This window comes from Mus caroli, unplaced genomic scaffold (assembly GCF_978045245.1).
Source record: "Mus caroli unplaced genomic scaffold, Mus_caroli_1 scaffold_1, whole genome shotgun sequence".
NCBI lineage: Eukaryota > Metazoa > Chordata > Mammalia > Rodentia > Muridae > Mus > Mus caroli.
In genome coordinates, this window is record NW_028227256.1 from 122,091,643 (window position 1) to 122,163,731 (window position 72,089).

General features: G+C 42.3%; 1 protein-coding gene across 2 annotated transcripts; it reads left to right on the forward strand.

Annotated features, from left to right (window-relative positions):
* Positions 1-22,284: 22,284 nt before the first annotated feature.
* On the forward strand, positions 22,285-57,598 carry Slc35f5 (solute carrier family 35 member F5). 2 transcript variants are annotated; one of them, XM_021155699.3, is made up of 16 exons: positions 22,285-22,519; positions 23,978-24,068; positions 24,203-24,344; positions 28,198-28,341; positions 30,340-30,402; positions 32,654-32,735; positions 34,497-34,687; positions 36,773-36,854; positions 38,311-38,398; positions 41,392-41,456; positions 46,140-46,244; positions 46,753-46,912; positions 49,253-49,343; positions 51,690-51,844; positions 52,905-53,001; positions 56,694-57,598. In XM_021155699.3, exons 1-15 carry the CDS (start codon positions 22,414-22,416, stop codon positions 52,978-52,980), a joined length of 1,641 nt encoding a protein of 546 aa, XP_021011358.1. In that variant the 5' UTR covers positions 22,285-22,413; the 3' UTR covers positions 52,981-53,001; positions 56,694-57,598. The 2 variants fall into 2 exon arrangements, with proteins under 2 accessions (XP_021011358.1, XP_021011365.1); XM_021155706.3 differs by lacking the exon at positions 22,285-22,519 and adding an exon at positions 22,704-22,985.
* Positions 57,599-72,089: the final 14,491 nt, after the last annotated feature.

A 72,089-nucleotide genomic window follows, 5' to 3' on the forward strand; every position in this document is an offset into this window, starting at 1 on the left:
GGTCTCTACAGGGGTTATTCTTTGATCTAAACTCCAAGGAATGTATTGATTTCAAAGGCAGAATAAGAAACACAGGAACAGTTAAAATGCCAGTGAAAATGACCTGGGACCTGGTGGGAAGGCCAGCCACCTTGGAATGGAAGGTTCTGGCTGGGAGCGCAGGGCTGGAGTCAGTTTCTTGGCAAGCCTAACTGTTAGGCTGAAGAGATTAGATTTCAGAATCGCATCTGTGTCCTTTGCCTCAGCTGCCAAGGGCTCTGCTGTTAACCAGGAGCTGGTGTTATTTCTTTCTGGAAGAAATCCAGGAGTGTGATTAATGCTGGAAAGGAACTATGAGAGTTTGCAGTAGCTAAAGGCAAGATTCTGGGAGCAAAAATTTAAATGGATGGCCAGCAAAAGAAAGTAGTAAACAAAGAGACAGGAATCTATTTAATGCATAAGAATTTACTGAGAGCCTTTTTGTGCCAATGTGAGCATGGTACCAACTATAGAGAACAATGCACGTCCTCAAGTACTTGTGACTGGAGCCAAGGTGGTGGCACATGCCTGGAATCTCAGAATTTAGAGGTAGAGTCAGGAGAAGCAAAGGGTCTAGGCCATCCTTGGTTTCCAACTTTCTATATAGCTAGGAATGCAGCTCAGTTGGTAGACTCCCTATACAGCATGCACAAAGCCCCCAGTAGCTCATAAATGAAGTGTGGCAGAATATGGATGTACGCTTAGGGATTAGGTCAGCATAAGAGACCGTATGTGGCTGTACTATCAGGGTGAGAGGGAGATCAGAAGGTCAAGGGTACCTTCAGCTACATAAGGAGTTCAAGGCTATCTCAGACTACAGACCCTGTCTATAAAATATAAAATGATACATAAATAAATAAAAGTAGGAGTCAGATCATGCTGGTCCCATCTGCAACACTATCATGCAGCTGCAGTTATAATAACTAGTCCATACTTCTATGAGGCCCTAAATGCATTGGTCCTAGCTAGCTCTGCTGTCAGTCACTAAATGTCTAATTAATGTCACTTAATTCCAATTCCCACAATTCCAGCCATGCCACTTTATTGCTTCCCTCACACCCACCCTCCCACCTCCAGCCTTGGGGTCTTTGTACATGACATCCTCTTTCCTACACTGTTTGCGGTGCCGTTCCAGCATTATTTCCTCAGAGCGTTTTCTTTGGTCTACTCAATCTAAAATTATGGCCTCAACCCCAACACCCCCTCCACAGACACACCACACCACACACACACACACACACCCCTCACCTTCATCCCCACCCTGACACCCCTCCATACGTACCACACACATTCACCCCACACACACCCCCACGCCCCTCCCCACACTAAACACACACAGACTACACATACACAGACATACATGCACACACACCACACACACACCCCTCACCTTCATCCCCACCCTGCCACCCCTCCATACATACCACACACATTCATCCCCCCACACACACCCATTCCCCTCCCCACACTACACACACACACACACACACACCACACCATACACACACATACCACACCATACACACACATACCACACCATACACACACACCACACCATACACACACACCACACCATACACACACACCACACCATACACACACACACACACACACACATATATACACATATACACACACATTACACACATAAACACTGGCACATGCTCTATCTCTCTTTTACTCTTTCCTACTTCCTGTATTCCTTTCCACCTTTATTTCTTTTGTTGTTATTGTTTTATATTTGTGTGTGTGTGTGTGTGTGTGTGTGTGTGAGTAGGCGAGGATGCATGTAGGCACACATGCCGAGGTCAGAGGACACCTTGCAGAGTCAGCTCTCTCCTTCAGTCATGGGGGTTTCAGGCATAGAACTCAGGTCATCAGGCTTGATGACAAGCGTCTTTACCCACTGAACCATCTCATCAGCCCTATTTATTACTTATTGTTGAGGCAGGGTCTGTTTACTTCTGGAGCTCACTAACTGGGCTGGTCGGTAAGCTCCAGATATCCTGCTGTCTCTGCCTCCATCCCCCAGCTCCGAGATTCCAGGTACATGCTACTCAGTCCTTCTCCCGCGTGGGTTCTAGGGATCTGGACTTGGGTCCTCATGCTTGCAAAGTAATTACCTTACCCACTGAGCCGTCACCCTAGCCCCGAAATTCTACTCTTTTTTTCTTTCTTTCTTTTTTCTTTTCTTTTCTTTCTTTCTTTCTTTCTTTCTTTTTTTTTTTTTTTTTTTTTTTTTTTTTTGAGACAGGGTTTTTCTGTATAGTCCTGGCTGTCCTGGAACTTATTCTGGACAGGCAGGCCTTGAACTCAGAAATCCGCCTGCCTCTGCCTCCTGAGTGCTGGGATTAAAGGCGTGTCCCACCACTGCCAGGCCTGAAATTCTACTCTTAAGCATTTAATTATTAACTCACCTGCATCCATATATTGATCCTTGTTCAACTATTTAGACCATCAACATAACTATTATTGTGTGTTGTTTTGAGACAGTCATGTATGTGAGAGATTATCTGAACATGTGCACACAGAAATATGCACACACACTATATTCTTAGTTATGGGTACTATGAAAAAGCCTATAGTCACATAGGAAAGTGAAGGGTGAAGGGGCAAGGGAAGGAAGGAGGGGGAGAGAGATGGGTTGAGACCATCATTTTATACTGAATACACTGAGGTAAACAGCTCTGAGGAAATAATGCCAGAAGGTACCACAAACAGTGTAGGAAAGAGAATGTCATGTACAAAGACCCCAAGGCTGGAGGTGGACATTAACTCATTAATGTTGCTTAATTAAGTAACATTAATTAAGACACTAAGGGACTGAAAGTAGAGCTAGCTAGGACCAATGCATTTAGGGCCTCATAGAAGTATGGATTAGCAATTATGATCGCAGCTACATGGTAGTGTTGCAAATGGGACAAACATGATCTGACTCCTACTTTTATTCATTTACTTATTTATTTACTTATTTCTATTTGATAGACAGAGTCTCTAGTCTAGGGTAGCTTTGAACTCCCTATGTAGCTGAGTGTACACCCTTAAATTTACAGGCGTGTGCTTCCACACTTCATTTATGAGGTGCCGGGGGTTGAACTCAGAGCTTCATGCATGCTACGTTGGCACTCTCCCAATTGAACTACATTCTCAGCCCTGATTGCTATTTTTAGATTTTTCTAGGTGCTGCTCTGGGAATAGTTTGTGTAGATGAAGAATAAAAATGGGACCATCAGAGGCATTTGGGGGGGGGGGCATGGTGATGGGTGATGTTTAGAGCAGAATGTAGGGACAGAGTCTGTGACAGGGCTGAATCCAAGAGATATTTTCAGCTTGAAGTGGCAGAACTTGATGTGCTGGAATGTGAAGAAAGATGGATTACAAAAAGTAACGATGTCCCTGACCTTGTGGTGGAGGGCAGACCCATTTATTAAGATGATGAAAGGCTGCTAAAGGAGAATATTTGGTGTTCAATAAATATTTATTGAATGAGGAACTTAGGCATGTAGTTCCCCAAATGTCTGAAGGCCTGGATTGTATCCCAGCACTGCATAAAATGGGGCCTAAGTGGTCTATACCTGTAACTCCAGCACTTGGAATTAGAAGCAGGAAGATCAACCTTGGCTACATAGTAAAATCCCAGTGTAGGTATGAGCCCCTGTATCAGAAGACAAATCTTAGGGGATAAATCACATAGCTTCTTGTATTATGAGAACAAAAATGTATGTAATGGTCTATAGTCACTTTAGATCATGATAGACTGCTCTGGCTATATAAAAATTATTTTGGACCATAAAAAACATTAAAGATATACAGACCCTTTCAGAGTGTCATGGCAGAAAAACCAAACCAAACCAAGCCAAACCAAACCAAATACCAAGTATTTAAAGAGAAATTGTAATAGTCAGGAAATAAAACCATTTTCATAGCTTGGAGTAAAGGATAGAAAAAAGTGTTAGTTTCCCCCTAAAGACCCCAGTTTCTGTTTTGACCACATTCTTCATTGATCTGCTATTTTAGATGATGAAGAAGAGATGGGCAGAAGATACTGTAGGGATAAGCATTGAACACTCTCCCTTCAGCTGCAGCAGAAAGCTAGAGCATGTCTCCATTCAGGTTTATTAAGAGTAGTATGGGGCCGGGCGTGGTGGCACACGCCTTTAATGCCAGCACTTGGGCGGCAGAGGCAGGCAGATTTCTGAGTTTGAGGCCAGCCTGGTCTGCAAAGTGAGTTCCAGGACAGCCAGGGCTACACAGAGAAACCCTGTCTCGAAAAACTGAAAAAAAAAAAAAAAGTATGGGCTAGAGAGATGGCTCAGTGGTTAAGAGCCATCTGACTGCTCTTCTGAAGGTCCTGAGTTCAAATCCCAGCAACTACATAGTGGCTCACAACCATCTGTAATGAGATCTGATGCCCTCTTCTGGCACTTGTCTGAGGACAGCTACAGTGTACTTAAACATGATAATAAATAAATCTTTAAGCCAGAGCAAGCGGGGCCGACTGGAACAAGCAGAGGTCCTGAATTCAAATTCCCAGCAACCATATGATGGTTCACAACCACCAGTACAGCTACAGTGTACTCATATACATAAAATAAATAAATCTTAAAAAAAATAAGAGTAGTATCCAATGGAGCTTTGCCATATGTTGCTGATAAGAAGGCACAGCCATCATTAACTGGTTTAGTTCCGGCTTGCAGACGCACCATGCTGAAGCCCAACTAAGTAAGCCTGGCTTATAGAACATGGGAAATGTGTCATTTCTGTTCCAGGACATTTTCACTCTTCTTCGATATAAAAGTTGCTTCCTGTAATGGGCTAGCCCAAAGCAAATTTTCCTCACAATATTTTAATTATATTTGTGAATTTTTAATTCCTTTAAAAATAATTTAAATTTACAGAATAGTTTCTAAGACTAATATAATGAACTATGACACATTGTTTCTCTAGATTACCTTGTTGGAACCATCTTGCCACATTTGATTCTCTCTCTCTCTCTCTCTCTCTCTCTCTCTCTCTATATATATATATATATATATATATGTTGTCTACTCCATTATCCTATATCTTTCTACTTGTTAATTGTTTCTATTGTCTATCATCTACTATCCCATCTTTCTTCATAAACTTCTATTGATTTTATTTATTATTTATCTATTGTGGTTCTATGCACCTTGATGATGGGGTTTCAGGATGCTGGTCATGGAAGCAAAACACAGAGGCACTTGGCTACATTCCTTTCTCCCCATTTGGGGTGTCAAGTTTGTGGGACACAACACCTGTTCAGGGGAGGTGAAACACAGCTTAAGATGAGGGCACCAGCTCATGTGGAGGATGTAGCTCTCAAGCTTTGGGGCACCCAGACACTGCTGGGAACCTCGAGGAGTTGGAAATCCAGCTTAGCTCAGAGCAAGTGTCAGGAGCGTGGAGAGGCCTTCTGAGGGAGACTCAGGCAAGGCTCTGTATGATGAAGGCCTCCCCCACCCCACAGTGGTCCTTGAGGAAGCAGACAGTCCTTGCTTCTCCAAACTGTTGATTCATGGTGGAAAAGGATGCATTTGACTTACTCAGGGTGGATAGAGATTAAATACCTTTTGCAGAAAGAAATGTCTGGAGAGGGAAGCTCATTGGTTGACATTTGGAGTCTATCTAGATACCTCATTAGCACGGAGAACTCTAGGCTCTATGCTTCATGACCACTAATGGGTATTGACATCATGTGCTCCAGGACAGGAACTAAGTTGGAAGCAGATTCAAATGCCTACTGTCCTTAATTATGAAAATTCTGGGGGGGGTCCTTAATCTGCTTGACCTTATCAGGTTTTCTCTTTAGTGACATGGTTCCACTCACCCCACTATCTATCTATCTATCTATCTATCTATCTATCTATCTATCTATAATCTTTTTATATAAATCCATCATGTGTCTATCCTGTAGCAATATATCATCTAGACAGCAAATCTATCTTCTATTATATGTATCTATCAATTATCTCTGTATCTATCTCTATCATGTAAATTTGTCAATCCTCTGTCTAGGAATGTACACCAACACCCCTTATTACTGGTTCTCTCAGTACTGTTCTGTTAAGAAGCGGTTGCAGACACTGTAACTCTCTGTCTTTCCTCATGTGGCTCCTATAAACAAGAATATTCTTTTAGGATCCAGAATACTAACAAATACAGTAAACATGACTCAGGTGCCATATTACCATCTACTGCAGAGTCCGTTTTGAAGTTCCAGAAATTGTTTCTGAAATATCCTTTAACATTTTATTCATTTTAATCTACCTTCTGCATATATCTATCATGCACATGTTGATTTGAGTATATATAATATAGAATGGCTAAGTTGACTTGACATGAATGCACTACTTCCTATGACATTTGTGCATCTTTTGTGACAACTAAAATATTAGCAACTTTCAAAACTATAATACATTATAATTAAGCGCTGTCACTATGCTGTACAGTGGCTCTCTCCCGTCCAACAGAAACTTTCTACCTTGGGCCAGCCTCCCCAGATCCTTCTCTATCATCCTAGTAGCCACCGCCCATTCTATGAATTCAACTTTTTTAGATGTCACATAGAAGTAGACTCATGCAGCCCTTGACAATCTATGTCTAAGTGGCCTTTCTCTATATTTTCAGCTTTGTTCATGTCATAAAGGATAAAATCTTCTTGTTAGAGGAATGCTCCTTTTAAAAGTTACTATCCTGCTGTGTATACAGACACCCAATTTCTTTGTGTCTTTTTTGATGAACAAGTAATTTGATTACACATCTTAGCTGTTGTGAATAAAACTTGAATGAACCCAAGAGTGCAAACAAAACGCTTCAATTACCTTTGAATGCTTCATACAGTAATGGGAGTGCTGGATCATACCACAGTTCTATTTTAAAATTTTTGAGGAACCTGAATTCTGCTTTCCAGAATGCTCTCACCTATTCATACTCTCATCAGTGATAAGATGACTTTCTCTCTATACAGTTCCAAAGTTACCTTCTGTCTTCTTAAAAGGATTCATTTCTTAAAAGGATTACATTTTAAAGATTGGTTTACATTTTATGTGTATGACGAATGTTGTTCCTGTATATATGTAACTGTACCACATACATACAGTGCCCATGGAGGCCAGGAGAGGGCATTGACTCCCTAGAACTTGAGTTACAGATGTTTGTGCGCTGCCATGTGGGTGCTAGGAACCAAACCTGAGTTCCCTGCAAGAGCATTACAGCTCTGACTTGCTGAACTATCTCTCTAGTCCCTATTTTCTTTGTATATTAGCTATTTGATATGTGTGAACTCAAGTTTTCAGGCTTACTGTGCTGTTGCTGTTTATTTTTTCAGGGTGAAAACATACATGCTATGATGTGTAGAGGTCAGAAGATAGCTTCTGGCAGTAAATAGCTCCTGTGTTTCCCATGTTATGTTTGAGTCAGCATGTCTCTTGTTTCTGCCATGGTAAGTACTCAAGGCTGGCTGGGCTGCAACCTTCCTGGTGATTCTAGTCTGTCTCCCATCTTGCTGTAAAACTGCAGAGATTATAGACACTGGCCACCCTGATGGGTTTTTACAGGGTTTCTTGTGATTGAACTCAGGTTGTCAGGCTTGTGTAGTAAGTGCTTTTTACCTGCTGAGCCATCTCTCTGGCTCTCACCTGCTTTTAATTTGCATTTCCCTAGTGATTAGTGGTTTTGAGATTTTTTTTTATGTATCTGTTGGGCATTTATGGACCTTGAGAATCGTCTATTCATTCTTCTAGCTCAGCAAATACCACCTTAACTTGATTATAAGTTTTGTTTACATGATTTCCTTGAGGTTGGGCCAATGGGTGCTCCCACAATATCTCCATTTTGCTGCCTAACTTCTAATGGACACTTGATGAAGTCTGCTTTACTCTTTCTGTCTGGGCATGGAGCTCCAGTGGTAGAAAGCTTGCCCATAAATGCCCATGTCTTATACCAAAGCCTATAGGTTCTCATTGCCTACAGATTTAATGTCTAAACTCAGTTGTCTCAAATTCAGATTGCACCTTGGCCTTCCTACAGCTCACCTGACCAACCTGATTTTCATTTGCTTCACCTGTTCTACTCTGCCAAACCAGTTTTATGACTCTCTTTGGACACACCTTTTCCTCTTTCTCATACATTTTTTATTGTCTTAAACAACCACACACTTTCCCCACTACTAACACTGTATCTCCATTATTAAAACCAAGCCCAAGGTTGGTGAGGTTGCTCAGTGTTTGTGGTGTAAAAGACTTTTCCTGGGGAGACACAACACACACACACATGTCTACTCATGCCCGATAGGGAAGCCAAAATAGGTCAAAGTAATGTTTCTATAAAGCTAAACTTGGTAAAACAGTGATTTTCTTTTAGGGTTATTGAGTGAGGAGGTGTTACAGCAGAAGAGAAAACTCAAATGCATTACTAAGAAGCCTGCTCCACAAGGGTAACCACTCACAAAGCTGCAGGATTTGCAGGCAGCACACCAGGTCCCAGACTCTCCTCTCAGCAGCTCAACTGGTCAGTCTCCTCCCCCAGCAGGTATTTATTGCTTCTGTAACCCTGAGGAGGGGCATTCCTGAACTCTGAAAGTTTCATTTTTTCCCTAGACAGGAGAGGTGTGTTTACTTTCTGAGTCTCCTGAACCTTTCCCTCACTTCCTGCCGGGAATGTTTCAACTGGAGGAAAAATTTACGCAACAGTGTTGAGCACTTGGATAGCTTGCTTAAGGCTCTGGGTTCAAGGTTCAATCTTCAGAAACACACACTCAGGACATACACACACACACACACACACACACACACAAAGAGAGAGAGAGAGAGAGAGAGAGAGAGATACACACAGACACATACATATGCACACACACATAAACATACAAACAGAGCTCTCATATATAGGAACATACCTTTACTGATTAGAGATAGCTATTCTATGTACATATACACTACACTACACACACACACACACTCAGAGGCATTTTATTCAGCCATAAAGAAGGATGAAACTAATGATGAGCCTGGGGACCTTAATTTTAAATGAAGTGAGTCAGACTCATAAAGACAAGTATCATAAGTTTTCTCTTATGTGTGGAAGTTAGAGTAAAATATTTATATGCAAAATGTGAATGCAAGAGGGAGATTATGTGGGGGCAGGAAGAAGTCTGGTGGGAAACATGGTAAAAGAAAGGGTAAGGACTGCTGACTATGAGCTAAGTACAGTGATACAGACCTATTTTTAAACTGCCCACAGGTCTTGTTCCTCCAACTTGCCCATAAACATCATGGAATTCATGGTTTTATGAATACAATTATACTTAATACTTTAAGTGTCTAAGGATGTCTCAAGTTTATGACATATGTCACATACCCATTAAACACAGTATATTATATGATTTAAAGAAAATATTGTATAAACAATATACACTTCTAAAAAAATCAGGAATCTTAACCCACTTAATCATTTCTAAGAAGTAAATCAATTAAACTGGTATTTCCCTAGCCAGCCATGTACCTATCATGCTGGTAGGTCCTGCAGGAAATATGATGTTATACAGTCAACATTTGTGAGAGGGTGAATATGCTAACAGACCCTAGCTAGGCCTGTACAGAAACAGGACTCTGACCCACCACCTTCGCAACAACTAAAACACAAAGGTAACAACAATATCTGTAACAAATCAGGTGACCAGACTTGACAAATTATTGCCAGCTTTCCTAGATCTTTCATGCCCGCTAAGAGTAGACCAGAGAAAGTCAATTACATACCCCAGCCAACTTTTTTTTTTTCTTTCTTTTTTTTTTTATTACATATTTTCCTCAATTACATTTCCAATACTATCCCAAAAGTCCCCCATAGCGCCCCCCACTTCCCTACCCACCCATTCCCATTCTTTTGGCCCTGGCATTCCCCTATATTGGGGCATATAAAGTTTGCAAGTCCAATGGGCCTCTCTTTCGATTGATGGCCGACTAGGCCATCTTTCGATACATATGCAGCTAGAGACAAGAGCTCCAGGGTTCTGGTTAGTACATTATGTTGTTCCAACAATAGGGTTGCAGATCCCTTTAGCTCCTTGGGTACTTACTCTAGCTTCTCCATTGGGAGCCCTGTGATACATCCAATAGCTGACTGTGAACATCCACTCCTGTGTTTGCTAGGCCCCGGCATCATCTCACAAGAGACAGCTATATTTGGGTCCTTTCAGCAAAATCTTGCTAGTGTATGCAATGGTGTCAGCGTTTAGAAGCTGATTATGGGACGGATCCCTGGATACAGCAGTCTCTAAATGGTCCATCCTTTCATCACAGCTACGAACTTTGTCTCTGTAACTCCTTCCCTGGGTGTTTTGTTCCCAATTCTAAGAATGTGCACAGTGTCCACACTTTGGTCTTCATTCTTCTTGAGTTTCATGCGTTTATCAAATTGTATCTTATATCTTGGGTATCCTAAGTTTTGGGCTAATATCCACTTATCAATGAATACATATTGTGTGAGTTCTTTTGTGATTGTGTTACTTCACTCAAGATGATGCCCTCCAGGACCATCCATTTGGCTAGGAATTTCATAAATTCATTCTTTTTAATAGCTGAGTAGTACTCCATTGTGTAAATGTACCATAATTTCTGTATCCATTCCTCTGTTGAGGGACATCTGGGTTCTTTCCAGCTTCTGGCTATTATAAATAGGGCTGCTATGAACATAGTGGAGCATGTGTCCTTTTTACCGGTTGGGACATCTTCTGGATATATGCCCAGGAGAGGTATTGCTGGATCCTCCGGTAGTACTATGTCCAATTTTCTGAGGAACCGCCAGACTGATTTCCAGAGTGGTTGTACAAGCTTGCAATCCCACCAACAATGGAGGAGTGTTCCTCTTTCTCCACATCCTCGCCAGCATCTGCTGACACCTGAATTTTTGATCTTAGCCATTCTGACTGGTGTGAGGTGGAATCTCAGGGTTGTTTTGATTTGCATTTCCCTGATGATTAAGGATGTTGAACATTTTTTCAGGTGCTTCTCTGCCATTCGGTATTCCTCAGGTGAGAATTCTTTGTTCAGTTCTGAGCCCCATTTTTTAATGGGGTTATTTGACTTTCTGGAGTCCACCTTCTTGAGTTCTTTATATATATTGGATATTAGTCCCTTATCTGATTTAGGATAGGTGAAGATCCTTTCCCAATCTGTTGGTGGTTTTTTTGTCTTATTGATGGTGTCTTTAGCCTTGCAGAAGCTTTGTAGTTTCATGAGGTCCCACTTGTCAATTCTCGATCTTACAGCACAAGCCATTACTGTTCTATTCAGGAATTTTTCCCCTGTGCCCATATCTTCAAGGCTTTTCCCCACTTTCTCCTCTATAAGTTTCAGTGTCTCTGGTTTTATGTGAAGTTCCTTGATCCACTTAGACTTGACCTTAGTACAAGGAGATAGGAATGGATCGATTCGCATTCTTCTACATGTTAACAACCAGTTGTGCCAGCACCATTTGTTGAAAATGCTGTCTTTCTTCCACTGGATGTTTTTAGCTCCCTTGTCGAAGATCAAGTGACCATAGGTGTGTGGGTTCATTTCTGGGTCTTCAATTCTATTCCATTGGTCTATTTGTCTGTCACTATACCAGTACCATGCAGTTTTTATCACAATTGCTCTGTAGTAGAGCTTTAGGTCCGGCATGGTGATTCCACCAGAGGTTCTTTTATCCTTGAGAAGAGTTTTTGCTATCCTAGGTTTTTTGTTATTCCAGATGAATTTGCAGATTGCACTTTCTAATTCATTGAAGAATTGATTTGGAATTTTGATGGGGATTGCATTGAATCTGTAGATTGCTTTTGGCAAGATAGCCATTTTTACAATGTTGATCCTGCCAATCCATGAGCATGGGAGATCTTTCCATCTTCTGAGATCTTCTATAATTTCTTTCTTCAGAGACTTGAAGTTTTTATTATACAGATCTTTCACTTCCTTAGTTAGAGTCACGCCAAGATATTTTATATTATTTGTGACTATTGAGAAGGGTGTTGTTTCCCTAATTTCTTTCTCAGCCTGTTTATTCTTTGTGTAGAGAAAGGCCATTGATTTGTTTGAGTTAATTTTATATCCAGCTACTTCACCGAAGCTGTTTATCAGGCTTAGGAGTTCTCTGGTGGAATTTTTAGGGTCCCTTATATATACTATCATATCATCTGCAAAAAGTGATATTTTGACTTCATCTTTTCCAATTTGTATCCCTTTGATCTCCTTTTGTTGTCGAATTGCTCTGGCTAGGACTTCAAGTACAATGTTGAATAGGTATGGAGAAAGTGGACAGCCTTGTCTAGTCCCTGATTTTAGAGGGATTGCTTCAAGCTTCTCACCATTTACTTTGATGTTGGCTACTGGTTTGCTGTAGATTGCTTTTATCATGTTTACGTATGGGCCTTGAATTCCTGATCTTTCCAAGACTTTTATCATGAATGGGTGTTGGATCTTGTCAAATGCTTTTTCCGCATCTAAGGAGATGACCATGTGGTTTTTGTCTTTGAGTTTGTTTATATACTGGATTACGTTGATGGATTTCCATATATTGAACCATCCCTGCATCCCTGGGATGAAACCTACTTGGTCAGGATGGATGATTGTTTTGATGTGTTCTTGGATTCGGTTAGCAAGAACTTTATTGAGGATTTTTGCATCAATATTCATAAGGGATATTCGTCTGAAGTTTTCTATCTTTGTTGGGTCTTTTTGTGGTTTAGGTATCAGAGTAATTGTGGCTTCATAGAATGAGTTGGGTAGAGTACCTTCTGTTTCTATTTTGTGGAATAGTTTGTGAAGAACTGGGATTAGATCTTCTTTGAAGGTCTGATAGAACTCTGCACTAAACCCATCTGGTCCTGGGCTTTTTTTAGTTGGGAGACTATTAATGACTGCTTCTATTTCTTTGGGGGATATAGGGCTGTTTAGATCATTAACCTGATCTTGATTCAACTTTGGTACCTGGTATCTGTCTAGGAACTTCTCCATTTCATCCAGGTTCTCCAGTTTTGTTGAGTATAGCCTTTGGTAGAAGGATCTGATGGTGTTTTGGATGTCTTCAGGATCAGTTGTTATGTCTCCTTTTTCATTTCTGATTTTGTTAATTAGGATGCTTTCCCTGTGCCCTCTAGTGAGTCTGGCTAAGGGTTTATCTATCTTGTTGCATTTCTCAAAGAACCAGCTCCTTGATTGGTTGATTCTTTGAATAGTTTTTCTTGTTTCCACTTGGTTGATTTCACCCCTGAGTTTGATTATTTCCTGCCGTCTACTCCTCTTGGGTGAATTTGCTTCCTTTTGTTCTAGTGCTTTTAGGTATGTTGTCAAGCTGCTAATGTGTGCTCTCTCTAGTTTCCTTTTGGAGGCACTCAGAGCTATGAGTTTTCCTCTTAGAAATGCTTTCATTGCGTCCCATAAGTTTGGGTATGTTGTGGCTTCATTTTCATTGAACTCTAAAAAGTCCTTAATTTCTTTCTTTATTCCTTCCTTGACCAAGGTATCATTGAGAAGAGTGATGTTCAGTTTCCACGTGAAGGTTGGCTTTCTATTATTTATTCTGTTATTGAAGATCAGCCTTAGTCCATGGTGATCTGATAGGATGCATGGGACAATTTCAATATTTTTATATCTGTTGAGGCCTGCTTTGTGACCAATTATGTGGTCAATTTTGGAGAAGGTACCATGAGGTGCTGAGAAGAAGGTATATCCTTTTGTTTTAGGATAGAATGTTCTGTAGATATCTGCCAGATCCATTTGATTCATAATTTCTCTTAGTTTCACTGTGTCCCTGTTTAGTTTCTGTTTCCATGATCTGTCCATTGGTGAAAGTGGTGTGTTGAAGTCTCCCACTATTATTGTATGAGGTGCAATGTGTGCTTTGAGCTTTACTAAAGTTTCTTTAATGAATGTGGCTGCCTTTGTATTTGGAGCATAGATATTCAGGATTGATAGTTCCTCTTGGAGGATTTTACCTTTGATGAGTATGAAGTGTCCCTCCCTGTCTTTTTTAATGACTTTGGGTTGGAAGTCAATCTTATCAGATATTAGAATGGCTACTCCAGCTTGTTTCTTCATGCCATTTGCTTGGAAAATTTTTTTTCCAGCCTTTCATTCTGAGGTAGTGTCTATCCTTTTCTCTGAGATGAGTTTCCTGTAAGCAGCAAAATGTTGGGTCTTGTTTGTGTAGCCAGTTTGTTAGTCTATGTCTTTTTATCGGGGAGTTGAGTCCATTGATATTAAGAGATATTAAGGAAAAGTAATTGTTGTTTCCTGTTATTTTTGTTGTTAAAGTTGGCATTTTGTTCTTGTGGCTGTCTTCTTTTAGGTTTGTTGAGGGATTACCTTCTTGTTGTTTCTAGGGCGTGGTTCCTGTCCTTGTATTGGTTTTTTTCTGTTATTATCCTTTGAAGGGCTGGATTCGTGGATAGATAATGTGTGAATTTGGTTTCGTCGTGGAATACTTTGGTTTCTCCATCTATGTTAATTGAGAGTTTGGCTGGGTATAGTAGCCTGGGCTGGAATTTGTGTTCTTTTAGTGTCTGTATAACATCCGTCCAGGATCTTCTGGCTTTCATAGTCTCTGGTGAAAAATCTGGTGTAATTCTGATAGGCTTGCCTTTATATGTTACTTGGCCTTTTTCTCTTACTGCTTTTAGTATTCTATCTTTATTTAGAGCATTTGTTGCTCTGATTATTATGTGTCGGGAGGTATTTCTTTTCTGGTCCAGTCTATTTGGAGTTCTGTAGGCTTCTTGTATGTTCATGGGCATGTCTTTCTTTAGGTTTGGGAAGTTTTCTTCTATAATTTTGTTGAAGATGTTTGCTGGTCCTTTGAGTTGAAAATCTTCATTCTCATCCACTCCTATTATCCGTAGGTTTGGTCTTCTCATTGCGTCCTGTATTTCTTGGATGTTTTGAGTTAGGATCTTTTTGCATTTTACATTTTCCTTGATTGTTGTGCCGATATTCTCTATGGAATCTTCTGCACCTGAGATTCTCTCTTCCATCTCTTGTATTCTGTTGCTGATGCTCGTATCTATGGTTCCAGATTTCTTTCCTAGGGTTTCTATCTCCAGTGTTGCCTCATTTTGGGTTTTCTTTATTGTGTCTACTTCCCTTTTTAGGTCTAGTATGGTTTTGTTCATTTCCATCATCTGTTTGGATGTGTTTTCCTGTTTTTCTGTAAGGACTTCTACCTGTTTGATTATGTTATCGTGTTTTTCTTTAAGGATTTGTAACTCTTTAGCAGTGTTCTCCTGAAATTCTTTAAGGGATTTTTGTGCTTCCTCTTAATGTCTTCTGCCTGTTTAGCAGTGTTCTCCTGCATTTCTTTAAGTGTGTTATTAACGTCCTTCTTGAAGTCCTCTATCATCATCAGGAGATATGCTTTTAAATCCGTGTCTAACTTTTCCGGTGTGTTGGGGTGCCCTGGACTGGGCGAAGTGGGGGTGCTGGGTTCTGATGATGGTGGGTGGTCTTGGTTTCTGTTAGTAAGATTATTACGTTTACCTTTCGCCATCTGGTAATCTCTGGGGTTAGTTGTTATCGTTGTCACTGTTTAAAGATTGGAGCAGAAGCTGTGTTCCACTCACCAGCAGTCTCTAAATCCTGCGGCGGGGGTCGTGGGTAGCTGATGGTACCCCGGTGCTGGTCCAGCCGGAAGAGGCCTGTGGTCCTACTCAGGCCGTTTTTCTGCTTCCCTAACTAATGTAGTCTCTGGTCCCGCGTGCAATTGGATTGGAGCAGAAGCTGTGTTCCACTCTCCAGAAGTCTTAAGATCCTGTGGTGGGTGTTGTGGGTAGCTGGTGAGTGTCAGCTGACTCTGCGCCCCAGCTGCCCAGGTGCTTTTCTGACCGGAAGAGGGTTGTGGCCCTATGTAGGCCGGATTTCTCTCTCCCCAACCAGAGCAGTCTCAGGTCCCGCGCAATTGGATTGGATCAGAAGCTGTGTTCCACTCACCAGCAGTCCCAAAATCCTGCGGCGGGGGTCGTGGGTAGCTGGCGGGTGTCAGGCAACCCTGCGCTCCTGCTACCCTGGCACTGATCCGGCTGGATGAGGCCTGTGGCCCTACTCAGGCCGGTTTCTGCTTCCCTAACTAATGCAGTCTCAGGTCCCGCGCAATTGGATTGGAGCAGAAGCTGTGTTCCACTCACCAGCAGTCCCAAAATCCTGCGGCGGGGGTCGTGGGTAGCTGGCGGGTGTCAGGCAACCCTGCGCTCCTGCTACCCAGGCACTGATCCGGCTGGATGAGGCCTGTGGCCCTACTCAGGCCGGTTTCTGCTTCCCTAACTAATGCAGTCTCAGGTCCCGCGCAATTGGATTGGAGCAGAAGCTGTGTTCCACTCACCAGCAGTCCCAAAATCCTGCGGCGGGGGTCGTGGGTAGCTGGCGGGTGTCAGGCAACCCTGCGCTCCTGCTACCCAGGCACTGATCCGGCTGGATGAGGCCTGTGGCCCTACTCAGGCCGGTTTCTGCTTTCCTAACTAATGCAGTCTCAGGTCCCGCGCAATTGGATTGGATCAGAAGCTGTGTTCCACTCACCAGCAGTCCCAAAATCCTGCGGCGGGGGTCGTGGGTAGCTGGTGGGTGTCAGGCAACCCTGCGCTCCTGCTACCCTGGCACTGATCCGGCTGGATCGTGTCAGGCAACCCTGCGCTCCTGCTACCCTACCCTGCGCTCCTGCTACCCTACCCTGCGCTCCTGCTACCCTACCCTGCGCTCCCCAGCCAACTTTTTTATATGCTTACTTTTAATTAACTGCCCACCTACTCATATCTGCTAATGGCTTCTCAGGTTTAGAGGGCACACCTGCATTTTTTTCCACTTCCACTAAAAGTGTTTTTACTGCCTTGCTTGCTTTGAGTCACTGGCAAATCCACGCAATGCTGGCTATCTGATTGGCTGGAGCAAGCCTAAATACAGGTAGACTCTTTGGCATTTCTGGGGTTCTAGTCCCAAGATCCCATTCAAACCCCAAACTCTGAGGACATTCAAGTCCCACACATAAAATGATACATTATTTGCACAAAGCTCATCTATATTCCCTTTGTCTTAAATAATTTCTCTATTATTTACAGTATCCAGTACAAAGTAAATCTCTGTAGTTTTTTCCTGTGTTTGTGCAGCTCATGAATGTACAAGCACTTGTGCATGTAGGAGGGAGCTTGCATGCCTGGTATATGCAGAGGCCAGAAGAGCATTCTCTTTGATAATCGCCTGAAACTGGAGCTACAGATGGTTGTGAGCTGCTGTGTGGGTGCTGGGAATCTGCACCAAGGTCCTCTCTGAAAGCAAAAGGTGCTACTGAGCCATATCTTCAGCTCCCCATTTAATTTTTGGCACAGGGCATGCCAAATGGGTTATTCTGGCTGGCCAGAGAACCACAGGGAGCTGCCTGTCTGATGCCCTGGCACTAGGAATGTAAGTGTGCTACCTACCACTCAGCTTTTTCTTTTTTAAATGTGGGTTCTGGAGGATAGAACTTGGATTCTTGTGCTTACATGGCAAGTATTTTTTCCCTCTAACCCATCTTTCCAGCAATAGAAACAGTTTTTATATCATATTGCTTAGGGGGAAATGACATTAAGTCTTCACATTTTCAACACTGGTGTAATTTTTCTGGGCATTTTATATCTGTGTCTAGTTAGATCCATGGCATGTAATCTATAGATACAAGGACTGTCAATATCTCTGTTTCTTTGCATTTAGCTGTGCACTTATTCCCATACTTGGGATTCATGGATTTAAAAGTAGGTTCAACTGTCAACATAGAGGCCTAAAGTCTCCGGGCAGAATCATCTGTAGCTTCCTAGGCCTTGAACTTAAATTGTAGCCTTTGAGACTGGTAGACTGGCTAGCAATGGAGGACAAGGCTGGACACACACACAAATTTGATTTTATATTATGGCACAAATAGTTTGGGAGGATTGCATTTTCTAGATTGCATTTCTGGGAATGTTTTGAAAGGTGTTACACTCAATACCAGATGGATCTTAACAAATTATGATAAATTTCACAATTTTCACCTTTTAGAGTGATCAACTCCGGAGAGCAAAAAGGAAATGAATAAAAAGATCAAGCCCATGAAGTTAGGTAAAGCGCTACAAGCAGATAGGAATGGAGACAAGAAAGTGATTCATTATGCTGGAATGATCAAGGGGCAAACGATGCTCAAGTTCACTTAAGAAATAGTGACTACCAGCTTAGTAACTGCTGCTATTCTGCATAATGGAAAACAAAATGAGAATCCTTGTTGTTGTGGAATGAATATTGAAAGCACACCATTGACATTTGGTGGGAAGGGAAAGACAATGACAGGTTTCTAAGACCTATCTCCCATATAATGAAGAGATGAAGCCAGCCAGAAATGGTGGTATATACATGGTGGATCCAGTTACTCTATAGCAGGAAGGACTTTTGAGTCCAGGAGTTTGAGAACAGCCATAATCAGACATTACAGATGGTTGTGATTTTGCCTAGCATATGCAAACTTTAAGTTTGATCCCTAACTCTCTGAAGGAAAAACAAACAAACAAACAAAAACCCCAGGACTTGAGGTTACTAGACTAGACAACAGTTATTTTCCAAGACTTTTAAGTGACTGAGGGTTTAATCTGAGTGAAAATGGGGCAAAAATGCCTGAATTGATCAGTGTCTTAGGATTACTAGTGCAGCGATAAAATGCCATGGCCCATATCACAGTTCGTCATCCAAGGATTCATCACCAAAAGAACTCAATCATGGCAGGAACCTGGAGGCAAGAGATGATGCAGAGGTCATGGGAGATGCTGCTTACTAGCTTGCCCTTCAGGGCTTGCTCAGACTGCTTTCTTGTAGCATCCAGAACCACCAGTCCAAGGATGCACCACCCACTATAGGATGGGTCATCCCACATGAATCACTAATAGAAAAGATGCTCTGCACTCTTGCCTATAGCCGATCTTATAAAAACATTTTCTCAATTAAAGTTTCTACCTCTCAGGTGACTCAAGCTCTTGTCTCGTTGACATAAAAACCCACCAACACAGTCAGGCTGGTGCTGTTGTAGAAAAACCATAGCAGGACCACTGTTCTAGTTACATTCTACTGTTTGATAAGGAGGAAGGGTTTATTTACATGCCTACCTCATAGTTGTGGTAGTTTGAATATGCTTGGCTCAGGGAGTGACACTATCAGGAGGTGTGGCTTTCTTGAAGGAAGTGTGTCATTGTTGGGGTGGGCTTTGAGAAACCCTTCTTCTAGCTTCCTGGATATCAGTCTTCTCCTAGCTGCCTTTGGAACAAGACGTAGAACTCTCAGCTCCTCCAGCACCATGCCTTTCTGGACACTGCCATGCTTCCTGCTTTGGTGATAATGGAGTGAACCTCTGAACCTGTAAGCCAGCCCCAATTAAATGTTGTCCTTATAAGAATTGCCTTTGTCATGGTGTCTCTTCACAGCAATGAAAATCCTAACTAAGTCAATAGTCTATCATTGAGGGATGCAAAGACAGGAACTCAAGCAGGGCAGGAACCTGGAGGCAGGAACTGAAGCAGAGGCCATGGAGGAGTGTTGCTTATGGCATACTCCTCAGTTTTCTTATACAACCAAGGGACCACATGCTCCAGGAGTGGCACTGCTCTCAGTGGGCTGTGCTTTCTCACATCAGTCATTAAGAAAATACGCTAAGGGCCAATCTGATGGGGGCACTTCCCCAGCTCCCTCAGATAATCCTGGATTGTGCCAAGCTGACAAAAAACAAAACAAAAAACCAAACAAAAACAAAAACAAAACAAGCTATCTAGCCAGATAAGCCTGGTTTTATGGAGCAGTCTTAGAGAATTTCCCTGAGACAGCTGGGGGAAAATATTACTGGAAGAGTTAAATTAGTTTTGAGAGTAATGATTTTATTCCACACACAAACACTGTCGCCACTGCCCTTTAGCAGATGCTCTGGGAATATGTAGTAATAGTAGTAGCTCGTATGTAGGTGCTGTCATTTTAAGCAATCCATATTTATAGATGGAGAATCTAAGGCACACTGTAGATAATCCTCAATATTCTATAATAAATTTTCAGAACTAAAACCCATGTGCTGGGTGTGTGGTAGCACATACATTTGATCCCAGCGTTCAGGATGGAGAGGCAGGCAGATTTATGTGATTTCAAGGCCAGCTTGGTCCTCATAGTAGTTTCCAGGCTGGCTAGGGCTACAAAGTGAGATTGTCAAAACAAACAAAAAACCCAGAACCCACTTCTCTCTCTCTCTCTCTCTCTCTCTCTCTCTCTCTCTCTCTCTCTCTCTCTCTCTCTCTCTCCCTCTCTCGTCTCACTATATAGCTTTAGCTGTCTTGTAACTCACTATGTAGACTCGGTTGACCTTGAAATTAAAGCACTGGCATTAAAGGCATATGCCATCATGTATGGCCTTGACTCTTGATCTTGACTGATTCACTATATCAGATGTTAATGATACAGAAAAGCTTGTGCTGGAATAATACGATGTACGGGTATAGCCAAATACCTACTATGTAGTACAGTAACTTCAAATACTTGATACACTATGGCTATGGACTCTGAAGGATACGTTTTTTTTTTCCCCTGTCCTTTTTAAGACCCCCAAGAAGGCACACTTTCTTGGGAGTTGATGGAGCCAGCCAATACTTAGAAAGAGGATGGACCAGATTTTAAACAGGTAAAAACAGACAGAATGTTAGAGTTTAACTGCTGTGAACAGACACCATGACCAAGGCAACAATATAAAGACAACGTTTAATTGGGGCTGGTTTACAGGTTCAGTCCATTATCATCAAGGTGGAAGCATGGCAGCCTCCAGGCAGGCTTGGTGCAGGAGGAGCTGAGAGTTCTACCTCTTCATCTGAAGACTGCTAAGAGAATACTGACTTCCAGGAAGCTAGGGAGAATGTTAAAGCCCACCCCCACAGTGACACACCTACTCCAAGGCCACATCTCCAAATAGTGCCACTCTCTGGGCCAAACTTATTCAAACCACTACAGTATGCTTAATCATTTGTTCTTAACGGAATGACTAAGCAAGTTGTGTTTGTTTGTGTGCAGGAGTGTACAGACAGAGGCCAGAGACCATTAGGTATCCTGCTCTGTCACTCTCCTTACTCCTTACTGAACCGGAAGTGTCTGGCAACCAGCAAGACAGATCCTTCCATCTCTGCCTCTCATCGTGCTGGGGTTGCAAATGTGCACATGACCAAGCCCAGCTTTTTACATGGGCGCTAGGGATCTAAAATCAGGACCTCATGCTTGCACAGCAAGGACTTTTGTCCACTGAGTTATCTCTCCTGTTCCAGCAGTGGGTTTCTCAGTGACTGGAAGTGTTTGATGCCAGGAGTTTTTTAGAATCCGACCAGATCACAAAATGTCCATCTTATTTTTAGTCATAAGACTTTGTAGACAAAGTTAAAAGAGAAGGATGAAACACAGTGACTACATGAGAAAAAAAATATTTCCTTGCCTCATTTGATAAAAATGCTAACAATGCAATTCTGGCTACAGAAGCCTTAAGTCTCGTGTTAATCTAAATATAAATCAGGACCCTGGCCAATTTTTCTATTTTATGGGAGCTTCAATACCCATAAAACAAAAACCCATAGTTAGCATCTGTGGAGGTCTTGCGTCTATGTAGGTCTTATGTGTCACAGGCTGAACTGATTTCTGTTTGAGAATTTATGCATACTGGGTGTAAACATATACCCGAGGCACTCACATGGTTTTATGGTTTTGTTTTTGTTTTTTCTTCCCATTAAAAAAAAAGTGAGGGCCAGGGAGATGAATAACCTGGTGTACAACTTCTAACTGCAAGAATGAAGCTCTAGTTTACGGACAAAAACGTTGTAGGAATCCAATGGGCGCCAAGCTACATTGCCTGATTTTAGAAAGGGCTACTGGAAAATGCTTGCTTAAACTTTGGAGGAAATGGTGCAGTCAGATTTCGCTTCAGGGCGGGGCAGTGGGGAAGTCTGGCAGCCTTGCCAGGGCTGGGCTCTCCCTCTTCTAGACATCCCCGCCTTCTCCTCTCTGTTCTCTTCCTTTCTCTGTTCCTTCGCGCCACAGTCACGACTCCAAGCCAGAAGCCTGTTCAAGGCTGACGTCCACACTACCGCAACATGAACCTGGAAAAGTGTCCTCCCCCGGTCCGAAGTCGCTTCCGGCGTGACGTAACCCGCGCGCCCGCTGACTTTGGGCTAGGGGGCGGGACCGCAGGAGCTGACTGGGCAGGGGCGGGGACTGCCGGGTTGTCTGGGGGGGCGGAGCTCTGGGCTGACCACCCAGGCCTAGGGTATGGATTGTCAACTGGGGGAGGAGGCAGAATCGACGCCGGATGGACGAACTGACAGCTGAGCTTGACCGGTTGACTCACTGAGTGATGGGGAGGATGTCACCCAGTTGGTGGACAAGCTGGGGGCTTAGAGTCTCCAGGATGGGGTCCAGGATGCCCGGAGCGGTTCCTGTCTACCGGGATGCGCGGCCAGGTTCGCTACCCAGGGGCGGAGCTTGACTGGGATCTCGCCTAGCTAATTGGTCGGAGGGCAGCTCTAAGTGGTCAGTAGGTCGGGGGTGGGGCCTAACTGGCTGACGGGCAGGAGGCGGGGCCTGCCGGTTGGCCAGCCGTGGGATGGGCTGGTTTGGCCAGCATGGGCGTGGCCTGGCTGGCTGACCGGCCGGGGGCGGGGCCTGAGCCGCGGCCGCAATCCGGGCCTCCAGGACTCTCGCTGCCAGCGCCGTCCGGTAGCCTGGGTCACTCCCCTCCGTCGGGGCCGAGTGCTGTGACAGCCGCGGCCTTGAGCCGAGGGGCAGCGCAGCTTCTCAAGTTGGGCTTGCTGCGGGGCACGATGCTGGGGTTTGTGCGTGCGGTGTGAGGCGGCGGCTCTGGGCGGCGGGCCGGGCCGGGGCCGCTCATGGTGCCGCCACGACTCCATCGAGGGGCAGGAAGGCCAGGTAGGCGGTGGGCCGGCGTCCGCGGCCATGGAGGACGGGTCAGAGTCCTCACGCCCCTCTCGAGGCAAGAGGCTGGGTTTTCCTCACGTCTTTCCCTCGCCAAGGGGCGGCTTCCCTGTGCCAGCTGTTTTCTGTCGTGACTGGGCGGGTGGGGAGCGAGGATGATCCTGGTTCTCACGTGAGGGGAGTGGACCCTCGCACATCACTTCCTGTCAGCGAGTCGAATCCCCTGGAGATGGGGGGTAAGGACACGCGTGTCTAGACTGCCAGGGCGGATGTCCTGAAGGGAGAATCTAGAGAGTTCTGTTTATGAGACTTCGAGGATCCGTTGACAGCACTCTTCAATGTGCCATATGTGGAATCTTCTCTCTCTCTTTTTTTACCCGCCTGGTACCCAGGACCTCTTTGAGTATAACCTTTTCTTTTTTGGAGGGGGGGTTGGGAGGTGTCAGGTCGGGGACAGGTCTTAGGTATCCGAAACTGGTCTCAAAAAATCACTTTGTAGCCAAGGGTAACCTTGAACTTCTGTCTTCTGCCTTACAGGCATGCACCAGCACACCTGGTTTATGCCCTGGTTCCATTGAACTCAGGGCTGCACGCACTCTACCAACTGAGCGACACGGCTCGCCTGGGGTTTCTTGTTTGTATTTGTTTTGCTGTTATTATTTTGTGATAAGGTCTCATGTGGCCCATGCTGGCCTTGAACTCAGTATGTATTCTGACTGACTTTGATCTTCTGATTCTCCGGTCCGCCCCCTACTTCCCAAGTGCTAGGATTGATAGACACGTGCCGTGCGCAGTGCCCAGTTTGGGAAGTGTTTGGGATGCAACCCAAGAACTCATGCATGCCAGGCAAGCATTGCACTAAGCTACATGTCCCGAGGGTGGCTTCTGTTGCGTACATTTTGATAGTCCTTGAAGGTGAAGAGTGAAAAAGATGGGAGTTTACACTTGAACGCTCCCTAAGCGTTATTTCTGTGGTGCTGTTTTAGGTGGGCTGAATTCTCTACCTCCATTTGGACTGGGATCTGCCCGCTTTGCAGGCATTGCATTTGAGGATCTCAGAGAAGCCCTTGCAACAAGGTAAATTCTCACGTTATCAGTAAAAAGCTGAGACTACTAGCAAATGTCTCTTGTTTCCTTGGGCTGGATTTCTAATTTTTATGTGGTTCTTCTCAAAGAGGCTCTAATGAGATCTCTGTTTTCTAAACTGACAGACTGCAAATGGTTTATGTGTTTATCATGAACCGTGTGAATTCCCAGAGCAGTGGTTTCAGTCAGCGCAGGCGAATGGCCCTGGGGATAGTGGTTCTCCTGCTGGTTGATGTGATATGGGTGGCATCCTCAGAACTCACCTCGGTATGTATTTCTCCACCAATGATGTTGCACTGTGATAGAATTAACATGGACCTAGAGGATTTTGCTAATGATGTAGGATAACATACAGTGTCAAGCTATAGTATTTTCATGCTTCTAACATCAGTATTTTAAATATTGTTGAATTCTTTGTTTTTCTTTGGTACTGAATTAGTGTCATTTAAAGTAAAAATTGACAGGATGCTCTTTGATGTTTTCTGAAGGTACAAAAACTTTGTGTGTCTATATATGCACATGTGTGTACACGTGCCTGTGGAGGCCAGAAGGGGGCATCTGAGTCCTTGGAACTTAGATAATTGTTAGCCACGTAACATGGGTACTGGAGACTAAACTCTGAAGGAATACTAAGCTCTTTGAATCATGGAGCCATTTCTACAGTCCTACTTACAGCTTTCTCACATTTGTAGGGAACATATCTCAGAAGATTTTTTTTAATTACATAAAAGGTGGTTTTGTGTTATTCAAATTGAATTTATTTCTTCATAAATACTGTTTTTTAGGGAACAAACATTGAGGGACAGTAGAAAGTAAGGGTCTGGGTATCTAGCTTAGTAGATTCTTGATACATAAGAATAAATTTGAAAAAGAGTATTTTTGGAAAATAAACATGTCATCAGATTTTTCATGTATAAGCTGCTGTTATCCACATGCATGCACTGCTGAATCCACATTTGTGTGTTCACTGAGTCACACATTTTTATCAAAATCGCAGTGTTTGGCTTCAGTTAAACTTTTTGTTAATTGATGTCTCATTGGGAGTAGTGTGGTACTTTGAGTTTATAAGCTAATTTTACTTTGAATTTATATACTTCTTTTTTGTTAATGATCCTTGTAAGAAGATAACAATTTTGTTGTTTATAGTTTTTAATTACACTTATTTATTTACTTATTTATTTTGATGTATGCATGTGTAAATGTGCCAAGGATTTAGAACACAAAAGTTGTAGATTAAATTCTAATTTAGCAATTTATATCTAGAGGTTAGAAAAGTTATTGAGGCATTATGTTGTATACAGAATATGTATTTTAGGGTGCTTTTGTTTATTCTGTTTATTTATTTGTTCAGAGGGCAACTTGTGGAAGTCTGTTTTCTCCTTCTAGTTTATGGGTCCAGGGATCAAATTCATGTTGTTAGGGTTGGTAGCAAGAGCCATTACCTACTGAGCCATCTGGCTGTCACAACTTTTATTTTCAGAATTAATCACTTAGGCTTCACATATTGCAGTCATAAGGAAATATCTAGGAGGAAACGTATGTTTATAAAATGAAACGTATGTGTATAAAGTGGCTTTAAATGTCAGAACAGACCATTTGATATCCTGGATCTCACATTATAGCTAAGTCAATAGTTGCGGTTATAGCTTGTGAGTAAATAATCTTTTGCCCTTCTGAGATTTGGCTCTGGAATACCACAGACACTTTGCTTTTCACTTGAAAACTATTCTGTAACCTCCTTTTAGATTCACATTCCATAATTTTGCTTCTGAGAAATCACTTTCGTGTTGATGGGTTCCTAAAGCTAACTTTTACATTTTGCAGCATTAAATAAATTGTTTTGTTTATCCGATAAAAAGCTTTAGACGGAGACTAGGCTTGCCTTTAGATCCCAGTGCTCAGGAGGCAGAAGCTGGCAGGTCTCCTTGAGTTCCCACAACAGCTTCGTCTGCATAGTGAGTTCCTGCCCACAGTGAGACTCTGTCACCCCGACTCCTGCCCTACTCCAAAGGAAGGATTTAGAACATGGGAGCAGTAGTTTTATTTTAATTTAGCTATATGTATATATATATATATATATATATGTCCAAAAGTTAGAAAAGTTATTGAAGCAGTATATTGTATGCAGAATACATATTTTAGGGTGCTTTTTGCATATTCAGTTTTTAGTATTTTCTCTTGACAGGTTATCCTTGTGTAGCCCAAGCTGGTCTGGAACTCACTATTTAATCCAGGCCATTTCCTCTTACATACTGGGACTCTATAGTGTCCCACTGTCATTATACCTCAAAGAGCTAGAAAAGAAATTAGGATTTAAACACATAACGTGCTTTAGTGAAAAAAATTACAAACTTGTTATCTTAGAGTATATAAAAACAGGTTTAAATCTTCAGTCAAGTAAACATACCAGACTTCAGGACAAAGTGCTTGCCCCATAAGCAGAACAACCAGAGTTTGGATCCTTAGAAACTATGTAAAAACCAGACAGGTGTGGTGGCTTCCTGTAATTCCAGCACCCAGAAGACAGAGGCCAGGGGTCCCAGGGATAAACCGGCTAGGTAGACTAGTTGGAATTGGCAAGCTGTAGGTTCAGGGAGAGACCTTACCTCCACAAATAGTTAGGAATGGGGAAAGCCACGGAATATCAGCTTCAGACATCTGCACACACACCTGTGCACACAAGTACCTATCCACATATGCACACCGCAGACACACTAGAGACATACACATGAAAAGGGGGAGACTAAAATGGTGTAATAAACCTCATGACTCATCGCTTTAACAGTGGTCAGTCTTTCTAATCTTATCAACTATGTTCATCCCAGGTTTCCTGGAATAGTTTATGCAAACTCTCACTACAATCATTTTTTTCCCTACTTACCTCACTGGAAATCACATTGTTTTTATTTTAAAAGCATAATTGCTGCTGTTACTACATCTAACAAAATGAACTATCATTTATTAAAATCCCATGCTGATTAGTTCATAGTCACGTTCTTCCTGACGTATCAGGGTCACACACACACACACACAACCCAGTTAGGCTTAGATCCACATGACTTTTGTTGCACCTTTCTTCTGTGTGCCACTCCCTGTTTGCTTTGCCTTTGTGTATTAGAGAAATTAGGTCATTCGTCCTGGGAGACACCTCACCTCCTTGGTCTTGCTCATTGTTTCCTTAGCCTGTCACTTAATTTGTTCTTCCACTTCATATAAAATAGAGTTAGGGCTTGATGTAGGTTCATTTCTTGGGAAAGAATATCTTGGTAGTATTGGGTACTTTATGACATCAGGACAGGAGGCATATAATGGCTGCACAGCTATTTTGGGTGATGCCATTGGATATAGTTCAGTAGATAGAGGTGCTTGCCACTATGCCCAACTGCCTAATTTTTATCCCAGAGACCCATGTAATAAACCAAGAGAACCAACTACTACAGGCTCTTGGCTGACCAGTACCAACACACACACACACAATTAAAAAAGTAAAATTCACCAATGGCTAGCCTAGTCTCCTCAGTGAGTTCTAGGTCAGTGACAAACCATGGCTTACACAACAGATATGATCAAAGATGACACTGGGTCTTGTCTTCTGGTCTCCATGTGCATGTGCACACACGTGTCTACCCACAAACACATGCACCTACACACACAGAGAGAGAGAGAGAGAGAGAGAGAGAGAGACAGACAGACAGACAGACAGACAGACAGACAAAGACTTCTATAACCCTATACCCGTTCTTTTCTCGCTTTGGTACTTCCATGACCCCTGAAACCCTTGTGTGATACTTAGTACATGTCTTCATGTATGTGTCTCCCTCAGGAGCTGGGAAGACTGCTTTAGCTTTCTTTAACCTCTAACACAGATACTCCTGCATAATAGGTTCTCAGTAGACTGAACCCCACCCCTGCCCCTTTTTTTAATGGTTGTTGCTGCTTCATTTGACAATATTACCTCTGTGTGCAAGGCACATACAGCATTCAGAGATGGACTTCATGTCTTGTTTTCTTTGGCCTTTCCTACTCATATGGACTTCTAAGAGTTAAAGATGCCAGGATGGAGACAGGTAGCAAGATTTTAAACCTCTTAAGGTTGTTTGTGTAACATTTCTCTCTACAGTATGTCTTCACGCAGTACAACAAGCCATTCTTCAGCACCTTTGCGAAAACATCCATGTTTGTTCTGTACCTTTTGGGCTTCATTATTTGGAAGCCTTGGAGACAACAGTGTACAAGAGGATTTAGAGGGAAGCCTGCTGCTTTTGTAAGTGTTCAATTTTGTCTGTTAAGTATTTTTCCGTTTAGTGGTAGATCAGTTTTCTTAAAGTCAGTTAAGTGTTCATTTGAGTATGTGATGGTAGACTATTAAAAAAAAAAAGCCAGATAGTGGTGGGGCACACCTTTAATCCTAGCACTTCAGAGACAGGCAGGCAGATTTCTGAGTTTGAGGCCAGCTTGGTCTATACATCATGGTCCAGGACAGCCAAGGCTACAAAAGAGAAACCTTGTCTTGAAAAACCAAAAACCAAAACCAACATCCCCCCTCCCTCAAAAAGACAACAAACAGAAGCTATTTGTGACAAAATTTGTTTTATTTTTAAGATGCATTTTATTTGTGTGTGTCTGTGAGAGAGAAAGAAACAGAAACACAGAAAGACAGAAAGACAGAGAGAGACAGAGACAGAAGCAGAGAGAGAGAGAGAGAGAGAGAGAGAGAGAGAGAGAGAGAGAGAGAGAAGAAGAAGGAGGAGGAGGAGGAGGAGGAGGAGGAGGAGGAGGAGGAGGAGGAGGAGAAATGCATACATTTGTCAGGTGTCCATGCACAGAGGTCAGATTCAGGTGTCCAGTCCCACAGAGCTGGATTTAACAAGCACTTATGAGAAGCCTTACTTGTTAATCGGTGCTCAGATCTGAACTCCCATCCTCACAGTTCTGGAGAAAGCACTTTTAACCAGTGACTGACCTCTAGCCTATGTTTAAACATTCAAACATAGTCTTCCAACTTGGCAGTAGAATATCTTGTAAGGAATCAAAAGTGTATGTCACTTTCTGTCCCTTTTGTTTTGATATCTTTGAGTTGTTAATGATTATTGAAGTAGACTACATCAGTGTCTAAGGAGAGGATGAAGAAAGGAATGCATACAAAGAGTATCTAATGTCTTTAGCCATTTGCAGTTTGGGTGAGTCATGTAATGAGCTGTAAAGTGAACTGAAAAATGAAGCAATTCAGTTTTATACATTAAGTGAAAAATTTTTATTCAGCATGTCGGATATTTGGCCAATTAAATAACATTCTTCATGGATGCTTTGTAAAGTGCTCATCCACAATGTTGATAAATATGGCAGTGTATGTAGCAACTTACCTCTGTGTAATAGACACCTTACACTTTTGAGAAGGGTATTAAACTGTCATTTCTATTCATTCTTTAAAAACAATTTCTCTTTCCACTCCTGTAGTAAATATAAGTAACATCAAATTTTATCTATTTCCTTTTCTTATTATTGTAAAATATATGTTAATATCAAATTTATTATTTGGACCAATATTTCATGCACAGTTTAGTGGCACTAAGTGCTTTGCTGTGCACTGTCAATCTCTAGGACTCTTTTTGTCATTCCAAATAGAAACTTTGTGCTTATTAAATAAGAATCTCTAATCTCTCTAACCTCTCAAATACCCTCTTATATACAGTTTTATTCGAACACAGAAAAGGGAAAAGCATCCCTGGTCTTCCCTTCCTAGTCACTAGTAGCTATGATCTACTTCTCTGTTAGTTTCTGTGGGCTTAAATAGTAGTTTCTTGGTAGAGTGGCAGGGTTATGAAGTGGAACTGTACTTTCACAGTGTTAAGTAGCTCTACAGTATAGGCCAGTTCCTAAGCTCTGTTACACGCTAGTCTCATGTCACTACTGGGGGTTTCTGTCTTCTTTCACTAACTCACCCATCTTTCTCTGCCTGTCTGAAATATTGCAGTACTGTAATGAAAGGACTTGCTGTGCTTTTAGCCTTACATGACTCACTGAGCTTTTAATCCAGGCTCTGCTACTTTGATGAAATAGCCAGCCTCAATTTCTTCATCACGAAAGACAAGATGATAAGATCTACTTTGCATGGCTGCACCTTTGGCATTGGCTGCTATTATTGAGAACAATAGATGCACAAGTTTATTCTGGACTTTAGTTTGTGTTCATTTGATCTCTCTGAATAGCCAGGCGTGATGACGAGCTTCCATGAGTTTGATGTCCTGTTCTCTGTGTTTAGTTTGCAGATGCTGAAGGTTACTTTGCTGCTTGCACAACAGATACCAGTATGAGTAGTTCTTTGGTAAGTGCTGCCTTTCTCATCCAGCCATAGCGGGCAGAGCCCAGACAGCTCTGATGCTACCCTCCTTATGTGAGAGATACAGCTCTGCATTGTGTGCTCTCGGAGGCAATCACTTTGACACTTCCTTTCCTTAGGGAGACTGAGGGGTTAGGGGTAAGCAGGACAGGCCTCTGAGGTGAGAGGGAGTGGGGAAGCTAGCTCCAGAAGGAAAAGAATAAAGCCCAGGTCAGGCCTGTGTTTCTACCAACTTTCAACTTAATGCTTATTTTAAATTATTACCATTAGGAAACAAGTACTGAACACTAAGGAGAGCCGATTGTTCATTCACTTATTCTACACTGTTTCTTTGCTTGCTTTTAACACTTATGTAATTATGTTTGTGTGTGTATGTGCATATGTGTGCCACAGCGTGTATGTGGAGGTTGGAGGATAGCTTTTGGGAGTCATTTATCTGTTTTCACCATCTGAATTCTGAGGATGAAACTTACGTGGTCATTACTTGCTGAGCCATCTCAGTGGCCCTTCTAGTACAAGTTTTAAAATATGGCTCTTGTGTTATTGTTGTTTGTTTATCTGAGTTTTAAACTATGTTGTGTGTCAAACAGATATACACAATCCATTTGTGTGAAGATATTGTGAAGCCTTTATGAGACTTGGAGAAAAAGCTGTTTGTTGTCTGAGATCATAAGTATCAGTAATATAACGTAAAATCATTTGCCTTGACTAAGGAGAAAGAGAAAGACATTTTAACTGTTTTGTAAAAACTGATTGGTAGCAGATTCTCCTTCCATCTTTTAATCATTTAAAGGTTTTCAAGAATTGCTGATTTGGGATTCAGGTGGTAGCTCAGTTGCTACAGTCCTTGCCACACAAGCATGAACACCTGAGTTCAGTCTACAATGCCTATGTAAAATGCCAGGTGTGATAATAGGAGTTTGTAATCCCAGCACCGAGGGGCAGAAACAGGAAGCTAGCTGCAGCTTAGTGACCAGCCAGCCTAACGAGTGAGCACCAGGTCCCAGTGAGAGAGAGTTCAAAAAACCAGATGGACAGCACCTGAGAACTAGCAACTGCCATTGTTCTCTGACCTCCACACCTGTACCCACACAGACACAGACACCCCATACCTCTACCCCATACCTCTACCTTGAATCTTATGTATGGTAAAATAATTTGACAAATACAGATATACTATATCTTTGACTATCTGTTCCTCAGTTGCCTTCCCCATTAGTCTGCGTGATTCTTGGGGGGAGAAACTTGGTTTACTCACCTCCGTTCATGGGACTTAGAACAGTGCCTGTGTAGGAAGTGCTCAGAGTTATTTTGTTTGGTTTGTTTGTGGGGAGAGGCAAGGGTTCACACTGTTGCATGGGCTGCCTCAACGTTCCTTCCTCTTCAGCTGCCCAGGTAGCAGAGCATCCCAACACAGAGTGCTATGTATGTATGTTTGAAGAATGAAAAGAGGCAGAACATTTGCTGTTGCCTAAAAGAGGCTGATTTTTATGATACAGAGGTATTAGATGTCAGAATGTGCTAAAGTTACCAATTTTCACCTCTAAACTTTAAATTTTATTATTATTATTGTAGTAGTAGTTGAGGGAGTGTCGAGGCACATGTGTGTGTGCATGGGGAGCTTAGAGGACAATTTGGAGGAGTTGGTTCTTCCCTTTTCCTGTAGATTTCAGGACCTGAAGCACTCTTATAAAGGACAACATTTAATTGGGGCTGGCTTACAGGTTCAGAGATTCAGTCCATTATAATCAAGACAGGAAGCATGGAAGTATCCAGATAGGCATGGTGTTGGAGAAGGAGTTGAGAGTTCTACATCTTGTTCAGAAGGCAAACAGGAGAAGATTGGCTTCCAGGAAGCTAGGAGGAAGGTCTTAAAGCCCATCCATAATGATACACTTCTTTGAACAAGGCCACACTTCCAAATAGTGCCACTCCCTGTGCCAAACATATTCTAACCACCACATTAGACTTACACAGGAAGTACTTTGGCCTGATGAGCTGTGTCAGGGCTGACATTTCTACTTTAAAATGGTTCCTTTGTGTCCCTGTGCCTATGTGGACTGGTTGAGTTTCCTTTCCCAGTTTTTGGGGGAGTGGTGCTGAGTAGATAGGTGTGCTGGGAACAGCCAGGTTGTGATGGGCCCTGTGTCTGCGTGCCTTGCACTTAAAACTGCCCAGTTAAGATTGGTTTTGGATTTTGCTGCTTATGTTTGTTTCTGTTTACATTGTGTTCTAGAGTGAACCTCTTTATGTTCCTGTGAAGTTTCATGATCTCCCAAGTGAGAAGCTCGAGAGCACAAACATTGGGACCGAAAAAAGTGAGTTACAGTTAGGGTTCCATGCTTGAGAGTGAGTGGAAAGTTAGCTTCCTTAAAGCCACTATGAGTTCACTGAGCTCACATGGTGTCTTGACTTGTGTGTGGGTTGACATGGCCTTCAATCTTCTGAAGTTTGACTGCATTGTGAATCTGATACAATATAATTTCTGTATTAATTCAACTGGAAATATTTTCCAAACTCCATGGTTTCTTCTTTTTCATCATTATCAATATATCATGTGAAAATATATTATATGAATTAACACATTTATATGGATGAATATATATTCATGTGAATGAGTATGTCTACCTATACATATATAAATTATGTATTCATTTTCCTTTGAGACAGGATCTCATGTAGCCTAGGCTAGCTCAATTGTACCATGTGCCAAGGAGGATCTTGAACTTTGGGTGGCCCATCTGTGCAACCTGAATGTTAGGACTATAGGCACATACTGTCATGCTTGGTTTAGTCAGCACTGGGAATGGAACCCAGGAACCCAGCTAGTCAAGTACTCTATCAACTATCAGTGGAGCCACAATTCCAATTGTGTGTGCATGTGTGTGTGTGTACGCACACTTTCTATTTATTTATCTAAATGAGCAGTATTTTCACAAATAAGTCCTCAAATACCCAAATACAATATAAACATTGTAAGAGTTTTGCTAGTTTTGTGAGTCTTTTGGATTATTTTGGTTGTTTTTATTTTGTTTTTTTGTTTGTTTGTTTGTTTTTGTTTTTTTGATACAGAGCTTCTCTATGTGACCCTGACTGTTCTTGGAACTTGCTGTATAGACCAGGCTGGCCTCAAACTTAGAGATTTACCTGCCTCTGCCTTCCAAGTGCTGAGATTAAAGGCCTGTGCTACCACCACCTGGCTCTGTGAGTTATTTCAGTAAGTCAGCCTCAATATAAGGCACAGTGTTCGCCTGTTGCTTCCTTTGCAAGGCATGAGACTGCAGAGAAATGTTCTGAATGCTTGCCTAGGAAAACAGTTCTCACAAATTAGCTAGCCATGAAGAATAATCAAAATAATGATTTACTGTAAATGCTAAAATAATAAGCATAGTAAAACCCTGAACCAGGTGGCCATGTATATATACTACTGTAAACCTTTTGTAGGGATTTTTAATAATTTAGGCTGTTTACATTTTTTTTTTTTTTTATTTTCTAGACAGGGTTTCTCTGTGTAGCCCTGGCTGTCATGGAACTCACTCTGTAGACCAGGCTGGCCTCGAACTCAGAAATCCATCTGCCTCTGCCTCCCAAGTACTGGGATTGAAGGCGTGCACTACCATGCCCAGCCCCTCAGGCTGTTTAAATTTTTAAAATTACTTTTAAAATTTATTTTGTATGCCTGTATAGAGACCAGAGTACAACTTAAAAGAGTCAGTTTTTTCTTTCCACCATGTAGGTCCTGGGGAATCAAACGCAAGTCATCAAACTCGTTGGCATGGCTTACCCACTGAACCAGCTTGCTCATCCTAGTTAAACTCTTTAAGACAGCTTATAGATTAAACCATTTTTTCCTATTAGTTTTTTTGACTAAGCAAAGTTGCCCCAGGTAATAATATAACTAGTATTTTTATTGTCTTACCTTTGATCATAAGTGAACAAAATAGTCAACATTTATGATGAAATTAAACATTCTGTTTAATTTCAAACCACCTTATTTAAGATGGTGCACATAAACATTCTGTTTAATTTCTGTTGGATCTGAGGGTTCATTTAATGTTTTGTATTGTTTTCTGTTTTAGCTCCCAAGAAGTCCCGTGTAAGGTTCAGCAATATCATGGAGATTCGCCAGCTCCCATCGAGCCATGCGTTAGAGGCCAAGCTCTCTCGGATGTCTTATCCCAATGTGAAAGACCAAGAATCCATACTGAAGACTGTAGGGAAATTGACTGCAACCCAAGTAGCAAAAATTAGCTTTATTTTTTGCTTTGTGGTAAGTGTCTTTTGAAGATTTACTATTGTTGTGCATGTGTGTGCTGTGTGGGTAGGAGAGCGAGGGGTTGCTATAGCGTGCATGTGGAGGTCAGAGGACCCCTTGAGGAAGTCACTTATGCCCTTCCACATTTGTGTGTGTTCTGGGATTGAACTCAGGTTGTCAGGCTTGTATGACAGTGCTTTATCTGCTGGGCTGTCCTGCCCTGCTTCCTTTCTTCCTTATTTAAGATGGTGCACATACCAGCAATGCAGCATTGAAATGTAAGACTACTAGAGTTCTTGATAGTTTTTTTTAACTGCTGTCTGGAACTCTGGGGTGTTAAAATATCAAACTTAGTGACTACTTCCCATACCTCAAAGAATTATAAGTTAAGGTTGGGAGAGAGTTGAGAGGTAAAGTGCTTACCTTGTGAGCACAAGGAGCTGAGCTCCCATTGCTGGCCCCTGTAAAACAGCTGGGTGTGACGCTGCACACATGTAACCCTGGTGCTAGGGAGGCAGGGACATGGATCCCTGGGCTCAGGGACCAGCTAGCCTGCTTACTCAGTGAGTTCCAGGCCAGTGAGACAGCCTGTCTCAGTGAATGAGGGACAGCACCTGAGGAAAGACAGGCACAGCTCATGCCTGGCTTCCATGTGCATATGTATAAGCAAAGTGCACCACATAATAAAGATATTTTAACCCAGCAGTCCTAGAACACAACACCTGCATAAACACACAGCTGCATGTGCACACAATTTGTTACCCTTGGAATTTATCATTGCAGGGGTAAGTATGGCCATGCTTAGCTTCTTTACATGAGTGTGGAATCTGATTTCAGGTCCAAAGGTCTGCAGTGTAAGCACTCTCACCCACTAACCCATCTTTCCAGGGTCCCTGTGGTTAAATGTAAGACAGTTTCCCAAAATTTGAATTTAACAAATGTTAAAGTTGAATTAATATTCAAGCTCTCCTTTACCTTTTTTGCACACACACAAAATCTCTGAATGCTGATTTTTTTTTTAAAAAAATATGTTTGTGTGTATGTGTGCATATATGTATGAGCAGTGTGTGCATGTGCTTGAACACAGAAGACAGTATCAGATTCCCTGGAGCTGGAGTTACAAGAGCAACAAGTGGTCTTAACTGCTGAGCCTTTTCTCCAGCTCTGAATACTTTTTATTTTTATTTATTTATTTATTTACCAACTTCCATTAGTTTTTTCTTGTTGGTGGTACTGGAGATTGAACCCAGGATCTGCATGCTAGACAAGTTCTGTTTTTAAAGTTTTTTAAATTATTTATTTATTTATTTATTCTTATTGCAATTTAATGTAAATTGTCTTTTGAGACAAGTTCCCACTAGCATGGGCTAGTCTTCAACCTATGGAACTTGTCATCTTCCCGATATTGAATGCTGGGCTCACAGGTTTGTGCCACTGTGTCTGGCTTAGAGTCTTCAGAGATTCAGATAGCAAGATCTTAGGTATGACTATTAATGCTTGTTTTTATTTTGGGGCCTGAGATTTTTTTTTCTCAAAGAACAGTTTTGAAACCACGTATGGGGACTGGAGAGATGGCTCAGGGTTAAGAGCACATGCTGCTCTTGCAGAGGACTAGAGTTTAGTTCCTAGTGCCTACAATGGGTGGCTCACAAACATCTGATTCCAGTTCGAGGGATCTGACATCCTCTTCTCACCTCTGCTGGCACTGTATGCAAGTTCCCACACCCTACCACAGATACACACATATACATATGATTGCTCTTGTTAATCTAAAAACAAAAACAATGGGCTGGTAGATGGCTCAGAGGTCAAGAGCACTGGCTGCTCTTCCAGAGGTCCTGAGTGCAGGTCCCAGCAACTACTGGTAGCTCACAAACATCTGTTATGAGACTGCTGCCCTCTTCTGGCCTGCAGGCACACACACAGGCAGAAACTGTATACATAATAAATAAATTACTCTTTAAAAAAAAAACCTCATATAATAACAGTGCTTACTTAGGAGGGTTGAGGAAGGGACTGTAAGTTGGACTGACAGATATTGACAGGTATAAATATATTTCATGAGGTTTCACTTTCTTTTTTTCTTTGTTTTTTGTTTAGTGGTTTTTGGCAAATTTCTCATACCAAGAAGCACTTTCAGACACACAGGTTGCCATAGTGAATATTTTGTCTTCAACTTCTGGTAAGAAGTGTGTCTTCAGAATCTGCTTTATAAATGGATGCATGTATCACTAGTGATATTTGGTTTAGTTCTGCTGTAGATTAGTTAGTATAACTAATGTTTTGCAGGGGAGGGGGAGGGGCTGTTGCTGAGACTCTTCCTATTTAGCTCTGGCTGTTACATTGTGTAGACAGGCTGGCTTTGAACTTGTGGCAATCCTCCTGCCTGTGCCTGTCTTCCAAGCAGGGTTACAGGTATGGTTCATGTATAACCATGTTTGCATGGTTATAGTTTACTGCCTGAACTTTAAACTATTGGTGACCCCTCAAGTACTTCATGGTTCTGAGTTTGGCTATTGTTCTGTCTGTTCAGTGCTCAGATCAATCCTGAGCCTGTGCACACTTAGCATGCCTGCCGCTCACTCTCCCATGAATACATGGCCCTCTGGATTTTATCCTGAAATGCACAAACATTTTCTAGGTTTGTGCTTGCTGGGCATGTACCCTGCCTTGACTCCCAGTGGGGTTTTTTGTTTGATTGTTTGTTTGTTTGTTTGTTTGTTCGGTTTTTGTTGTTTTTGTTTTTTATGACAGGGTTTCTCTGTGTAGCCCTGACTGTTCTGGAACTCACTCAGTAAACCAAGCTGGCCTCGAACTCAGAGATCTGCCTACTTCTGCCTCCCAAGTGCTGGCATTGAAGGCCTGCACCGCCACACCTGGCCCTCTGTGGTTTTTGTTCTGCAGCGTATGAAGGGTTTCTCTCCTAGCTCCCCTGATGGTAGTCTTACTCCTAGTTTTTCCTTTCCAGAGATCCTTTTCTAGATCCTTTTGGTTGAATGCTACTGCTTATTTCATATCTAAAACTTGCACTCTAATGGGGGTTTTATTTTTAACATTGACTCACCTTCCAAATCTGGAAGATAAAAAGTATTTTTGAAGCTGTAGAAATAACCTTAGAACGTGGGCATGACTGCGATGAGGTCATGGAGTTACTCTGCAGGCTCAACTTCATACTTACTAGTTTAAAAATAAGTAGGCCTATCCTTATCTGTACTGCTGGAATAAATGTGGCTTAGTTTAGAAGCTGTTCTTAATCTGACATTTGAACATTTCCACTTAAGTCAATGCAGTATCAGTTGTTTATAATTGAAAAACAATTAGTTTAAAAGTTAGGAAGGTACGTGTAGCTCTGCAAGGTGGTAGACAGCTTTAGTCTCAGCACTTGGGAGACAGAGGCAGGTATATACATCTACATGAGTTTCAGGTCAGCCTGATGAGCAGAATGAGTTTCAGGACAGCCAGGACCTCACAGAGAAAACTCTGTCTCAAAGTTACCCTTTGTTTTCAAACCAAACCAAAAGAAAACAACAAAAATTTCGGTGTGTGATTTGCTCATGTCACCCTTGGTATTAGTGATGAGGAATGTGAGTAGCAAGTAATCTTACCAGCATCTCCTGTCCTTCTCTTCCTCCCTGTAGGACTTTTTACTTTAATCCTTGCAGCTGTATTTCCGAGTAACAGCGGAGACAGGTTTACCCTCTCTAAACTATTAGCTGTAATTTTAAGGTAAGAATAACATATGCTAGTTTACTCTGCTTAGAAATATGGTATTTGGACTGGAAAGATGGTTCCGCAATTAAGAGAGCTTACTAGGACAGTCATGAGGACTGGGGTTCAGATTTAAGCACCCATGCATCAAACTGACCATTCCACAAAGCCTATAGTGCCTTCTTTAACAGATCCAACCCTCTCTTCTGGCCTCTCATTGCACACAGGCATGCATACCTATAAATATATGCACACATACACTTAGGTAGACACAAACATAAGTAAGGTCTTTAGAATATGATGTTGGAACAATTTAATTTATGTTGTAATGGAGAAGCAAAGAAAGATGAGACCAAAGAAGGCTTTCTGTGGACATGATGCTGTTTAGCCCTGTCTAGGGTAGCTGGAGGGAAAGATCTCAGGACAGCTGTGGTGCCCATTCACTGGTTCTCACTGATGGAGACACTACTAAGTATTGGACTCACGTTCACATTTAGCCGTGAATGTAATCATCAGTTGTCTGTCTCCTTTCCTGACACAAATCCCCCTTTTATGTTGTTTTCTCTTTGTTCTTTTCTTCTAGAAACCAAATTGAGTCTTTCCCAGTTATTTTAGCCTGTAGTGATCTTTCACTTTCTGTTTAATTCATCTGGCAGTTTTATCTCAGGGCACAGCAGCCACATTGTTAATACCTACATTTCAGTCTTTCATATGTAACTGTGAGCTGGTTTCTCCTGTCTTCTCTGCTGGGCTGTACATTTTTAAAGGCTAAAACTTGGCTTCATGGTCTGTGTGTTGCCAAGAGCCTAGCAGAGGGCTTTTCCTGTAGATAGTGCTCAAAGGAGATGCTTTACTTTGACAAAGCTGCTATTTTTGGACAATGAGACAGCAAAAGAGGTAACAGAAGCACTTAATGATGAAACTGTTTCTTAGCAGTGGTAGCTGAGACTGAGTCAGAGTTCTGCTGCTTCCCCTCTGCCCTGCTGCAGTTAGGAAAACCATAGCTTTCTGCTTGTTGTAAAGTTTGGAGCAGTGTCTATAAAGTATCTGAGGGACTTGAACTTGGCAAGTGTAGAAGACTGATCACTCTTATTGTATTGTATATTACAGCTTGTGGACACAAGGGATTGAGGTTGTTTTAGTGATACTCTGGTTGACCCAACTAACGTACATTTAGTCTTCATAACTACCATGGATATATTCTTTTGTATGCATGACTAGTGTTTTAACCAAACATATCTTTGTATTTTGGAAATATAATACATTTTTATTGAAGAAGTAAATGAGGTTAAAATTTTACCAGAAATATATGGTAACTTTTAACAGTACCATGTGATACAAGTTTTCTTAGTATCATTGGATAAAGAAGGGAATGGATATAAAATGCTGAACTTGGAAGTACTTTGAGAGACTATTACTTCTTGTTAAAGTGGGTTAAGAATGGAGACTAGGAAACTAAAGTCAGCTGCCTACCAGTTCTTACAAATAAAGTTTTATTAAAACCCAGTCATTTTCATTCAGTTGCTTATCATCTGTGGCTGCCATGGGGCAGTAGAGTTGAGAGAAACCACATGGCCCACAAGTCAAAAGTAGTTACTCTCCGCCCTTTAAAAAATGAAGTCTGAGCTGTAGTTTAAGATAATTGAAACTTATTTTGTGTGTGTAATCTTACTTTTAAGAAAACTCTAACAAGCACTATTTAATACTATTTTGTTTTGAATTGACCTCAAACAATGAGATTGAGGTGGTTTTTTTTTTTTTATTGCACATAGAGTCTGTTATAGCACAGCCTTGAAAAACATTTGATGAGCTCAGAAATCTTGCTGTCTGTGATCCAGTCCCACTTCTTTTACTAGTTTTGAGATCTTGTACATTATTTTAAAACCTCTTGCCTGTTCCCTCCTCTGCAAACTGAAGATCACAGTAGAATTTGTCTCATGGGACTGTTATGTAGACAGACAGATGAGATCAAACTTCTAGACTGTTTCAAAGAACAACTTGTGCTCAGTATATTTAGGCACCTTCATGGCACCAGCCTCTGGATGGAGAAGTGGTTTCTGTTATATTGTGGGAACTGGTAAACAACAGCTGACTCTATTCCAAACAGTGGTCATAGCAGGCAATCTGATGCTAAGAGTAGAAGGATCCAGTGTAAGGAGTGTTCTCTTTAACTTCTAACCACAGTAATTCTATAATTGGATAAGGGAAAGGCCTCTTCTTTTTTCTACTGCTCCTCAAATGTGTCAGAATCCTTTGGGTAGTAGACAAGAGAATTGCACTATCTTTTAAATTTGCAGCATTTTCGTTTATTTGAAAAAATATATACACAACTAATAAGCTCCCCAGAAGTCAGAAGGCCTTGCAGGCTCTTTGAAGACCAGAACCACTCATCTTGTTCCCACACATTTTGCTCATTCTAGATTCCCAACAAGTAAGTTAGATGAATCAATGTTCTCTGACTTCTCAACAGCTCTCAGGTGTCTTCCTTTTGCCCATTAAAACCATGTGGTTAACAGGACTGGCCAAATGTGTAAGACAGCCTTTCTGTTTAGGTTTCACCTGCAGGAAGAGTGCCATTTCTAGCTTTATATGGGTTTGGCTTATTTCTCTCTCTGAAGGAAGGCTTGGCGAAGGGATGACCAGTTATCCCTTCTCCCTAACTAAAGACATGTAAGCATGATGGATTCCGGGGCCAGGCTGCCTGTGTTCCATCCCTGTTATGTGGTCTTTGTCAAGACACCTTACCTCTTCGGGCCTCAGTTTTCCCATGCAAACTGGGCTGTTAGTAAGAATTCCTTCCTGTAAGTCATCAGTGTTCATTTGTGAGGACTGGCTGTCCGTGCAGCTCTACTGTACTGTGCTGATGAGCTCATGAGCACTCATCAATGAAATCAGTAAGTTCTCAGACAGTTTTACCTGAAGTTAAGATGGATTCTTAGTGTTTAATCTTGATGATTAGTCTCTTAGGAGCTTACTATTTTGCTCATCATTAATGAGTTTTGCTCTCACAGCATTGGAGGTGTGGTGCTGGTGAACCTGTCTGGGTCTGAAAAGTCTGCAGGAAGAGACACAATAGGTAAGAACCTAAGTGCTCTGCTGCTGCATCATTTGTGCAAGCTGTGTGCTTACTGCAGTGCATGCAGATACAGCACACAGCGTGGGCACTAGCAGGCACTTAGCTTTATTACATTTATTCCGTGTGTGTGTGCACGTGTGTGTGTGTGTGTGTGTGTGTGTGTATGTTACACATCTTACATGTGGTGGTAAGAGAACAACCTATAAGAAATAAGTCTATCCTTTCACTGTGGGCCCCAGGGATTGAATTCAGGTTTCCAGGCTTGGAAGCAAGCACTTCTCTACTGGCTGAGGCACTTTGCTGACCCAGTAACAGGGTCTATTTTTTTTCTTATTTTCTTTCCTTTGTAAGTGATACAAAAAAAAAAAAAAAAAAAAGGCAGTTAATAGAATACTTATGAGCTTCAACCAAATTCTCCATATGTGAACTTATATAACCACAGAGCAATTACAGAAATCAAGAGTTAACATTACCTACTAATTTTCTCATCTACTTTTGTACCTTTCATAAGCAGTTACTCCTATACTTTACACTTAATTTTGATATGAACTATAGACCCATCTTTCACATAGCCATAATTTCCCACAGTGTTTTTTAGTGGCCTGGAATCATTTATTGATTTTTATTTGGTTTTCTTGGTTCCTAATGTTCTTTCAGTAGGAGCCCTAATGCAGTCTTACTTGTCTTCTATGACTTTGACGGTTATGTCAAATTATGAGTGTACAGCTCATTCATCTTGTACAGTGTTTCTCCATTTGAGTTGGGTTCTGTCTAGAATTCTTTCTAGTTAAATTGATGATGTCCAAATCGGTAGTAATATCATGACAGTAATATTTCCTGATGTGACTGATGTTGCTGCATTTTCTCCGATAACCCATGACATTGCTTTAACTTTTGCTAGTGATATAGGTACTAAAATAGTGTCTGTCAGGATATTCCAGGGCAAGGTGACTAATTGTTGAAGTAGTAAGCAGCTTGTAGGAGATACTTGGAGGTTAGAGAAATATCCTGTTGTCATACTATTTTTTAGAGAGTTGTAAGTATTATTTATTATTTAATCACAAGTCCAATAATTTGCAAACACACTGTACTAAGAATATAGATTTGCACAAAATGAATGTGGATAGAAAATAAGTCCCTATATCTTCAAAGTAGAGTAAGAAGTCAGACTATAACTGATTTAATTCCCTAATCTAGGACGGTCTTCTCTTTTTGAAAAATTCATTTATTTATTTTATATTATTATTATTTTTACTTATTCATTTCACATCCCGATCACTGCCCACCTTTTGGTTACCCTCTGACACAATCCTTTCTCCATTCCCCTTCCCCTTCTCTTCTGAGCATGTGGGGTACCCCCTAGTTATCCCCCCCAACCGTGGCATATCAAGTGTCTGTGAGGCTAGGCTCATTCTCTCCCACTGAGGCCAGACAAGGCAGCCCAGCTAGAAGTACATATCCCATGTACAGGCAACAGCTTTTGGGATAGCCTCTATTCCAGTTGTCGGGGACCCTGATGAAGGTCAGGTTTTACATCTGCTACATATGTGTGAGGAGCCCTAGGTCCAGCGTGTGTATGTGCTTTGGTTGGTGTTTCAGTCTCTGAGAGCCCCAAGGGTCCAGGATAGTTGATTCTGTTGGTTTCCCTGTGGTGTTTCCATCCCCTTAGGGGCCATAATCCTTCCTCCTATTCTTCCATAAGAGTCCCCAAGCTCCAGTCACTGTTTGACTGTGGGTGTCTGTATCTGTCTGAGTCAGCTGCTGGGCGGAGCCTCTCAGAGGACAACATCCTGTCTGTAAGCATAACGGAGTGTCATTAATAGTGTTAGGCTTGCCCATGGGACGGGTCTCAAGTTGGGTGGGTTGGATATTGGTTGGCCATTCCCTCAGTCTCTGCTCCCTCCCTTGTGCCTGCATTTCTTACTTTTATCCACTAGTTTTTTTTTTTTAATCCACTAGTTTTTACATCTACTCTTGTTCCTTTTCTTAGCAGTCACTATTATAGACAACATTGAATTTTGATCCACTGCCTACATTTAACAAAACCAAAGGTAACTAGAGCCCAAATTAGTTAACTTCTCTAGATATTTGAAGTTCATAGAATAGAGCAATGTTTTCCAAACTCTTTGTGGTTACTGCCTAGTCACCTATGCTTTGACCTATATCTCCTCTTTCTGACCCAGAGTCACTTTGTGTATGTAAAACACAATATGCATTTGTTTTTTGAGTGCAAGATTTTGTTAACAGGCTTTAAAATTTTTGATAATAATAAAAAATAGACTTAAATATTGTTCTTCTGTGTAGCTTAAACTATTGAGTGTGGTTACTTGGCACATTGTTGAATTGTTTTTGAAGGCTTATATAATGGTCACTGAACTCGAGTTAATCAAGACAGAGAATAATTATTCACACACTGTGAGATTCACATTATATTGTACATTTTCAACCAATTATACGCATTCATGTTTGTAGTTTGTAAAACTTGGTTTAAAATAAAATATGAGAATTATAAAATAAAGCCACTAGAGAAGAAATTAATGACATATTTTAACCTTTGTTTGCATATATGGTGTGTGTTTTGTGTACACGTGGGTGTGTATGTGTAACACAATGCTTGTGTGGAGGTCAGAGGACAACCTCAGGTGCTGATCCTTGATTTCTTCCATGTGTGTGATGGGCTTTTTTGTTAGTTGTCACTGTGTATGCCTGGCTGCTGGCTTGTAAACGTCCTGGGAGTCTTGTCTCTGTCCCCCATCTCATTGCAGGAGTTCCGGGATTAAAGATGCAGCACCTCTATGTCTGACTTGATGTGGGTCATGGGCATTCAAACTCATGTCCTCAAGCCTGTGGGCTCTCTCCCCAACCCACAATACTGTAAACATTAGTAAAGGCTACATTCTCTAAAGCAGAAGACAAATCAGTGGAGACTTAGCAGAGTAGAAAGTGGTGGCACACGCCTTTTACTTTTTTAATTAGATATTTTCTTTATTTACATTTCAAATGCTATCCTGAAAGTTCCCTATACCCTCCCCCGGCCCTGCTCCCCTACCCACCCACTCCCACTTCTTGGCCCTGGCTTTCCCCTGTACTGGGGCATATAAACTTTGCAATACCAAGGGGCCTCTCTTCCCTGTGATGGTCAACTAGTCCATCTTCTGCTACATATGCAGCTAGAGATACGAGCTCTGGGGGTACTGGTTAGTTCATGTTGTTGTTCCACCTATAGGGTTGCAGACCCCTTCAGCTCCTTGGGTGCTTTCTCTAGCTCCTCCATTGGGGGTACTGTGTTCCATCCTATAGATGACTGTGAGCATCCACTTCTGTATTTGCCAGGCACTGGCATAGCCTCACTCGAGACAGCTATATCAGGGTCCTTTCAGCAAAATCTTGCTGGCATATGCAATAGTGTCAGGGTTTGGTGGCTGATTATGGGATGGATCCCCGGGTGGGGTAGTCTCTGAATGGTCCATCCTTTCGTCTTAACTCCAAACTTTGTCTCTGTAACTCCTTCCATGTTTTTTTTGTTTCCTATTCTAAGGAGGAATGAAGTATCCACACTTTGGTCTTCGTTCTTCTTGATTTTCTTATGTTTTGCAAATTGTGTTTTGGATATTCTAAGTTTCTGGGCTAATATCCTCTTATCAGTGAGTGCATATCTAATGACTTCTTTTGTGATTGGGTTACCTCACTAAGGATGATATCCTCCAGATACATCCATTTGCCCAAGATCCCAGCACTTAGGAGGCAGAGGCAGGCAGATTTCTGAGTTCGAGGCCAGCATGGTCTACAAAATGAGTTCCAGGACAGCCTGGGCTACACAGAGAAACCCTGTCTCAAAAAAAACCCAAAAAACAAAAACCAACAACAAACAAACAACAAACAAATAAAAACAAAACCGAACAAGAAACAAAGAAAGAAAGAAAGAAAGAAAGAAAGAAAGAAAGAAAGAAAGAAAGAAAGAAAGGGAGAAAGAAAGAAAGGGAGAAAGGGAGAAAGTAAGAGGATGCTAGAGGAAGAGATGGGACCCTATGGATGTAGTGGTGGAGAATCTGTGTGTTCACATGGAAGGATGGAAAGAAGAAGGTCAAGCAGTGGGTTAGAGGTGGAAAGAAGCACCTGTTAGATTGTACAATAGGATGTGTCAAAGGGGTTCAAGGTAGAGCAGCTGTTTCTCACCTTGTGAGCTGCTGGAGGCCCAATGACCCTTTCACAGAGGTCACCTGAGACTTAAGAGGTCAGAAAGTACAGATATTTACATTATGACTTATAACAGTAGCAAAATTACAGTTATGAAATATCAACAAAGTGGATTTATGTTTGGAGGTCACCACAGCATGAGGAACTGTGTTAGGAAGGTTAAGAATCAGTGATGTAGAGAAAAAAGGAAGTGTGTGCATCAAAATAAAGACGAACTGTTACTTACCTGACTTTCACTGTTAGAGTGTGTGTGGTTATTAGGTCTCCAAGGCAAATGCTTTTGCTTATATTTGTTTATCCATTCAGTCCCTTCCTACCCTGCGGGAGGATCTGGATGGAATGAGTTAGTTTTTGGTTTTCATTTGTGCATGCTCATTTCTTTACTTAGTATCAATGTATTATCAAACTCTCAGTATATGTAGTAGGATATGTTGAATGAGTTCATGAATGGAGGCAACAGTTTAAATCATGCGTTGGTTTTTACAGGTTCCATTTGGTCCCTTGCTGGAGCTATGTTCTATGCTGTCTACATTGTGATGATCAAGAGAAAGGTAGACAGAGAAGATAAACTGGATATTCCAATGTTCTTTGGCAAGTACATGTTTAGCCTTTTAGGCTATTTACTTGACCTTATAAATCCATAGGTCATTCTTTGAGAGAATATGGAGGCATTTTTTTCTCCTCCACGTGATTTTATTTTCTTAATATTATGGATTCCAGGCTCTCTCACTGAGCTTTCTGGAGCTCACAATTCAGCCAGACTAACTGGCTAGTGGGTCCTAGGGAGCCATGCCTGCATGCCCGCAGAGCTGAGCATGCAAGTGTGCAGCGAGGGCCTGCTGAGGATTCCACTCAGGCTTGAGCAGCAGGCACTTTACTGGCCAAGCCAGCTCCCCAGCCAAACTGCAGTTACCAGTTACCAGTGCTTGGTGTTGTATTTTCCTGCTATTGATCTGTTTGTAGGAACCGATAGTCAACACACCTGCTCCAATTGAGCAACTTACCGAAGCCCCTTGGGGGCTCTCATGTTTCTCATAGTGTTGCTAAGTTTGGAAAATTGAAGTCAGTCATGATTTTAACTTGTCTCTTTTCTCCTCAGGTTTTGTAGGTCTGTTTAATCTGCTGCTCCTGTGGCCGGGGTTCTTCTTACTGCATTATACTGGCTTTGAGGACTTTGAGTTTCCCAACAAAGTGGTACTGTTGTGTATCATTATCAACGGCCTCATCGGAACAGTTCTGTCCGAGTTTCTGTGGTTATGGTAGGCTCTGTTATTTCTCCTGCAGTTCAGTCATTGTCAGTGTACTGACTTTCGAGTAGTTTGGACATTTCTGGGTCTTTGGAGTTCTGATGGTTCCTTCTGTGTACTTCCTTTCCACATACATACTTGTAATTGAATATATTTACTCTAATAGAGCACGGATGGACTTTGATTTTAATTTTTGTGGGCCCATTGCAAAGAGAACACATAGAAAGAAGCTCAAAAGTGTCTGTTTAATAAATGCATGAATACAAATATATGAATGAATACTCTTTGTTCCCTTCTGCCGCTGTGAGAAAACCCTGAGCAGAAGTGACCCAGGGCAGGTTGCAGCCCAACACTGAGGAAGTTGGAACAGGTTCTCCCCTTAATCATCAGTTAAGACACAGGCCAGTCCAGTCCGATTCAGACTCCCTCAGATGACTCGAAGCCAGCAGTCAAATGACCCTTTTACAGGAATCACATATCAGATATCCTGTATGCTAGATATTTACACTACATTTCATAACCATAGGGAATTAAAGTTATCAAGTTATCAACGACATAATTTTATGGTTGGGTGTCACTACAATATGAGAAACTATGTTAAGGGTCATAGCAGTAGGCAGGTTGAGAACCCATGCTTTAGGTTGTATTAAATTGACAGCAGAAGCTAAGCAGGACAATACAAATCATTTAAATTGGTAAAAATGCTTTCAAGGTTTTGGTTGACATGTATGGAACTGTCAAAAAAATAAAGGATTTTTATTTTTAAAGTGCAGATTTGGGGGCTAGGATGATGGCTCAGTTGATAAGTTCTTGCTGCATACATGAGGGTCTGAGTTTGGATCTCTAGGCAGAGTGGCATGCATCTCTAACACTAAAATGGGAGCACAGAGATGGAGTCAGCCATGGAACCTGTTGGCCAGCTAGCTTAGCTGAGCCAGTGAGCTCTAGGTTCAGTGAGAGAACTCGTCTGGAAAATAGGTGAAGAGGGAAACGGAGTGGATGGTGACCCCTGGCTTACACGTGCACACGTGTGTACATGCCATATAAAGAGTAGTAGTATACAAATGAAAGTTGCCGTGGAGGAATGGACATCCAGACATAGAAGCTGGGAGTGCCAATGTGATTCCTGGATTCTTAGTGGACTCTGGGATTGCTTACTTAGGGAGGAGAGTGGGCATATTTGGTTGTTCAAGGGATTTTGTTGTTAAGTTTATATTCAATACACTGCAAATGAATGAACCAGATCTAGAAATCATGAATGAATTAACTTGGGATGGTAGCATATGTTACAATTTTTTCTGTTTTAATGACAGTAAGTTTAAAGTAGGTTTGAGCTCAGCATCCCATATGGAGTTTGTGAGACTTCCATTATAGTCTTAGATTTAGTGCTGTTTCTCAGATTGAAGATTTAAGAGGTGGGCCTTGTGGCACAAGCTTATCAGTTTCTTAAAGTTGATGTGTGATTTCAATTTTAACAGTGGTGTTTTGGAAGCTAGAGAGATGTCTCTGTATTTAAGAGTGCATACTGGTCTTGCAGAGGACCTGAATTCAGTTCCCAGCACTCATTGCCTGTAACTCCAGCTTCAGAGGGATCCCACATCCTCTTCTGGTCCCTAAGGATTCTGCATTCACATGTAAAAATGCACACATATACATATAATTTAAATTTTATTATTTATTTATTTATTTATTTATTTATTTATTTATTTTTGGTGTTTCGAGACAGGGTTTCTCTGTATAGCCCTGGCTGTCCTGGAACTCACTTTGTATACCAGGCTGGCCTCGAACTCAGAAATCCGCCTGCCTCTGCCTCCTGAGTGCTGGGATTAAAGGCGTGCGCCACCACGCCCGGCTTAAATTTTATTTTTTAATCTAAAGAAAGATAATATGGTTTTGTTAGGTATCAGCACAAAACTAAAAACTCTGCTCAGTAATATTTTAAATTATTGAAATATAAACTATATATCCAAAGTTGAATAATACATGCAAGCCTATCTCATAAATAGTATAAAGCACCCAGAAGACATTATAATTCCATGTTTGTGTTTTTTTGGGGGGTGGGGGGTGTTGAGACAGGGTTTCTCTGTATAGCCCTGGCTGTCCTGGAACTCACTTTGTAGACCAGGCTGGCCTCGAACTCAGAAATCCACCTGCCTCTGCCTCCCAAGTGCTATGATTAAAGGCATGCACCACCACACCGGGCTTCACGTTTGTGTTTTTAATAGTCAAGGACAAGCTTTGGAGTCTTTTTAGTCATGTCACATTATAGAACAGGAAATGTTGGCTAAGTTTGCTCAGTGGAATTCTCTTATGTTTTCAAGGTAGAAGTTATGCTTCCTTTCTTCTTTTCAGGGGCTGCTTTCTTACCTCATCGTTGATAGGCACACTTGCACTAAGCCTTACGATACCTCTCTCCATCATAGCCGACATGTGCATGCAAAAGGTAAGTTCACGAGATACTGCAGGATGGAACTAAGGAGAGCTAGTGATAGTTAAGGGGTATGTCAGTACTAAGGGAGGCAGACGTGGACAATGTGTGATGCCTTTCTCCCTAAGAGAGACTCTGGTATATAGAAACATAAATAGTAGGAGCTGAGGAGGGGGCTTCACAAACTTGAGGACTGAGCTTGACCCCCAGAATCTATGTAAAAAAAAACTGCTGGGAGTATTGTTGCATGCTTGTAACGCTGGGGAAAGTGGGGGCAAGAGGAATCCTGGGGCTCACTGACCAGCCCACCTAGCCTCAGGGAGAGTCCGAGGTCAGTAACAGTACCTGAGGAAAGACAGCCATTGACCTCTGGCATCTACAGCCATGGGCATACCATGTATCCAAGTACACCCACACCCACAGCCACATGACTTAGGAGTTGTTTTCTTTTCTTTTCTGGCCTTGAACCCCAAAGTTCTGGAATTAAAGGCATGTGACTCCATACCCTGTGGAAAAGGTTTCTTTCGTGCTTCTAAGGGTGGTGGAGGAGAGAGGTATACCTTTGCCTAAAGCTGTGAGGAAGACAGCCACTTAACTCTGATTTGGATTTTGAATATTTTAAGTCATAAGTAATCATAGTGTACAGCATGTGTTACATTGATACAATTTGGAAAGGGAACTATTTGAAAGTTACAAGGTTTATAGTATGTTCTGATAGCCTTATTTTAATGCTATTTTTCTTTAGGTCCTTCTATAGCTCAAGGATAAAGGCAAAATACTCTTTGTGATGTGTATATTCATTATTTAAAAATCATACTGTAGAGCTAGAGAGATGGCTCAATGTGATGAGCACTTGCTGCTCTTACAGAGGATTTGGGTTCAGTTTCTATCAGGCAGTTTACAACCAGCTCCAGGAGATCCAACACCCTCCACTGGCCTCTACCAGCAACTGTACACACCTACACTCAGGAGCACACATATACACATACTAAATAAATCTTTGCAAAACAGTTCTGTGCTGATATTCCTAGATTATTAGATGTTCTGGTAATCATTCAAAAAATGTTATAGCATATCAGTACTGCGATATCTAAATGCAGGCTTCTTAGTTCTCTTAATGAGTACTCCTGGGTGAATGTTCTGCGGGTCACTTCACCCCTGTGTGTATATACTGTGCAAAAGAGGCTGCATGTTAAACACTGTTGGAGGGTTAGTTTTTGTGTTTTCTTTGAAAGCCTTCACCAAACACATCAGTCTCATGAAACTTTTCTGTTTTAATGGTGGTGTTAAATGGGCCAGCACGTGCTTTCCAGTACAGGGAGTTTTGCCTGTGAAAACTCTCCTTTATTTCCTTTCTTTTCTGTGCACGTGTGTGTTTGTATGAGCACGTGTTTGCACATGTGTGTGTGCTCATGTGGAGGCAAAGGGATAGAATTGTGTGTTGTTCCTAAGGTGCTATGCAACTATTTTGAGACAGCCTCTCCCAGGACCCTGGGCCTTTCTAAGTACACCAGTTGGCCAGTGGGGTTGAGAGATCCTTGGGTCTCCACTGCCCAGTGCTAGGGAAAGTGTGCACCACCTTGCCCAAGATTTTTATTTGGGTTTTTGGGATCTCCAGAATTTTTATTAAGATTCAAGGGATCAAATTTAATTCTTCATGCTCATGAGTCAAGCACTTTTTTAGCCATCTCTTTTATTCCCTATCTTTCTTTGCAATTCTCAGAAGAGGACAAACGCATCTTCCTTATTTAGCAAATGGAGTGGCTATTGCCTTTTGTACACCAGGTCACCAGTGTGTCCCTCATCAACCTCAGGACTCAGAGCAGGCTGCTTAGAAAGACATTTTGGATGCTTTAGTTGGATCTAGACACTAAAGTTGTCTTAAACAGTTTCACTTGGTATTAACCTTAAGAACTATAATGTAACACTGTGTTAGCACAGCTGTAACATATCAGTGTTTATTTTCAAATGTGAAATTTTGAAGATGGTGTGGGAAATTGAGGAGTAAAACTCCATTTGTGATCAGGGGATGACCATGACAGAGGAAATGAGCATCACATGGTGTTTGACCCAGAAACTCCATTGGTGGATACTCCCCTTCTCTGGGCAGCATGCCCAGTAACTATTGGCATACCTTTGTTGCTTTCCTTTTGCCCATCTTTCTTTTTAGAGCATTAAGTAATGCTATTGGTTATTTAGGCAAATAGAATTGTAAATTAATGTCCTGAATCCTCTTACATAGTAATACTTTATAGCATATTATCAGTCTTTATCCTGTCTTCTTTGTATTTTAATGTACATTGAAGGTAAAAAATTGCCTTAATGATAATTTTGAGGTTTTATTTTAATCTTTTGTTTTAGGTGCAGTTTTCTTGGTTATTTTTTGCAGGCGCTATCCCTGTATTTTTTTCATTTTTTATTGTTACTCTCCTATGCCATTATAATAATTGGGATCCTGTGATGGTAGGAGTCAGAAGAGTTTTTGCCTTTATATGCAGAAAACATCGAATTCAGAGGTATGTTTTATCCCATAATGTTTTTAAGCTTGTGTGTGTGTTTGTGTTTATTCATTCATTTGTGTCTGCATGAACCTACATGTGTGTATACATGCATGAGCAGGGACCAGAGGCCAATGTCAAATGTCTTCCCTAGTCACACTCCACCTTAGTTTCTAGTGTTGTACTGGTACTGGCCAGTTTGGGTAGCCTGGACCAACTTGACTAGGCTGCTGGCAGTGAGCCCCAGGGATCCATCTGTCTTGCCTTGATTTTTTTATGTGAGTTAGGGAAGATTGACTTTATGTCCTTATGCTTTGGGGCAAGTACTTTACCAACCAAGCCATCACCAGCCCTTGTTTTTATTTTTTGTTTGTTTGGTGTTTTGAGCTATAATTTTACTTTGTAACCCTGGCTGGCCCTGAACTCTTCCTGACATTCTTGCCTTAGCCTATTGAGCATTAGGATCACAACACAGATTTTCTGTGTTTGCATCTGGGTGTAGCTGTGCTTTTCTGTAATCTCAGCAGCTCAGGAAGATCAGTAGGATTCGGAGATTGGAGCCAGCTTGGGCTACAGAGGGAGTCTGTCTCAAAGACAACAGTGATGGGTTAGCTCAGTGAGTGCAGAATTACGACAGTGGCTTTAGGGATTTTGCCAGGAATTGTTGAAAGAATAACTTATATAACTCATATTGTATAAAGAGAAAAATATTCTTTTGGATCCGTACGATAATGAAATAACTTCTCTACTGCTAATTTTTAGAAAGGAAATTCTTGGTTCACAGATAAAACAAGAATTAGTGATGGTCTACAATTAATTTAAATGTAGAAAACTGGTTTGGGTGTAGTTCATAATAGAATATGTTAACACTGTCTTTATCTCTTTTCTAAGTTTTTTTTTTCTTTTTTTCTTTTCTTAAGAGAGAACACCTTTGAATTGTGCTTCAAAAACATGAGGGAAACGATTGGTTCTACCACTAACTGTATAGTGACCTCCTAGCTTTAGATAGGGTAGTGGGACAGTTCTGAGGTTTCCTTTTAGTTTTAAAGCTTTGTTAACTGTTGCCTTTTTTCTTTAGAGTTCCAGAAGACAGTGAACAGTGCGAGAGCCTCATTTCTATGCACAGCGTTTCTCAGGAGGATGGAGCTACTTAGCTGCTGTGGTCTGTAGTCCAGGTGTGTATTTGAGCCAGCACTGGTGTTCTTATTCTTGAGATGTCCAAATGTGGGGCAGGCCTCCTCCCTCCCTCCCTCCCTCCTTCTCTCTCTCCCTTCCTCTCTTCCTTCCTTTTTCCTTTTTTGAGACAAGATCTCTCTATGTAGCCTTAGCTGGGCTGGAACTTGCTGTGTAGACCACACTAACCCAAAGCTAAAGAGTTCTACCTGCCTCCTACATCTAGTGTGTTGAGATTAAAGGTGGACCACACCACACCCTATGCCTGCCAGACATTTTCTCGAATGAGTTGCTTGAGGTGGCTAAAGGTGCTTTAGTCTCTGGAGTCAAACCACTTGGGTTCCAGGTCTCCAGATTCTTCCATAGCTGGCTCAGTGATACTTTGGGAGCTTCTTGGTCTCTTTGAGCCTGTTTCCTTGTTTGGGAAATGCATTATAATAAAACCATCTTACAGGTATTGAGTTCAAAGTATCACAATGGTTCCTTTTTCAAATTAGATAGTGAGTTCTAAGTCATTTTGTCTGTGTGTGTGCACGCATGCACACATGCGTTCCCCCATGTGCATGGATATGTTTATGAGTTCATGTATGTGGCCTCTGGCCAGAGGTTGACATCTGTTGACTTCTTTATTACTCTTAACTTTATGTTTGAGAGTCTCTCGCTGAATCTGGAGCTCAGTGGTTAACTAGCCTGGCTGGCCAGCAAGTCCCGGGGATCCTCTGTCTCCTTCTCCCAGCCCTGGGATTACAGGTGTGTGTCGCTGGGCCTGGCTTCTTATGTGGATGCCTGGGATCTATGCTCGGGTCCGCATGCTTTAGTAGCAAACACTTCACCAGCTGAGTCATCTCTCCAGCCTCGTATCCCACTCTTCTTTATGCTAGATCATTTATCTAATTATGTACTTTAGAAAAACATTTTTCTCATTATAGAACTAAGAAAAATAAAATACTTTAGAGTGAATCGCATCTTCTCTTCCTGCTCCCTTCTGTGTGTGTACTTGACTGTGTGTATGTGTGTGTGTATATATTTTATATGAGTGGTAGTGAGCCACTTTTGTTAATGTTTCAGAATCAGTTTCCTACTTTAATTTTTAAAGAATTAGTGCCCTTTATATTTCTTAAAAGACTAAGAGCATACATGACAGATTTTAGCTGATTAGCAGTCTTGGAATAAGGTCAGCATATCTTTGGTAGGTACAAATCCAATTTTATTATTTAGAATAGGAAGCTCCAGTAAGTTCCTGGAATGCTGGAAATCCCGTCCTTTTATTTTGGGATATCCCTAGACACTTCCTGCTGAAATGTTTCATGATTGTGTCTGGACTTTCCCTCCCCACCACAACATCCTGCAGCTCTTCCAGCTTCTAGCAATTGCTTGGGCCTTGTGGCCTAGTTATTATCTGCAAAGTAAATTTACCCCTAAAGCTACTTTTCTTGACTTTATGCGGTTGTATCTTTGCACACAGTCTGAGGTCTACCTCTGCAAAGCTAAACAAAGCAGTCTCCCCTCCCTTGGCGACTCTGCTCACCCCCAAGAAATCACATGGGGCCCACAATATAGCTGGGAACAGGTGGGCCACCAGCCTGTGGGCTTGTGCCTAGGTACTGTACAAATAAATAACTGATTTTTTTTCCAAGACTTTTTTGTTAGCAAATATTAGTCACATGTAATAATGCATTTCATGATGGCATTTTCATACATGTATGTAAGGCATTTGTATCATATCTGTTCCTTATTACTCTTTCCTGTCTCTCTTCACTCCTTCTGAGCCTCATCCTCTTCCAAATTGGTGTCCTTCAACTTTGTATGCTCCTTCCTCCCCACCCCAACCCCCGTGTGTGTGTGTGTGTGTGTGTGTGTGTGTACTCTTCTTACAGGAACACTGGGGTGGGGGTGGGGGGGTTACTTTGAGAAGAGCATGAGCAACCTCCCTGTGGCTTCAGCAGTGAAGAAAACATCTCTCCCTTCCTTAGCAACCTGTAGGTCCCCAGGAAGGAGTGGAATCAAACCTTAACTGCCTGTGAACTTGCCTGTCTCTTTATAGATCATTCTCCCATTTCTTTGCTTGTCTGTCCAGCTTTAGGCATTCCAGGTGACAAAACTTTTCACTAAGACAGATGAGGATCTCTGCTCCCACCCCACATGCTTGCCTCTCAATTGCATGTCATTCTAGCCAGAATGGAGAGGCCAGTCTCCATCATCTGATAGAGCATGATAACACTTGTCATAAACCCAGCATTCGGGAGGCAGATGCAGGAAGAGTTGAGGGTCATCCTTCACCACATAGTGAGTTTGAGGCCAGCCTGGCTACATGACACTTTATTTCAAAGGAAGAAAAAAACACCAGCAACAAAACAAGTAGAACTTTCCCACCACTTTTGTATAGTTGCTGCATAATTTTGGATAGATCTATATTCTGTGTTTATATTTTTATGATTAAATAAGATTTGACCACATCATTAAAACCCTACCTGATATTTTCTCTAGAACTTCTCTTGCTACTGTGTTTAGAGAATAAACTTGTAACGTCTTCTGTTGTATAAAATACAGGAAACTTATCTGACTGCATAGCTAGCATTCTGTGTGCTGTGAGCCAGATTCCTGCTTTCTGCTGCTCCCTTCCCACTTTCCTACTGAAACATTTAGTTCTATTTCTTTACAGCCACCAAGACTTGATTGCTGTTGCTTGATCTTCTCCTTTTCACTTAGTTTCCTTCTAGTAATACTTGCTCTTTATTGTCTGCTGACTTTTTAGTGAGGTGTGGGAATCAGCTATGCCGTGTTTCAATTAAAAATAATGGGGCTGGAGAGAGGCTCAGGAGCTGAGAGTGCATGGGCTTCTTTTAAAGATTCTGAGCTTGGTTCACACATATCAGGCAGTTCACAACTGCTTGCAACTGCAGTTGCAGGGGTCCCATGTCCTTCCTGGCCTCCTTGGGCACTGCATTCATGTGTACACACCCAGAGAGAGACGCACAGATAGAAGTAAAAATCTACATTATAAATGAGTGTACGCATAGTTATTTACAGCTTCTTAGTGCTGTGGCATTATTATAGGTTGTCTTTCCCTGGAGTGCTTGTGGTTATTCTCAGAGTCACAGTCAAGCCCACCTCACCCAGGTGCTGTGTCAGTAGCTGGAAAAATGAGACAGAAAGTAGAGATTGAGAAGACTGGAGGAGGTAGAGCATCATTGAGTGGCCTAGAGTAGAACCGGCTGGGAGGAGGTGTTGCCCTACAGAGCACAGTAGAAAATGCCAGAATAAAACCAAGTTCTGAACACAGTTCTCACATAATGGGGTGTCAGACCTGCCATTGCCTGAAACTTACCTGAGTTCCTAATGTTTTTTTACATTTATTTACTTGATTTTGTGTGTGTGTGTGTGTGTGTGTACATGTGCATACTACCACAGTATGTGTTAGGAGGTCAGAGTCTAATTTGAGGGTCTTGGATCTCCTTTCACATGTGAGTTTCAAGAATTGAACTCAAGTCATCAGACTCAGTGGCAAGCCCCTTTTTCCCCAGAGCCATTTTGTTGGCCCTGTCCTGAATTCTAACTCAAGTTCAAGCACCAATTACTTGAATAAATATGTGTGTTGTGTGTAATGGGTATTTCGACTTCTCAGACTCAACAGTATAGAAATTAAGATGATGTAAATGATTAATAACCATTTTCTGTATCCTTTTATTTTTAGCTTAATGGAACATTCTACAGTGAAGAGACGATCTGGCAAGTTCTTTGTAGAAGTGTTTCAGTGCCTAGTCTGAACAGGAGCCGTTTCAGTTCTTTGAAACTCTATATTTTCCACACGTCTGCTTCATTTTCAAAATGAAGGATGTTTCCTGTAGGTTTTGTGCAGTCCACTTGCTCTAAAGGACCAACCTGCCTTACGTATCAGTTCAGTTCCTGAAATCAGTGGAACTATTCAAGGGACGGAACTCCTCTGGAGACTCTGTTTAAACATACTTTTCAGTTTCCGAGAGACCACCTAAGTAAGATGACATTTCTGACAGGTGGGTGCCAGTCTGCACTGCCTGCAGTGAGTGCAGGTTCTGTTTTTGAGTTTGGTGGTTTGCAAAGTAAGTACACCGAAGAAATGTTAGTTAGTGGGACAATACGTTCACGCAAGGTTGGTGGTGCTTTAGAGATGGGCGAGTGTCTGAGAGGACCTGCTCGGAGCACACTGCACTCTGTGATCCTCCCTGGTGTCTGGTGCCTTCTATCTTAAAAAACATGACAAGTCATAACAGTTTTAAAGGGAAGACTTGTAAACTGGAAAATCATGTATTCCTAAAGGCTGTGTAGCTATAAATTAGTTGAGAAAGCTCTGTTTCATTTAGAGTTTTAAAGGAATATTCTCTCTTCAATTAAGAAATTTTCATAATGGAATGGTTTAAATTGAAGTGATAAAGAATATTATTAGAATAAAATGTTTGTATATGTATTTGTGTATTAAAGATGTATTGAGTAATTTTGTATTTTTTACATATAAATGTGCTAAATTACTCTAAAACTGGGTGCTGCTTCCTTAAGTAATCTTACTTTTCCTAAGTAAATTTAAATGCTTAAAATAAAAAAAAAAAAAAAGGCAAGGAAAAACTCTGCTTAAGCGATGACATTTGATTTCTTTCGTCCTATCATTATTACATCGTGAGGCTGGGAGTTATCTCGGTTGGTAGAGAGCTTGCCTGATACAGCTGAAGCCCTGCTTCCATTCTCAGCTTGCATAAACCAAGTGCAACAGGTGTATTACACTTGTAATCCCAGCACTCAGGAGGCAGGGGGATCAGGACTTCAACAGCATGCATCTACCTAGAGAATATAAGGCCAGCCTTGGACAGTGAGATACGGATCCAAAAAAAATGACAAAATACTCCCAACTGTGACTCCTAAATTGAGACCTTGGGCACACTCGGCAGTGTGTGTGCTGGAAGAGCTCCTGTCAGTGAGGACTCTGGCTCCTGCTTAATCAGAATTAATTCCTGTTTCAAGCTTAAGTAACAATCATTCTCTGAATCTCTTAATGAATCTCAGTTTTAAAATTCCCTTTGCAGAGTTGCACTTTATCCTGTTCACATTCTTAAAATTGGTCTGCTGTTACCCTGAATCTAAAAATCTAGCTATCTTTTTGCTTAGTTCTGAGACCTCTGGGTTATATTAATTTAAATATCACACAGCTGTGTTGCTCACTTGGGCCACCAGAAATTCTTATGCTAAAACTAATGCTGGTTGGCGGAGTGAAAGCCATACAAAGGAAGTAGAGGCTGGGGAGATGTCTCAGCAAAGTGCTTGCCTTGCTAATAAGCATGTGGGTTTGAGTGCATCTACAGAACAGATATAAAAATAGCTCTGAGTGGAGTTGATGGAGACAGGAGGACCCCTGGAGCTTGCTGGCCTGGTTAGTAAGGTAGGAAGACCCTGACTCAAAAAGCACTTTGTTGTGCCAGGGACATGACTCCTATTACTGCACAAGCCTGAGGATCAGACTTTGATCCCAAGAACCTGTATAAAACAGCCTGATGTGGAGATCTGCCTCTGTAATCCTAGCACTCCTGTGGTGAGGTGGGAGGTAAAGACAGAAGAATTGCCAGGAAGCTGCAAGTCTAAAGTATCTAGTGCAGCAGGGTTAGCAAGCAACTTCTGAGGGGTGTTCTCTGATCAGCACACACAGTCTGGCTTGTGTGGGCGTGTACACATAAAAAAATAAAAAACAAACAAACAGGATATTCAGTGCCTGAGGAATGGCAGTTGATAGTGGCCTCTCACCTACACACATTCCTCACATGTACACACACACCCTCAAGGCAGACATGAATACATGCGCACGCGCACGCACACACACACACACACACACACACACACACACACACACTGTGGATTTCTGAGGAATCTTTTAGAACTTATGTGAAGAAGCCTGTCAATTGCTCAAAGACTAATTCTGACTGGTTATTATCTCTACCTGTAGTTTTCTGGGTTTTGCTATCACAGTTTACAAAGATCTTCAGCAGTTTCCAGGGTGAAATGATTGAGACCATTGGAGCAAAACTCAACTGTCAGATGCTGATCTAAATACAGTGGACAGAGTGGGTGGGCTCGTGCCTCATAGATGATCACTGCCACCTGGGATTTAGCCTCAGCTGAGGGCTAAGCCTCAGCTACCATGAGGGATGACTCTGCAGCAGGCCCCTAGAAGGAAGCACCACTGGACTGGTGAATATTGGGGTGAATCACTGCCCCCTTTCTCCCTTATCTGCCATCTTCCCCGCAAGTTTTTTTTTGGGGGGGTGATTTATTATGTTTAAAACTGATTTATTCTGGGTCATTTTATATGTGTTTATAAGCTATCATTCTCATCTTCCTCTCCCTCTTACTCTCCTCTTAACCCCACCAACCCACCTTCCCACGCCATCCTTCTACCAAGTTCCTATCTCACTGTGAGGTTTTTTGCTTCATGAGCCACTGTGAAGCTCTCTACTGACTCACAAGTAACAAGTAACTTCTCAGTGGCTACGTCACTAATGACAGTGACTTTATTTTCCCTAGCAGCCCTCTACTGCTACTATCTACCCGACCCGGTGGAATAGGGCCCCAGGAGCCCCTATCCAATCTAGGACGACAGTAGAACCTTCTCAGTAGGGCTTAGGTCCCCATGCAAATGCTACTGAATAGCTTTACAGCAACAGGTGGGTTCCCTTTGGTGGAGACAGCCTCCAATGCAGCCAGAGTAGTTAGTCTCCCCCTTAATGGCCACGTCCTTATACTCCGGCGGGCATATTGCTTGGCAGGTCTGTCTGTAGCACATAGGGTCCACAGCTGAGTAAGCCTGCTGATGACTTTTCTCCCCAGAGCTCGCATAGCACATGTAGTACTATGAAAGCTAGCCAGCAGGAAGGAAGCTTTCAGCTTAGTTCCAGCAGGATTTCCTCCAAAGTGTGTGGAGTGTTCAGCAGTAGGATCTTCACATCTTCTTCAGGTGGGAAGTATTGGCTCATGATGAGCTTTTAAAATATGTCTTGCTGAGCCCTAACATTAGACAGTGGCCAGAGAAGCCTCCCTGGCTCAGCTTCAGACCACCAGTGTCACTCAGCAGCCACTTCTGCTGGTTCCTGCATTGATGGCGATGCCACCTCCCATCCTGGGCACCTGTAAAGACTCCACATTTGGATAGGCCATCTCTGTAGGTTGTAGGTACTCTGGAATGCCAGGCCAATAGTGTATGTGACAGGACCCACACCTTTCTCTGGTTCAGTTCTGTTGTGGCTGGCCTAGCTGTTGACAAGAAGGTGGTTATGACTCCAACCCTGATGGCCCATGACTTCTGGACCAATATGTAATATGTAATGTAGTCTTAACTGAGGTCAGGATGTCTGAAGAACCTACTCTTTCCTGCTTTCTGCTTCAAATGGAAGCAGCCCATTTTTCTTATGTGGATATGTGTATATCTGTGTGTATATATATGCACATGAGTGCAGTGCTTTTGGTCCAAAAGAAAATGTTGATTTCCCTGGAGCTGGAGTTATAGGTGGTTGTGAGCCACTCAGTGTGGGTGCTGAGAAATGGACTTGGTTCTTTGTAGGAGCAGTATGTGCTGAGCTGTCATCTCTCCAACTAAAGGTGTCTATGCTGTGGCCTCCTCCTCTAAAACCCACCCCCTGCTTCCTCATTGCCTCCTTATTCCTCTTCTTTGGACACCTCTTTCTTCCCTTCCTCCCATTCTTGTTCTTTTTGTTGTTTCGAGGTGGTCTTATTACCAAGGTAGTCCCAGACTCACTGTCTAATTAATTCTGTCCTTGGAATTCCTAATTTTCCTGCCTCCGTTTCCAAAGTTCTGGAGTTACAGGTGTGTGCTTGGACTCTGATTTGCATTTTAGGACTTGTCTCAAAAAATAAAGTGCTGGAAGTTGGGTACTGTTATCTGTATACCACCTACTAGGGAGACAGAAGTAGGATCATTTGAACCCTGGAGTTGGGAGCTGGTATAACATAGCAAGACTCTATTTCAAAAACAATAAATACATAAACAAATATCCTAGTTTGCTATTATGTTGTTGCAATAAAGCATTCTTACCAAAAGCAGCTTGGGGGGAGAAGGGAGTTTATTTCTGTTTATAGGTCACAGTCCATCATAGAAGGAAGTAAGGGAAGGGGCTCAAGGCAGAAACCCAGAGGCAGGAACTGAAGCAGAATCCATAGCGGAGTGTTGCTTACTGGCTTTCTCCCAGGTTCATACAGCATAAGTCCATTGAGTAAGGACTTTACCACTCACAGTGATGTAGAGGAATTTTAATCCAGTAACATGGCTACTCTAGCAAGGGATCACATTCTTAAAAATCTGTATGTTCAGGCTGGAATACACACACACCTTTAATTCCAAATATTGTAGGTAAGGTTAGTTGGTAAAAGGAAGCAATCATGTTTGAAATTGATGTCTAATTGAGGGGCAGACAAAGTGGTAAGTCATAGAAAGATTTGACAGAATGAGTCAGAGATAGGATATGCCCAACTCTCATGAGACTAGCACAGGAAAGAGGGACTATTTAAGAGCAGCACAGGGAGATAAGTCAGTCAGCTGAGAGCCAGTACAGTGAGTGCAGTGCAGTGCAGTGCAGTGCAGTGGAGTTGAGTTGAGTTCCTTTGTGAGTCCATGCAGTTCAGGGCAGGTTAGCAGAGGCACTTGTACCAGAGAATGAGAAGGAGCCAGAAGGTTAGAGAAAATCTCCAGAGTTAGTTTGAGGCCAAGCAGAGCAATTCAATGAGAAGCTGAGAGAAGCTAGATTGAATCAGTCAGCTTAGCGATGAGTTTGAACCAGCCAGCCAGAGTTCAGAAAGAACTAGAGAGGATGAGCTTATTCAGCTGTAAGCCTCCAAGATGACAGTTCCATCAGGAGAATAAAAGATATTTTCTGCACAGTGGACTGGGTCCTCCAATCAATTAGCAATCAAGAAAATAAACCACAGGCCATCCTGATAGAGGTACTTCTTTAGTTGAGGGTCCCTCTTCCCAGGTTTGTCAAGCAACAAATAAGGAAGGGAAGGAGAGAGGGAGGAAAGAAGGCAGGCAGGCCCTGTGATTATAGAGATTGCACTGTAGACCTTTAGAAGTGGTAGGGAGAGGCCAACAAGATGGCTTGGTAGGTAACGATATTCATTACCAGGTCAGTGAAAGAAGAGAACTGACTCTCACAAGTTGTCTTCCTACCTCCACTGGTGCACCATGGTACACATAAATAAATAAATAAATAAATAAATGCAAAGAAAAATGTTTTAAATTAATGATGGGGAAAAGTCCCATTCAAGTAGCAGCTAATGCTCTCCTCCAACATCAGCCTGTAGTTAGTTTTCTGAAGCTCAACATACATAAGAATCTCTCCTTTTCTTCTCATACATAATTAATATCTCATTATTACCTATTGTGTCAAATTATGGTCCTGATGGAGACAGTGTGCTTGTGTCTTGGTTTTGAGGTTTTTGATATATGCATAGGCGTGTACACATTTGTGTAACTGCACATGTTGTAGATGGAAGCCAGAATTCACAGTAGATATGACTCTCTGCCTTCGTTTTTAGAAATGTTCTTTATTCACTTGTCTCTGTGTGTATGTGCATGCCACGGTGCTTGTGGAGGTCAGAGAATACCCTCTGGGAGCCTGCTCTCCTACTACAGATCCTACGAATTAGTGTCTCCATGGGCTGAGCCATCTATCCAGCCTCTATCATGTTTTCTGAAACAAAGTCTCTCACCGAACCTGGAGATCACAGATTTCACTTGGCTAAGCTGTCTGGCCAGGGAGTCCGAGGGTTCTTCCAGTCTCTGCATCCCAAGCACTAAGCCTGTGGACATAAACCACTATGCCCAGCCTTTTGTAATTGGAGGGGATCTGAACTTGGTCTTCATGCTTATATGACAAACACATTATAGATTGAGCTTCTGCCCCAGAAAGTGTGTTTTGTCTGGAAATTTTCAAGGTTAATGATAATTGTAACTTTGTTGGTAACAAAATGGAAACGAGGCAGTGTCAGGAGAGCGTGGATGGATGTGTCTAGGAGCTTGGGAGGTCATTTGGTATGTATTGTGCATCTGTGTTTCTCCTTTAAGTAAACTTTAAAGTGTTTATTGAGATACTGGCTTCTGTCAGCCTGGCATAATGAATTCTTCACATTAAACTGATCTTTGCCTGGCAGCTGATGGATAGAACTCATTGTCTCAGTAGAAGTGAGCTCACAAGGTTAAGTGCAAATGTTCTCAGAGGTGTCCAGCCCTGTCTCAGGAAGAATGCTAATGTCCACTTTGATATCAGTCATGCAGGGCCGACTTGGGGTTGGAACTTTCTAGAAGCCACTTTTCTCACCACGTCCATAGCACCCAACCTTGGCATGCCTGCTGAACAAATGAAGTGTCCCCAAAGGACACAGGAGCCAATTAGGAAACAATGTTCTCTATAATCTTATTAACAAATGAATTAAAGCCATCGTCAGCCTAAGCGTTATTAGCTGCTGCCATTTCTTTCTATCCTTTCAGAATCTGCTTTGTTAGTGAGTAGTATTTCTGGAAGAATTTGAAGAGATAAGAGATGAATATTATCTGACATTTGTGGAGTTAACTTATACCACAAAATATTGTACAATATTGTACGTTGAGTTTTTAATGGTGCCGTGGCATGGGTGACCTGGTCAATTTTTAGATTTATAGGATTTTAAGTTAGAGCATATGTCTCCAATTGTATTCATAGTTGCTTGGTATACTCAAAATTCCCTTTACCGAATTAAGGGGACTTTAATTACCTTCTGTCTTAGTTAGGGTTTTACAGACACCATGACCAAGGCAACTCTTATAACAAATTTTAGTTGGGGCTGGCTTCCAGGTTCAGAGGTTCAGTCCATTATCATCAAGGAGGGAACATGGCAGCATCCAGGCAGGCATGGTGCAGGAGGAGCTGAGAGTTCTGTATCTTCATCTGAGACTGCTAGCAGAATACTGACTTCCAGGCAGCTAGGATGAGGGTCTTAAAATCAACGCCCACAGTGAGACACCTACTCCAACAAGGCCACACCTTCTAATAGTGCCACTCCCCGGGCCAAGCATATTCAAACCATGACACCTCTCTCTCTGCCTCCCTCTCCTTCTTCCTCCCCCAACCCCTCTCTCATTCATGTTGTTTCTGTGTATGTGAATGCAAGTTCACACATGCCTTTGATCTCCGAAGATGACGTAGCTAGCAAGAGTACTTGGTTTGCAAATCATGAGGGCCAGAGTTGAGATCTCAGAACCCTTAAAATGAACTGTGAGTATGGCGAATACCTGTTATCTCAGCTTCAAGGAGGACCAATAGGGCTTGGCACTAGTGCACACGCACACACACACACACACACACACACACACACACACACACACACAGAGAGAGAGAGAGAGAGAGAGTTTTAAAAGTCTTCCTTTTAAAACCTGAGCAAAGAGGTTATACCAAATGCAGACAGGCCATTAAAATGTTAATTCATTTTATTAGCATAATTTGAAATATCTGGTAATAACAAAAATAAGTTAAATAAATGCCAGCATATAACACAAGGTAGTGGTTTACCTAGCATAGTCTAAAGTAAGCGCCTGGGCATGGTTTACCATTAGAGGTCAGCCAATCCTTGTGTAGGATGTGTACATTCAGATCACAGTCCTTGTTGTTTATATTTATATGTATGTGTGCATGTCTGTCCATGCTATCTGTCTGTGGAGGCCAGAAGAAGGGATCACTTCCCCTGGGAGCAGTGTTACAGGCAGTTTTGAGCTCCCCGATGTTGGGGCTGGAAACTGAACCCTGGACCTAATGATTGAGCAGCAAGCACTTGATTACTGACCATCTTTCCAGTCTCTCATCCTGCTCATTTTTGTGAAAGTTTTCCTTAATGTATGAAACTAAGGAAAAAAAAAATCTTAAAAGGCAAGTTGTTTGACCTTATACAAAATAAGTGATACTATGCTTTTGCTAAAGTAGTGGTTATCAATAGGCCATACCCAGCCATGTCACATCCCAGAACGAAGAGGACAAGTCATACGTATGCATGCATATATGTTTATATGTGCATATATGTTTATATGTGTGTATTTGTGTATGTGTATTTAGAATGCACACACATACTATAAGCACCTCTAATTTATATATGTACTGAAAATGCATACTGCTCAGTACTAGTGTCCCCTTGGTTGACTTAATGAGAATTACAAAGCAAAACATGACAAAAGCTGATTCCATGATTAAGCTGGATGATATAGGTTCCCAGTTCACTCCAGCATTCCATGACATGAGGAGTGTCTTGTATACAGAAAGGATTTTAAGGATGAGGAAGTTTTCAACTGGGCGTAGTCTGATGGGTTTGAATAGATGTCTCTTCTATGCTCCTGTGTTTGAACCTTTGATGCTCAATTGTCCTACTGTTTGGGAAGATTGTGAAACCTTAGGAGGTGGAGCCTCACTGGAGGAAGTGGGTTACTGGGGGGTGGGGCTGGAGGCTTCATAGTCCCCGCCCACTTTGCCTTCACTCTCTGCTTCCTCAGTGTGGAGCAATGGGATCGGCCAGCCCCCCTGCTCCTGCCAAAATGTCTTCCCGGCTTCTTTCCGTGTCTTCTTTGCCACGGTGATGACCTGTATCTCTTGGGACTGTAAACCCAAATAAATCCCTTCTTCCTTAAGTTGCTCTTGTCGGGATATCATATCACAACAAGGGAAGGGAAGCTAAGACACGGTCCAATTTAATTTTCTTTAAATGTATTTGATCAGCGAGCTCTTGTTCTTTTGCTGTCCTGTGCAGAGATATTTCCATCCCAGAGAACATGACTTAGAAAAAAACGCTGACTTAGTGATTGACAAAAAGCCGGATGTCTTTCTGTTGTGTGTGTCATTTGAGGTTTTGACAGTAGGAATGATTCTCCTCCTGAGATAATGAGGAATCTGAAGAGACAATCCATTTCTATAGCTCTCTCAGCAGGCGTGGAGTGCTCTGCAAAGCAACTTTCAGCCCCTAATATGTACAAAGCATCTTTAGTTTGCAGTAAAATGCCATGTAGCATAATACTGATAAGCAGTCCAAAAGTAGCATCTCCCATCCTTTTCAAATAGACTCAAAACAGCTGAAGCAGCTTCCCAATTAAGCCCAAAATGTCTGGGAGGGCATTGGGTTGTTAGAAGCAGAAGGGAGTTTTATAAAAGTCCCAGCTACTGGTCATTGGGAATGAGGCTCCCTTTGCTGCTGGAATTCTGTGCACATTTGTTTTGAAACTGGAATTAGAATTAATTGAATCTGAAGTGTTACGTGGGGATGTACCTTTTCCTACATGTAAAAAACATAGGCTAGATAATTCAGTAAGAAATGGAAAAATCATTGTCCCATTGCCCTTAAACTAGAAGGCTGGCTAATTTAAATAATACAGAGCCCTGAGAGAGATCATTGGCAATCCTGGAGCACACAGGATGAGCCTCTGCTCTAGGTTTCCCACTGGTACCCATTAAATCTGGATTGATGGCTCAGTGGGTAAAGGTACTTGCCACCAAACCCTGTTGCCCTCAGTTTGAGCTCTTAAGACCCACACGAGAGGAAAACAGTCTCCCACAGGCTGTCCCCTGACTGTCAGAAGTGTGCTGTGATAAGCATGTCCACACACATAGCCTCACACAATTAATCTTAAAATTAAATCTTAAAGAAGACTTGGAATATTCAAGGGAGAGCAAGAGATAAAGGTGAAGGGGGAAAAGGTTATTTATTTATTTATTGGCAGATGAGCTCTCATGTGTAATCAGGGAAAGGAGGGGAGAGAGACACACAGGGAGAGATAAACAGAAAGATAGACAGAAACCTTGGGTTACCTCTGACTCACTAGGCATCTTTTCTATTATAAATAACATTACCCACCTCTCAGTTCTGCTTGCTCAATGGCTATGGTAAATGTTCTTTGAAATCTACCTGTACAAATATTATGTGTATACTAAATAACAGCTCTTGCATTGAGAAAGGTAATTGAATTCAACACATCTGTGTAGGGGGAACACGTATCAGAGAAGCTTTGGGGAGTCCCTCAGTGAATGGCACATGCTTCAGTGTCAAGGGATGGATGCTCTTGGAGATGCACGTTGTACAAAAACATACGAAAACGGCAACAGTGAATGGGTTGCAGATGTTGCCTTGGAAGTTGATCCAGAAGAGGGGGCATTCTCAGCCATCATGGAGAAAGAAAGACTGCATGAAGAACAGTGGTTCTCAACCTTCCTAATGCTGTGTCCCTGTAATACTGTCCCTCGTGTTGGAGTGGCCCTCAGGCATAAAATTATACCCACTGCTACTTCATAACTAATTTTGCTTCTGTTAGGAATCAGTGTTTTCTTATGGTCTCAGCCACCCTTGCGAAGGGGCCGCAGCCCTCAGGTGGAGAACCACTAATCCAGAAGGTGACATTGAGTAGACACTGAAGGTGAAGGTCGGTTTTTGAGAAGTCCAGGGGAGAAAAAAGCAAACAATTTTGTAAAACTGGGCAGGTCTGTGAGGTCCTAGGGGCAAGGTGTTTTGAACTAGAAATACAAAGTGTTAGGAGCTGCGGTGGTTAAAGCTGACTGTCAACTTGAAAGGATTTGGAACCAAGGACCTTCGGGGATGCCTGTGAGGAACGATCCAGTTTGTATGCACTGAGGTGGGGAGAATCACCCCAGCTCTGGGCAGCACCATATCCATGGACTCTGAACTGAATAGAAGAAGAAAGTGAGCTAAGCACAAGAGTTCACCCCTCTGCTTTCTGACTGTGGAGGAAGTGTGAGCAGCCGCATCACTCCTGCCGCCGTGCCTACCCCACCATGGTGGATTGTGCCCTCAAACTAGGAACCAAGATAACCTCTTTGTTGGTCTGGTATTTTCTCACAGCAATACAAAAATAATGGATGTAGAAAGCAATAGAAACTAGTGTTGTAAACTGTGAGTGTTGGTGTCAGCTTGCCTAGGCAGACTTAGATGTAGTATCAAAAGCTTTTTGAAGCTACAGTGGCACCTTGGTTTCTTTCTCAAATTACCCTGCATACTGCATCCTCTTCTGTTCAGCCAGCAGCTCTGTTCCCTGGTGTCTGTCCTGCGTAATCTGAAGAAACAGCTGTGTCTCAGATGCCATCAATACTGGTGAAAGCACAGTATGGGACAAGTGTGCCAGTGCCTTCCTAGAGATAGCCTACATCACTGATACAAACAACAACTCGGTGGCCAAAGCCAGACATGGCCACACCTGTCCTCAGTGGGACGGGAGACATAGCCAGTCTTTAAAGAGGAAGGGGATGTAAAATATATTGAATAATTTCCCCAAAGCCTTGAAGGCAAGAATGAGCGTTTTGCACTAATTATTCACAGGGTTACAAGCCACGTGTGTGCACGCGTGCACACACACGTAAAAGAGACAGAGATACATAGACACAGGCAGACAGACAGACAGACAGCACACACACACACACACACACACACATACACACACACACACACACACAAGTTTTCATTGTTGGCTCTAGCCCTTCAGAAGATCTTACTCACAAGCCCCAGGAATCTGCAGTTTGAATAGGCAGGCAGATGGATAGTGTTTAGACTGTCTCATCCACAGATCTTAGTTTAAGACCTGGAATTGTGAGATCAGTGGGACTGAAAATGGTGGCTGAGCTGGGGTAGTGACTGGGGACCCAGCTGGTCACTTAGGAGTGCAGAAACTGAGGGCCATGGGCTACAGGGGCGGCAGCAGCCTGGGGACACTGCAAGAGGAACAGAGGTGGGTTTCTGGAGGGATTCTGGTACAAACAGCCAAGCAGTAGGGCAGTGAAGGGCGCAAATGCCAGCAGCTGAGATTAAGAATGTCACAGGATGGTCTTGCTCAAGCAAATAGCTTTCCAACCATGCTCACACAGTCAGCTCTAATTAAATGCAGTGGGGCACGGCAGCAACAAAAGGAACATGAAAGTCAGTTGGGGGAGGGGTGGACTGGAGAGATGGATTAGTAGCTAAGAGCGCTTGCTCTACACACACACACACACACACACACACACACACACTCACTCACCTTTCCAAGGCTGGAGAGGGAACACTGAGATCTTTAGCAAAGGACAGTCCTCTCCATAGGGGTTGACAGTCCCACTAAAACTTGTTTGCCTTTGGCCAGCAGGGGGCGCTATGGCAGCACGGATGCTGATGGTTGACTAAACTGCAGAATCCTGCAGGCTGGGATTATTAGCCCGACCCACAGCACAGCATTTTGAGCGCTTCATTTATTACTTTTATAGCCATGAACCTTCAGAGGAGGAACTTTTAAGGTTTCTTTTTAATTATTAAGGCATCTAGGTTTTTTCTGAAGTGCCAATTCCGATAGTCAAAAAGAAATTAATTTCACAGAGTTTAAGGGAATTATTGCCCGTTTATTGACTTCCCTTGAGGCATATAGTGGCGATTAGGAAAGTAAGGAGAAAAACCCAGGAAGAGAAAAGTGGATGGTGGCCACGGCAGGAAGGAGGACTACTGTGTCACCCTGGGACCCTTCCTGTTGCATTTTTTCTATTTTTATACATCTTTACTTATTAAAAACTTTTAAGATTAAAAAAAAATGCTTAGGTATGTGTATCTGCCTGCAAAAGTCAGAAGAGAGTATCAAATACGCTGGAGCTAGAGGAAGAGGCAGTTATGTGGAGCCCAAAGTGGGTGCTGGGAACTGAACCCAAGTCCTCTGCAAGAGCAACAGCTGCTCTTAGCTGCCAACCCACGTCTCCAGTCTGGTGTGTGTGTGTGTGTGTGTGTGTGTGTGTGTGCGCGCGCGCATGGGCACACGCACCCATGTGGAGATCAGAAGTCAATTTTCAGTTAGTTCTTTCCTTCTACCGAGTAGGTCTTGCAGGTTTGGCAACAAGTGCCTTTATACTCACTGGGTCATCCTGCCAGGCCCTGCTCACTGGACCACCCTGCCAGCCTCTGCACATTGTGTTTGCTGCCCAAGTGATTTCTAGAGGGAGTGTGCTCCTTCACTTTTGTACCCGTAATAATACATGATAGTTATTTCTCAACACCTCTGAAAACATCTGTATTGCTAATCTTTTTAACATTTGCCATTCTGAGAGGGAATTACAGGAGTTGGGAGTAGTTTAAACTTGCATCTCACTCCTGGGAGGATAACACTTTTTCTTACTTAAATTTTATTTGTATGGGCGTAGGGATGAAGCTCAGTTGGTAGAGCGCTTGCTCGCTTAGCATGCATAAAACCCTGATGTGTGTGGAGGCCAAAAGGAAATCTCACACATATTCCTCAGGTAGCATTCACCTCATTCTTTTGTTTTGTTTTGTTTTTTATTAACAATATTTTTATTAGATATTTTCTTAATTTACATTTCAAATGATATCCCGAAAGTCACCTGTACCCTCCCCCCCACACACCCGCTTCCTGGCCCTGGCATTCCACTTTACTGGGGCATACAATCTTCATAAGACCAAGGGTCTCTCCTCCCATTGATGACCGACTAGGTCATCCTCTGCTACATATGCAACAAGAGACACAAGCTCTAGGGGTACTGGTTAGTTCATATTGTTGTTCCACCTATAGGGTTGCAGACCCCTTTAGCTCCTTGGGTACTTTCTCTAGCTCCTTCATTGGGGGCCCTGTGTTCCATCCAATAGATGACTGTGAGCATCCACTTCTGTGTTAGCCAGGCACTGGCATACATTCGCCTCGTTCTTATGAGACGGCATCTCTCACTGGCCCGAGACTTACCTAATAGTCTAGGCTGGCCAGTCAGCAAGACTCAGGAATCCTCCTGTGTCCACCCCCTCAGCTGACATGCCTTTTTTTTTTTTTAATGTGAGTTCTGGTGGATCTAGTTCATGTCTTCTGCATGCAAGGCAAGCACGTTACTGACTGAGCCATCTCCTCAGTCGGACTTTATTTTCCATTAGGACATCCCAGCATGCTGAAGTGGCATATCATTGTGATTCTTGATTTCTGTTGTTCTTTTATGCCTAGGATGGTTTAATTTTAAGTGCTATCTTGATTGGGCCACATAGATAGGTGGTTAAATGTTCCTTTCTGGGTGTGTCTGTGAGGATGTTCCCAGATAGGTGAACACCAGAATAAGTGGATGGAAGGAATAAAGGGTTTCCAAGGGTATGTGAGGTCATCTAGTTTATTGAAGGCTTAGATAGAGTCTAAAAGCAGAGGGGGCTTGAGCTAATTCTGCTTGACCCCTTGAGCAGGGGCTTCCTGATTCCCGGGAAAGGTTCTCACACCATCAGCTCTTCGACTCTCAGGAGTTCACACTGTGCTGACTCCAGCCTCTGAATCTCTAGTTTGCTCATAGTTCATCATGGAACTCAGCCTTCATCTTCAGCAATCGGGGAAGTGAGCAGACAGGCCCCACTGGTTCTGTTCCTCTAGAACCCCAGCTAATATGACAGTGATTATGTCTGAATGTGACATGTCTCCCATAACACTCAGCATTTGACCACTCGTCTCCAGGTAGTAACTGACACCGCTCTGAAAGGCTCTAGAATCTTCAGGTGGTAGAACCTTCCTGGAGGAAGCGAGTCACTTGAGTTTTATAGCCTAGACCTACCTTCTGTCTTAAGATGCAATATGACCAGCCAGGTTCCTGTGCCCGTGGCTGTTGTTGTGCCATTCCCACTACAAGGGAATTATTTTAGACATAAAGTTCAGGGCTGATGGTCCATCTATTGTCAGGAGGCCTTGAGGTCTGTGTTTGCATTTCTCTAATGACCCTGAATGCTAAGTATTTTTTTTTTTCCTGAGCATATAGGCTATTTCTATGTAATTCTAGGAGAAACACTGACTGAAGTTCTTTGATCATTCCTACATTCAGTTATCTTTTAGTTGTTGAATTCTGGTGCTTCTTTGTATATCCTGGGCACTTGTCTCCCCGTGTGTGCAGGATTTAATTCATAGAGACGACTGGATGATGAGAAGCCAATGCCTTCAAAGGGGGGAGGGGACACACCACATCACAGGGCCACAGGGGGCGTGGAGCACCAGTCTGGGAGAGAGGACTAGGTAGGAGGCAGAGGACTCTGCAAGCAAGGTAGGGCAGGACAGAGC

What these genes read in the sequence shown, in the direction of transcription:
- Slc35f5 (XM_021155699.3), top strand. Translation starts at nt 22,414, where the DNA reads ATGGGGAGGATGTCACCCAGTTGGTGGACAAGCTGGGGGCTTAGAGTC. An exon ending in TATTTTGTCTTCAACTTCTG is followed by an intron (nt 36,855 to 38,310) that starts GTAAGAAGTGTG and finishes TCCTCCCTGTAG; the next exon opens with GACTTTTTACTTTAATCCTT. An exon ending in AGAAAACATCGAATTCAGAG is followed by an intron (nt 51,845 to 52,904) that starts GTATGTTTTATC and finishes TTTTTTCTTTAG; the next exon opens with AGTTCCAGAAGACAGTGAAC.